Below are 60,948 nucleotides of genomic sequence, written 5' to 3'. Positions count from 1 at the left end.
ATATATATATATATATGTTTTGTTTTTGTTGTTAAATAGTTTACATGTTTGAAGGAGTTTGTACAGTGCCATTTCTGTTTTTCCAATTAAAAATTATTTAAAAAATAAAAAGTCATGGTTACGGCCCTGAGTACTGAATATTGACTTGTGTTTCCATAGAGACTCTTTGGCCCTTATTGCCTTCCACAGAAAGCCTTAAGGAAGTTTGTAAGGCTTTGTTGTTAACAGTTCATTAGCACTATAGGCGGAGATCTGGGGCTACGTTAGCGTGCCATACTACAATGTCACCGATAAAACAACTCTCTATCGTTTACGATCCGGTTAATAACAGTAACACATTCACAAACGGCGATGTTATTAATGGTCGAGTCAGTTTCGAAGTGACTAAAGAAGTTACGATTGGAAGCCTTTACATAAAGTGTAAAGGTGAAGCAAAAGTGAGCTGGAGCGAGCGGCGGAATGACCGACACCGTACTTACAGCGCTAATGAAAGATACTTTAAACTCAAACAGTATTTTATTAAGGACCCTTCAAAGAAAGGTAAGTCACTGCTGTTACACATACTGAAGATAATAACAGGTTAAACCGCTGTATGAACTCTGGGGTGGTTTGGCGGATGTTACTGTGGCTAATTTCTGATAAACAAGTGAAGACGAAGAACCGGTTTTGATTAAAGAAAAAACTGTAAAATTTGGTTTTCAATTTACATGTAAAATGTGCCGGCACAGCTATTTTAGGAAACCGTGAATATATTTAACCCAAAAACAATATATTTCTGTGTGTGTGTGTGTGTGTGTGTTTATTTGCTCTTTAATCTTCCTGAACAGTGTGAGTAGGCGGTCTGTGAGCCTCCTGTTCCCGCTAGTTAGGTTTTATTTCAGGTGAATTTTGTGATAAATGATAATTCTGCTGAAGTCCATTTCTACCAGGTTGTAAAAGAAAAGAAATGCAACACATTTTTCTTTCATTTCTACAGCAGCTGTATGTCAGAATGTTTGTATTTCAAAGTTACTGATTCATAATCTCAAAATTCTGACTTACAATCATAAACTTTATATCTGTTACATGTTTTATTCAAATTCTGACTCTGAAAATAATTTGACTTGTTTTCTTTTAGACATTACAAGATTAAATCAAATTATGTTTTCATACCAAAATAAAAATGTATTAAGTTCATTTTTATGTTTTTGTAATTGGTTAATAGGAATTATTCAGTAAAATTATCCCCTTGCTTACCTACAGTATATAAACTTTACATCTAGATAGTTTTCTGACTATAAAGATAACTCATTATTTTATTTTTACATTCTGTTGCTGAAAAAGAAATAAATAAAAAATCAGTTATCACTGTGGTGATACGAACACATGATGCTGAAACTGATTAGACCATTGCAACATAAATGTTTTATTTTTTTGAGAATGAACCGCTAATGTTGAATTGTCATAAATAAATTATGTCAGAAATGTATTGAAGAGCTGGGCATGGCAGCTTTATATATAAAACTAATACTAATAAACTGTTTAAAGCTGTTACTGGTTAAGTATTTTAGAGATTAATCTATAAATGCTGTTAACATTTATGTGTATCTACATACACCCTACTGTACATTCTGCCTAATATTTCACACATATATAATGTATAATGTGTGTGTGTGTGTGTGTATATATATATATATATATATATATCATCTTCATACTATTGGAAAAAAAATTTGGACAAAACTGACCTAGGTGGCGCTAGACCGGGTTTTCCCTTACCTTTAGACGCGTCCCTTTCTTCACTGGGGTAATATATTCCAAAACAAATAATCCACAGATAATCCAAGGAACTGGAATCTGTAAGCCTTTTAATCCAAAACGCTTTGGTCGCGCCGCAAATATTCCGTTTGTGTTCCGAAAACTGGAAACAGTAGTGCGCCATCATCTTGTTTTGCCGCTCTAACTTTTCAATGGGGTATTCAAAAATTCTAAATTTACGTCATATTATAGCCCAGGGCCTAACGAACCAAACAAGCCCTCACTTGAGCCAATCGGTACTTGTATTGCAGAGATAGACGGCTGGGAAGCCAATGATGTCATGACATCATTTTTGGGAACCCGCCTTTGACTGACAATTACTCCTTCCAATAGCAATGAAATGGGCCGGGACCTATACAGCTCTTTAGCCAATAAGCAGACGATTCCAACGATATGCAACATGCCGTGTGTTCTCTGGCAGTGTCTGCGTGAAAAAGCTGCGCAGAAGAATTCTTGCGTAATACTTGACCTTTTGTCACTCTCACAGCTCAGGGTGTCAAGTTACAGGCCTGTTTTCACAGCAGACTTGTAGACAGAGAGTCTCTGCTTGTTTTAAGCCTTTTAAACTGAGCATGCAGTCTATTAATTCAAAGTTATACAGTAAACAAGTACACAAAAACGCTGGACCAGACGACCATGTCTGTAGAAAAATATTTTTATTGAAGCCATTTTTGGGTCTTTTGACCTGGAAATTTTTTTGGTGAAAGCCAAGACATGTGGCTATGACCCTCAGTTGTTATTTGGTCCCTAACATATTCCAGAAAAATAAGATTAATCAGTTTATCAGGTAAACAACCCAGGCAGAAATGAAAACCTTCCATTCTAGCCTTTGTAACTTTGTGCTAGTAAGGCCTAGTATGTGGGAACTGTACCACTTTTTCTTGGGTAGGTCATGTAGGCGAAAAACCTGCAAAAAGGGGGCGAGGTCCTGAAGTTAGACCATTGCAAGATAAATGTTTTATTTTTTTGAGAATGAACCACTAATGTTGTATTGTCATAAATAAATTATGTCAGAAATGTATTGAAGAGCTGGGCATGGCAGCTTTATATATAAAACTAATGCTAATAAACTGTTTAAAGCTGTTACTGGTTAAGTATTTTAGAGATTAATCTATAAATGCTGTTAACATTTATGTGTATCTATATACACCCTACTGTACATTCTGCCTAATATTTCACACACACACACACACACACACACACACACACACATATATATATATATATATATATATATATATATATATAGATATATAGATATAGATAGATAGATAGATAGATAGATAGATAGATAGATAGATAGATAGATAGATAGATAGATAGATATAGATATAGTGGACTTGCTTATTTGTCTTGCACATTTTTTTAATTCCATAACCTTATAACCTTCTACTTGTTGTTCCTTTTCAACAACTATCTAACATTCAAGCAATATTAGTAGACAAAAGGAAGCAAGGTACAGTGAGGGGAATGATAAGTATTTTGCAGTAATAGGGAGCTGGTCCATTTTTGCCATTGTATGCTTTATATGCATCAGTGTTTTGAATCTGATGCATGCAGCTACTGGTGGTGTGGGAGAACTTAGGCAGGTAAACAAGTTGTGCACCTGACCTGCTCAACTGCTCTATTTCATTTTGTTTTAACTGAAAGTCACTGTGGATAAAAGCATTAACCAAATGAGGTCAAATGTAAAGTAAATGTAGTGAGGTGTGTTCTGATTCCACATAGTTAATGTTTTTCCATCTCGAAAAGCTTTTAATATGTTTTAGTCTTCACATTACTGCATTTCGTTGCCTTATACTTCTAAATGTGTAACAACACAATGTGTAACAACAAATGTGTAGAATTAAACATTAAAATGTACATGTTTTTGTATGTTTTTTTTTTCAGGAACTGAAGATCCCGGTGTGATATTAACAAGTGGAGAGATCTGTAAGTGTTTTCTGTATTGTTCCTTACATTACCAAATTAAAGTAAAACCTCTGGAATTATTGGCAACTTTCAGCATATCTGTCTGTTATGCTTTTGCTCTCTGCTTTTCCTATTCAGTTGTCACATTAGCTGCTTTATTTTGTCTTCCATCATATGTAAATGTTTTTCTTTCTCTTTTTTCTTTCTGTTTTTGACTTTCAGACAGCAATGTGGTTAAGCCCGGAAACCATGTTTATCCATTTAGCTTTCAACTGCCCCATGGGTAAGTACTGTATAGTGATTTTGAATTAGCTTTTAACAGCTTTTGATGGGGTTTAAAAATGCTTTATGTTTTGGGACTGAAACCCTTTAGACAAATACGTCATTGTGAGAAATACTACACTGAAGTAGTATGTAAAACCTCTAGTTCAACAATTCTGAAATTTAAAAATTTTTGTTTCAGTGAAATCATGATTGCAATTTCCAGGTTGGTCAACAGATATTTAGAAAGTACTCTTAACAGACACAGTGCTAAAAGCTTTGCAATAATTTGTGTAGTATGCATGTTTACCATTTTATATAATTAATTGCAATAATAGAAAAAAAATGCTCCTAATTCCTAACATTAGGATTAAGGTTGAGGATGTATTTTTGATTACATTTCTGCTTTTGATGACTCCAAAGCACTCCTGTAAGTTGCTCTTTAGAAGTGTGGTTGCTAAATGCTATGAATGTAAAAAATAAGCAGTTTAAACTTGACAGTATATTCCATATTTAATACTCATCTCTTTAAATTATATAAAATGGAGTCGGTCAAGTGGAGAGTTATATTAGTTAAGACCAATACTCAGTTCAACGTATGCCTACCACCAACACCAACACCTTTGCAAAAAAAAAAATCCCTACACATTTTGTAATGACACAAAATATTTGTCAGACCAATCAGTAAGTAGAGGAAATCCTAAAGCACACATTCCTTCAGCATGCAACAGTCCAACATGGCATACAGCAACACAAAAAGTCTAATCACTCAAAGGAGGTTATAGTGAAAAAGAGTGGCTTGGATTTACATAGTGCACACATCGTGATAAAAGGATCAGCTACATGTAAATATTGCAGCATGAACATTTTGTTTGCAGAACTTGAACCTCTGGATAAAATGTGCAACTGTAGACAAAACCCCAAATATGAATCGAGTTCAGCTGTAAATATTTTTAGAATTTTAAGTTAATTAAGATTACATTAAAATAACATATGCCGTTTTCTCCACCGTAGAAATTTTCCAGCATCTTTTGACGGCTGTCATGGCTCAGTAAAGTACATTCTCGAAGTCACAGTGGACCGTTCATGGAAAATGGGCCGCACTGAAAAAAAAGAAATTCTCTTTGTGCCAAGGTCTAGTGGTGTCAATTTAATGGTACGTGCAGCTGAAACCAAGCCTATATGCACATTTCCTCTATAAATTCTTGTGAGGGGATCCTGTGGGTCACTTAATTTTTAGGAGTTTTAAACACCACAATAGTGAAATCAAATCAAATTTTATTTGTCACATACATACTGAGTACGAGGGGGGCACGGTGGCTTAGTGGGTAGCACGTTCGCCTCACACCTCCAGGGTCGGGGTTCGATTCCCGCCTCCGCCTTGTGTGTGCGGAGTTTGCATGTTCTCCCCGTGCCTCCGGGGTTTCCTCCGGGTACTCCGGTTTCCTCCCCCAGGCCAAAGACATGCATGGTAGGTTAATTGGCATCTCTGGAAAATTGTCCGTAGTGTGTGAATGCGTGAGTGAATGACAGTGTGTGTGCCCTGCGATGGGTTGGCACTCCGTCCAGGGTGTATCCTGCCTTGATGCCCGATGACGCCTGATATAGGCACAGGCTCCCCGTGACCCGAGGTAGTTCGGATAAAGCGGTAGAAAATGAATGAATGAATGAATACTGAGTACGACATGCAGTGAAATGCATTTTACGTCTGTCTGGTTTTCAAGCATTAAAAAAGGAATGGAATTAAGGATAAAAATAAAACCAAAAGGAGGTAGATGAATAAAAAGTATAAACTATATAAATAAAAAGTATAAACTATACTGCTCAAAAAAAATAAAGGGACCACAACAGGGAAATGCTTTCTGGCTGAAGTTTTGGTCACTCTTGAATGCTGGTGGTGCTTTTGCTCTAGTGGTAGCATGAGACAGTTTACAACCCACACAAGTGGCTCAGGTAGTGCAGCTCATCCAGGATGGCACATCAATGTGAGCTGTGGCAAGAAGGTTTGCTGTGTCTGTCAGCGTAGTGTCCAGAGCATGGAGGCGCTACCAGAGACGGGCCAGTACATCAGGAGACGTGGAGAAGGCCGTAGGAAGGCAACAACCAAGCAGGAGGACCGCTACCTCCGCATTTGTGCAAGGAGGAACAGGAGGAGCACAGCCAGAGTCCTGCAAAATTACCTCCAGCAGGCCACAAATGTGCATGTTTCTTGTTAAACGGTCATGTTTCTTCTCAAACGGTGGTATGAGGGCCCAACATCCACAGGTGTGGGTTGTGCTTACAGCAGGACGTTTGGCATTTGCCAGAGAACACCAAGATTGGCAAATTCGACACTGCCGCCCTGTGCTCTTCACAGATGAAATCAGGTTCACCCTGAGCACATGTAACAGAGTCTGGAGATGCCTTGGAGAACGTTCTGCTGCCTGCAACATCCTCCAGCATGACCGGTTTGGCAGTGGGTCAGTAATGTTGTGGGGTGGCATTTCCTTGGAGCGCCGCACAGCCCTCCATGTGCTTGCCAGAGGTAGCCTGACTGCCATTAGGTACTGAGTTGAGATTCTCAGACCCCTTGTGAGACCATATGCCTGTGCGGTTGTCCCTGGGTTCCTTCTAATGCAAGGCAATACTAGACCTCATGTGGCTGGAGTGTGTCAGCAGTTCCTGCAAGACGAAGGCATTGATGCTATGGACTGGCCTGCCTGTTCCCCAGACCTGAATCCAATTGAGCACATCTGGGACATCATGTCTCGCTCCATCCACCAATGCCACGTTGCACCACAGACTGTCCAGGAGTTGGCGGATGCTTTAGTCCAGGTCTGGGGGAGATCCCTCAGGAGACCATCCACCACCTCATCAGGAGCATGCCCAGGCATTGTAGCGAGGTCATACAGGCATGTGTAGGCCACACACAACTGAGTCTCATTCTGACTTGTTTTAAGGACATTACATCAAAGTTGGATCAGCCTTTAATGTGTTTTTCCACTTCAATTTTGAGTGTGACTCCAAATCCAGACCTCCATGGGCTAATAAATTTGATTTTTATTGATATTTTTTGTGTGATTTTGTTGTCAGCACATTCAACTATGTAAAGAACAAAGTATTTAATAAGACTATTTCATTCATTCAGATCTAGGATGTGTTGCTTAAGTGTTCCCTTTATTTTTTTGAGCAGTGTATATAACTATCTATCTATTCTTTAAATTTAGTACAGGCTTATATACTATTAATTATGTGAAATGCTGTAAAAATATTCTAGTTTTACAAGTAAACTATAGGAAGTTATTTACATTTCAGTACTGTTGTTTTTGACTCTCAGAGCCCACAGAGTGGATCTGTCAACAAAAAGATGAAACTTTTCTCCTCTGGAAGCACTTCAGTGAATGCAACAATTGACAAAATGGGCTATATGCAAGGTAAGCTAATGTCTTGATTGGAAAATGAAATTCACAAGAAAACTCACAGGTATATTGCTATGTGCAGTTGTTAACTCCCTTTTTCTGTATTCTTACATTTTTAAAGGTGAGGTCATGAAAGTAACCAGTGACATCAATAACTCCTCTTCCCGCGATCTCAAACTGAAGTACAGTCTTGAGCAAATACAGTCCTTCTTTTCACAGAGTCACTCCAACCATTCCTACCGTACCATTTTTAAAATCGTTGGTGATCCCATCCCATCTGGATCAAAACAAACAGTCAACAAAGACCTGACGCTTCCAGCCAATCTGAATTTGAGCATTATGCACTGTAGGATTATGAAAGTGGAGTACATATTTAAGGTATTAATGTCATCTTCTTTTTCCCCCATACAGCATCTTTTAGCTGTGATATTAACGAGTGGAGGGATCTGTAAGTGTATGTGCATATATATATTTTGTTTGTACGTTTTTTCCCCCACAGGTCTATTTGGATGTGCCTTATGCAAGTGATCCTGAGATCAAATTCCCAGTGACCATTCTTCCTGCAGGTTATATTTTTTCTCCAGGGCAAAACCAGCCAGCTTATCAGCCCTATGGAAACCCAGGTGCACCAGGATGGAACCAACCCCCACCCCAGCCTGGATTTGGGCCCAGACCCCCAGGCACTAATTTTGCCCAAGCCCCAGGGTTTTACCCAGGTCCCTACCCTTTACCTGTGTGTCCAAATCCACCAGCTCCTCCTCCTTCCTATACAGACCTCTATCCAAATCCAAATTCAGCAGCCTCAGACTTCAATTCTGTTCCATCAGCTCCACACTTTAATCCTAAGCATGCTCCTATGGGTTATCCAAATCCAGTACCGAGTGCCTCGCAGTTCGGTCCAGGGCCTGCTGTCCCGGGCTATGTTCCAGCAGGAGCTCCCTCAGGATTCTGGCCAAATCCAACCACACAACCAGAATCTTATCCAACTAAATCCCCTGAGAAACATGAATAATCTGAAAGGTAGAGGATGCATGAAATTATGATATGGATGACACTGTGGTTTAAGGATGCAGGAGGGTGTTGGGGTTGCTGGAATTTTACACATCATATATGCAATGTGTGCATATTGTATTGTTTTATTATTATTATTATTATTATTATTATTATTATTATTATTATTATTATTATTATTGCAGTTGCTCCAGTCCACTCCTACTACCTTCATCCTTTTATATATATAGTACTGTGCAAAAGTTTTAGGCAGGTGTGAAAAAATGCCCAATTCTCACCTTCTGTAACCCCCGTCTCAGCCATACCTACAATTCAGTTCAGTGAAGATGATGTGTGTCAGGTTTCAGGAGGATCAAAAGAAAGGCAACAGGCCCAGACAGCGTTTCACAAGCCTGTCTGAAAACCTGTGCTGATCAGCTGGCCCCCATCTTCACACGGATCTTCAACACATCACTGGAGCTATGTGACGTCCCTTCATGCTTCAAAAGCTCCACTATCATTCCCGTTCCAAAGAAACCCAAAATTACCGGACTTAATGACTACAGACCTGTGGCTCTAACATCTGTGTTCAAGAAATCATTTGAAAGACTGGTTTTGGCTTATCTGAAGGACATCACGGGACCCTTACTGGACCCTCTGCAGTTTGCCTACAGAGCAAACAGGTCTGTGAATGATGCAGTCAATATGGGACTGCATTATGTTCTGCAGCATCTGGACAGACCAGGGACTTATGTGAGGATCCTGTTTGTAGACTTCAGCTCTGTTTTCAACACCATCATCCCATCACTCCTCCAGCCCAAATTAACCCAGCTCTCTGTGCCTTCCTCTGTCTGTCAGTGGATCACCAGCTTTCTGACAGACAGGCAGTAGCTATTGCAAGTGGGAAAAGTCAAATCCAGCAACCCCACCATCTGCACTGGAGCCCCCCAGGGCTGTGTCCTCTCCCCACTGCTCTTCCTGTACACGATTGACTGCACCTCTAATGACCCCTCTGTCAAGCTCCTGAAGTTTGCAGACGACACCACACTGATCGGCCTCATGCAGGACAGTGACGAGTCTGCCTACAGACTGGAGGTTGAATGGCTGGCTATCTGGTGCAGCCTTAACAACCTGGAGCTGAACATGCTCAAGACAGTGGAGATTATAGTGGACTTCAGGAGAAACCCCCCTGCTCTCCCCCCACTTACCATCCTGGACAGCATTGTCACAGCAGTGGAGTCTTTCAGATTCCTGGGAACCACAATCTCCCAGGACCTGAAGCGGGACATTCACATAGACTCCATTGTGAAAAAGGCAGAGCAGAGGTTGTACTTCGTTTGCCAGCTGAGGAAGTTCAACCTGCCACAGGATCTTCTGAAACAGTTCTACTCTGCCATCATTGAATCCATCCTCTGCACCTCAATTACTGTTTGGTTCAGCTCAGCTACCAAATTTGACCTCAGAAGACTACAGAGGGTAGTGTGGACTGCTGAACCATTGGCACAACTCTCCCCACTCTTCATGACCTGTACTTCTCCAGAGTGAGCAAAAAGGCAAAGTAAATCACTCTGGACCCCTCACATCCAGCACACTCAGTCTTTGAACTGTTGCCATCTGGTCGATGCTACAAAGCCCTGATCATCAGAACGACCAGACATAGGAAGTTTCCTCCCTCAGACAATCCATCTGATGAACAATTAACACACATGGAACACACAACACTATTCTCACACTTTATTTACTTAAAACACATACTATGTATACTTCAATTGCACATTTCACACCTTTACATGTGTACATATAATTTTGTCTATATTATACATGTCATTCTGTTACACTGTGGAGCTTCTGTCACTAAAACAAATTCCTCGCATGTGAAAACATGCCTGGCAGTAAAGCTCATTCTGATTCTGATTCTGATTCTGATTCTAAAGTTAAGAGGAAATGATGTCACTCTTAATTCCTACTCCACAGCCTGGAAAGTCCTGTTCAACTACGTGTTGTCACCAGTCCAGTGTTGGTCATGCTCATGTGTTTTCGGCTCTGACCGACTGCAGCCACAGATCAGAACAATGTTTCGAAGTATCAAAACCTTCTCAATAACGTACGACCCGATTAATGAAGGCAATACGTTCAGGAGTGGTGACACGATTCATGGGAGACTTCTTTTGGAAGTAAACAAAGAGGTACGGATTGACAAACTTTATATAAAATGTAAAGGGGACGCGGATGTGCAGTGGACCGAGTCAAACGGCGTCCATATCCCGAACGACACCTACAGCGCTCATGAAAGATACTTCAAACTCAAACATATCATTATGTGGGACAAGAGTAAGATAGGTAAGGACTATTAACAGTGTCTGTGTATAATCGTAAATGCTAGGTTTTATTTGTATAACACACAGGCTCTTATTTGTTGAAAACAGCCTCGTAGTTATTATAAACATTTCGTTTCATTATATATCTTTAGTCAAAACAGCTTGGCAATGATATAATACAGGTTTAAAAGGAAAGTAAAAGAAACACTTTATTTTCCTCTAATTACTCTTGTCTAAAATAGATTCGGATAGAAGGGACCTGACACTGTCAGGAGATGTTATTTTTATTTTTTCTGTTTTTTAGCCATAAATATGTCCCTTTTACTTAGAAAGTAGTATTTATTCATGTTAATGTCATGGGGTCATCTGACGTAAAATGTATTTAATTAATAAATCATGATTCAGTTTATAATTTTATTTTGATTAAAGGTTTTTCTAGTATGTTTAATGTCTTTCAGACCGCCTGTTGAAATTGCACCAACAGTTTTTTAGCCATAAAATTTTCTCTGTGCCAAGCAATTTTGTGTAATAATTAGTAATACATGTCCCTAACATGAGAGAGTTCTGCTTTTATAAAGTTTTCTTTTCTACATGGTTCAATGAGAGGAAACAGTGATATAAAAACATGATAAACTTATGTACTGTATGGACAAAATGGTTTTATACCTGTTATCAGAGCATTGCCTAAAGGTGTTTCACACTTATTCGATCGAATGGTCGATAGATAGATAGATAGATAGATAGATAGATAGATAGATAGATAGATAGATAGATAGATAGATAGATAGATAGATAGATAGATAGATAGATAGATAGATAGATAGATAGATAGATAGATAGATAGATAGATAGATAGATAGATAGATAGATAGATAGATAGATAGATAGATAGATAGATAGATAGATAGATAGATAGAACTTTAGTGTCATTGCATTGTACAGGTACACAGCAACGACATGCAGTTTGGCATCTACCAGAAGTGCAAAATGTAGCAGTCATGCAAAAGTGCAGATCTAGCATATGTACATCAAGTGGTATACTATATGAAAGCGTATATAGTAAATAAATATTACAGAAATTGTTCTAAGGCTAAGGCATTGAAGAGGAAGGTTAGAGTGAAAGGTTACAAGATTATGGCGTTTAAGGAGTTACAGTATGTGCTGTTGGATCCTGTTTGCTTGTATCAGTGTGATTGAGAAAAAGATAAAATGTCTGATTATTGTTATGTCTTCATAAGCACAAGATGTGAAAGTGTTAAAAGAAAGAATCCCTTCCTGTAAACAGCTCAGAAAATGCAGCCTTTGAACTTCAGTTATCTTTGGAATTGTGTGGTGTGTGTTGTTTTATTAGAATAAATCAGGTGATATAAAAATTGCTCAATTTTGTCTTTGTCTTTACAGAAGAAAATGGAGCCATACTTGTAACATCAAATGGGGAGAAATGTGAGCATATTCTTTTATTTGTTTGTTTTTTGCACAGATTCCTTGGTATTGTATATAGTAATAGTAAATATTAAGGATGCAAATGCAGTAGCTTTATTGTATGATATGTATTTAAGTGTTAAATCCTTAATAAATCGATTTTATTTTATTTTAGTTTATGTGATGCCTTCGGTAACTTCATTTTATTTTGGTTTGAATTTACAGACAACAATTTGGTTATGCCAGGATACCATACCTTTCCATTTTCATTTCAGCTTCCTCACAGGTATATTCTTCTGGAGATAGTATGTCAATAATATAAAATATGGTTTGTTGTTTGACTCTACATACTCATGTTAATAGAAAATGTCAGTGGATATACACTGATCTGACACTTTAATAGGAACATCTGTACACTCATTTATGCAGTCATTCAGCCAATCAGAACAGCAAGCCATGTTTCTCAAAGTATGGTCCCATATGCCACTTCCTGTAGAAAATGTAAAAGATGCAGATGGTAATTACTTTTTTAATCTTTTTTATTATTATTTTTTTTAGGAACAGCCCATCATCTTTTAAAGGATTCCACGGAGCAATTGCATATGTCCTTCAGGCCAAACTGAGTAGATCATGGAAGATCCCTCAAACTGTAACGAAAGAATTCATCTTTGTGTCAGACATTTCTGAAAATAGTTCTCATTTAATGGTATGTGCTTATAATGTTAAATTACATTATGTTGAACCAAAGCAGGGAAGTGCAGTACAGTGTTTAGCTTTTTGGCTCACGGCTTCAGGATCCTTGGTTCAGTCCTTCTGGTTTTATTCCTGGAGACTAAATTGCCCAGATGTATTCTCACCTCACATCCAGTATTACCTGTAAATACTCATCATGTTCATCTTAACCCTGACTAGAATAAAGCAGTTACTGAACATGAATGAATTAAGTGAAATCCAAATAACAGGCTATCATAAACAGACTAAGGTGTTCTATGTACTGCCTTTAAATACAATTTTTCTTTTATAGAGGCCACTTTCTGTGTCAGTAGATAAAAAGATGAAAGTTTTCACATCTGGAAGTGTCTCAATAAGAGCAACTACTGACAAAAATGGCTACATGCCAGGTAATTTTACATTACACAATGTATGTCATCAGTAACAGGCCAGAGATAATTTAAGCTTTTAACGCCCACTATATTCTATTTTGTTATCTAGTATTTCTTAATTTTTTTTCCAGGTGAAAGAATCAAGGTTGAAACCCAAATTGAAAACTCTTCATCTCGTGCTCTCAAGCTCAAATTCAAACTTGAACAATGGCAGACGTTCATTGCTCAATCTCAAAAAAACTGTTCGATAAAAGCTATTTTCAAAGCTGTGGAAGATCCCATTCCATCCGGATCCAAGAAAACATTCACCAGTAGACTGAAGATCCCTTTAAACTTGGATCTAACCATCACAAACTGTAAGATTATTAAAGTGGAATACATGCTCAAGGTAATGATGTTGTACTATTTTCTTAATGGTACTAATATTTTCAAATATGTGCTTTCTTATATTATCCATTTTTGCTGCATTTCTTTCATATTTTAAGGTGTATTTGGATGTCCCCTACGCTAGAGACCCAGAGATCATATTTCCACTGGTCATTGTACAAACAGGCCAGTATTGCATTCCACAGCAAAGTCATGAAGCATCCAATACCAGTCAGAACAGACGCCAATCATTACAGATGGGTTCTACATTACAACCGGCACTTGTTCCCTTTCCCCTTGTTCCTGCTGGTGCCTTTGGTCCAGCTCCAAATGTATACCCAATTGAATACCCTCAGCCAGCCAATCCAGATGAACCACCACCTTCCTATACGGACATCTTTCCAGACTTAAATGCGTCAGCATCAGGATTCGACCCATCTCTATTACCTCCTCCACCATACACCACTATGGATTCTTCACATGCGATTCAACACCATACACCAGGGTATCCAACACAGGAGTGTCCAAGCACAGCAGAATACTGGCACAGTCCAGCAAATCCAGAGTCTTATCCTACTAAATAGACTGCATTTCCAAACCTGCATTTTTAGTGCAATACAAAAGTTGATATGTCAGTATTTACAGTTAGTTAGGGTTAAAAGGATTTTTTATTTGTTTTCTAACCTAATACTGTTTGTTTTTTAAGCACTCAATACTGTATGTATTTTAGCATTCAGAGAACTGCATTTTTATGATAAACAATTGATTTTATAATCAGTAAGTGTGTGTGGGTGTGTGTGGGTGTGTGTGTGTGTGTGTGTGTGTGTGTGTGTGTGTGTGTGTGTGTGTGTGTGTGTGTGTGTGGGTGTGGGTGTGGGGGTGTGGGGGTGTGTGTGTGGGGGGGGTGTGGGGGTGGGGGGTGGGGGGGTGTGTGTGAAAATAAAAGAAGATGAAGATAACAGAGCAAATGATATGCTACATTATTTTATCTATTAAGAGACACATAATATCTATCATAATATAAAAATATTCAATTTATTTCAATTGAATTTTTAACTATGCCAAATAAATTTGAGTTCCTGAAAGAATGAGGGGTTGAGGGACATCTGAAAAAAAAGCGATACTAAAAAAGTATATCATCTGCATATAGTGATATTTTATTTTGTGTATTATATATTATTACATTTGATATTATATGTCTTGCCTAATTGGCTGCAAGGGAAAAATAATGCTAACAAATTGTTGATAGAGGGCATCCTTCAGATAAAGGTGACCCTTGATTTATTAGAAATCATTTTGAGTGTATGTTGGTTATTATATAAGCAAACTGTATATTGCTTGGGCATTTGGAGGAATGCACAATAAGTCTGCTGATTGACCTGCTGCTGTGGCAGTTGGTTTTGCACTTGGGTTTCCATCATTGAACATTTTGTTGGCTTTGGCATGAAGGAATTGGAGTTAAACCTATAAATAAAGGTGGGGTGCACAATGTTTGAAAGCCAATGTTGACATTTGAAATCACCTAAACAAACACGCCCCTAACCCAAATGGGTGTCACCCCTGTTTTGATAGCTCTGCCCCACCCATACATACGCAATCCAGGCAACTATTACAGTATGGCGGAACCTGCTGGGGCAGCTGGCCGAGGAGATATTTTTATCAATAAATGAACTCCATGAGTAATACTATAGTAATACAAGTGTGTTTTTGTAGTACTGGGTTTTGTACCATGAAAGGTTTAGCTCCGTTTTACGCGGAAGACGACGTTCAACACCTATAACCCGAGGCAGAGATAATGGCAGGTATCCGCCATGTCAATGTTTCAATTGCTTTCTGCTAATGTCAGACATGCACACTGAACACTCTCTGCTGCATATTGAGAAGACATGCCCCTTTCTGCTACTTGGCTACACGTTTGTTTTGTTTCTCGGCCAGACTCAGTTTTCTGAAGCATTTTTCAAATTGTGCGCCCCACCTTTAATTCAAAAATTACACCTACATTTTAAGTTGCTTAAAAGCTCCTTATTTTTTATTGCCACATTTGCATCAGATTGTTCATTGAGGACAAATATAAAATTTTTATTCTCACTTTTGATATGTTTGTAAAGCTATTTTAAGAAAATGTCCATTGTTAAAAGCACTATACAAAGAAAATTAAACTAAATCGAAATGGTTTCATTCAAGCATATCTTAGGCCTTCTCAGAATCTGAATGAAAAGTTGCAGCTACAGTGTTAGAATACTCTGAAATATCAGATGCCTGGCAGGTTTGTTTTTTTTTCTACAACCACATTTATTTTTTGTTCAGTCTCTGCACTCCACCAAAATGAATGTCTAGTACTGACATTCAGAAATTGTGTAACATTTAGAGACAAGCTAAAATCAAATGAATATTATGTCCTTAATTTTCTGATTATTTTTTTATTCTTGTCATGGTCGCATTGTATACAGCACAGAACAACACTAGCCGTCAGTCCCAGCACATCACATGATCTTTTTTCTGTTTCATCTAATTAGTGTCAGTATTTAAAATGTATCTTGTGTGTACATTTACACTTCATTTTTTCTTTAGAAGGATAAACCAACATGAGGAGAGCTGTCCCTGGGAGATTTGGCTAAAGTCTTAAACTGTTCAGAAAAAGAAAGAAATATAGATGCCATTACACAAAATGCAAGCCACTCATCATCAATATCAATCAGAAAACCAGACTGGAAATCACAAAGAAGTAGAGAGATGAGCAACAAAAGCTCTGGAACTAAGATCAACCTTTAACAAAGTGGTTAAAAAGCCAAAGTGTGAAGAAAGAAATAAGCTACTTAATATACAAAACATATTGTCCATTGGTTTGGCAGGGTGGAGGTAGTGTTATGAGAGAGAAAGTTTTGACAGATGAGTGGTGTTCATGATCATTTACGGTGTTTATCAGGTGTTGGGTGAAGTCATGTGCCATGTGTCATTAATCAAATGAATGTAGATTTACAAATCTATGGTTCCGTTGTCATAATCAATCAAATAAATATTGACAAGTTATATGAGATCCCATTTTTTTTTTTTTTTTTTTTTTTTGCGAAGTCTTTTTATTGTAAACAAAGTCAAATAACAATACAATCCCATTTTAGTTTTTCATCGAAAAAAAAAAAAAAAAAAAAGGAGTAAAGTAAATGTATTACAACAACAATAATAACAATAATGGAAAGAAAGTAAAAAAAAAAAAAAAAAAAGAAAAAGAAAAGAACAAACCACCCCCCACCCGCTTACCCCAGGTCCTGGCCCTTTTTAACTATCGAATACAAGTCATTTAAAATTTACAAAAGAAGAAAAACCTAATCCGGCAAAACCTGAAGGCCCATGAAATATGAAATAAACGATTGCCATTTATGAAAAAACTTGGAGGTATTACCTCTTATCGTATATTTTATTTTCTCAAGCTTAATAAAAAATGCTGTATCCTTTAGCCATTGTGAGTGAGATGGTGGGACAGAGGACTTCCACTGAAGAAGAAGGCGACGTCTGGCCAACAATGATGTAAAACTAATAACTTCTTTTTGGATGTAGTTTAACTGAGATGCTTCATCTGGAAGTCCAAATATAGCAATCAATGGGCAGGGCTGCAAATGTACTCCCAGAATAGTGGACATCGTGCTGAAATAACCCGACCAATAATTATATAGTTGTGGACAGAAGAAAAACATGTGACTCAGGTGGCATTGTGCGTTAGAGCATCTGTCACATTTGTCCTCGACATCTGGGTAAATTTGAGACAATCTATATTTAGAAAAATGCACCCTATAAATGACCTTAAACTGGATAAGTGCGAGACGGGCACACGAAACATTACCAACGCCATTCACAACACTATCCCACCACCCGTCCCCAAGCTGAAGTCCCAGCTCTCCCTCCCAAGCAGCCTTTGTTTTGGAGGTAGTTTGGTCACAGAAATCCAGAATATGTTTATAAATCTCAGAAACAGCACCTTTTCCTTGTGATTTATATGTAAGCAAACCTTCCCAGTGTTGGAGAGGTGGTGCTGAGGGAAAGCCAGGAAAACATTTTTGAACAAAATGCCTAACTTGAAAATATCTAAAGAGGTGGCTGGCAGGTAGCCCATACAATGACGACAAATTAGCAAAACTGTGAAAAGTCCCTCTGAATATAAGTCAAGAAGACAGTGTATACCTTTACTATACCACACTAAGAAAAAAGAATCCAGACACGAAGGGGGGAAAAGATGATTGCTACATAATGGACCTAAAGGAGAAGCAGTTACAAACTTGAAACGTTTCCTAAATTGATACCAGATTTTTAGAGTATTAAACACAACAGAACTTTTAACATACAAAGAAATTTTAATTGGAAGAGAAGAGTATATAAGAGCAGGTATAGAGGATGAGGAAGAACATGACTGGGCTTCTAACTTACACCATGCTAAATGAGGTGACTCAACCCAGCACCGTATCTTATGGATGTGTGCTGCCCAGTAATAAAACTGAAAATTTGGTAGTGCCAGACCACCGCTAGACTTACATCTCTGGAGTAATGACTTACGCACCCTGGGACATCCCCCGGACCAAATGAAAGCATTAATCGTTTTATCTAATGAGTCAAAGAAATGTTTAGGTAAGAACAATGGGATTGTTAGAAATAAAAAAAGAAATTTAGGCAGAACATTCATTTTTATAGCATTAATCTTCCCAATCAGAGACAAAGGCAGACTATTCCATCTCTGAAGGTCAGACTTCATCTTAGTTACGAGTGGAGTAAAGTTTGCAGAAAAAAGACCTGAAAATGTACGTGTCACATTAATACCAAGATATCTAAATCCAGCGGGACTGATTTTGAAGGGCATGTCCAGATGCTTAAGTTGCAAAGCAGTTGTGTTAATTGGATAGCATTCACTCTTCTGAAAATTTAATTTATATCCAGAAAAGGAGCTGAATGTATCAAGAGTGGACAAGATACCAGGTAGACCAGACACAGGGTCTGATACATAGAGCAACAAATCATCTGCATACAATGATAGTCTGTGTTCGATGCCGTTCCTAGTGACGCCTTTAAATAAAGTAGAGGATCGTAATGAAATGGCCAATGGTTCAATGGCCAAGGCAAATAAAGATGGAGAGAGAGGGCAACCCTGACGTGTCCCACGTTTTAATGGGAAATACTCTGAACGCACATTGTTTGTTTGAATGCTGGCTTGAGGTGATGTATAAAGTAATTTCACCCAACCAATAAACTTATTACCAAAACCAAATTTTTTTAATACAGCGAATAAATACTCCCACTCGACCCTATCAAATGCTTTTTCGGCATCCATTGAAATCACAATCTCAGGTACCGTTTCGGAATGTACAGTATGAATAATATTTAAAAGAGTGCGAGTATTAAAAAATAAATGACGTCCCTTAATAAAACCGTTTTGCTCCTCAGAAATAATGCTGGGCAACACTCTCTCTAAGCGCAGAGCTATAGTTTTTGCCAGAATTTTAACATCAGCATTTAACAAAGATAGAGGCCTATAGGAACCACACAAAGTTGGATCTTTGTCACTCTTCAAAAGAAGAGCTATCGAAGCTTGGGTCATAGTAGTTGGGAGCAAACCATTTTCCAAGGATTCATTAAACACTGACAAAAGTAGAGGTGCTAATTTATTAACAAATTTTTTAAAGAACTCAATAGGATACCCATCAGGTCCCGGGGCTTTATTGGACTGCATCGCTTTAATTGAGAATTTTATTTCTTCAAGGGAGAGTGGGGCATCTAGTTCTTGTACATGGTCAGAATCAATGGTAGGGTTTTCAAGATTGTCCAAAAACTGATTCATAATATCAATATCATCCGGAAATTCGGATTTATACAAAGAGGTATAAAATGATTTGAACGTGGCATTAATTTCTACCGGGTCTGTAACAATTACATTAACATTATTATTAATTTTAGGTATCAAACGTGAGGCAGATTGACGTTTCAGTTGGTGAGCCAATAGTCGATTCGCTTTATCCCCATGTTCATAGTAAGTGCCGCGTGTCTGTAATAACAATCGCTCTACTTCCTTAGTGGAGATCAAATCAAATTCTGTCTTAAGGTTAAGACGTTTCTTAAACAGTTCTGGAGAGGGATTGGATGCGCATTCTTGGTCAAGGATACCAATGGCAGAAGTGAGTTCTGTAAGCTTGGTCTTATGTTTTTTATTATAATGTGAAGAGTATGAAATAATCTGCCCCCTAAGGAAAGCCTTCAGTGACTCCCAAAGTAAAGACGATGATGTAAGTTCGTTCTGATTGAAAAGGAGAAACTCATCAATAGAAGTGGACAGAAATTCACAAAATTTGTTATCTGCCAACAATAGAGAATTAAATCTCCAAAGGGGGGGGGGTAGATCTCTGTGTGGACAGCTGAATATCCAGAAATAGTGGTGCGTGATCTGATATTAAAATACTTGAATAATCAATGGCAGTAACAGATGAATTCAAGCTGTTATCTATGAAGAAATAATCTATTCTTGAGTATGACTGGTGAACCTGAGAGAAAAAGGAGAATTTTTTAGTTAAAGGGTTACGAACTCTCCAAGGGTCAACCAACCCATTCTGATTCATAAAGTCAGAAAAGGATTTTGACATAGCTGACTGAGATATTGGTCGTGAACTAGATCTATCTAGCACTGGGTCAAGTACACAATTCAAATCACCTCCAAAAATCAATAAATGAGAATTTAAATGAGGTATGCTACTAAGTAATCTGTTGGCGAATTCAACATCATCAAAGTTAGGTGCATAGATATTTACCAGCAGCACCTTTGTTTGCATTAACATGCCTACAACCATAAGATATCTGCCATTTTTATCAGCAATAACATCAGTAGGTAGAAACTGAATATTTTTATTGATCAAAATAGCAACTCCTCTTGATTTAGAGTTAAAGTTAGAATGAAAGACATGCCCTATCCAAGAAACCTGCAGCCTATAATGATCTTTAGATTTGAGATGAGTTTCTTGCAAAAACACTATGTCGGAATTAAGCCGTTTCAAATGACTAAAAATTTTACCACGTTTAGATGGGCTACTCATGCCACGTATATTCCAGCTAGTGAAACGAACAGATGGGCCTACACCAGGATTACCGGAATTCGACTTAACAGTACTCATTTAAGTGCACATGAATAGTACCAAATGGCCAGGACCCCCCCCCCCCCACACACACACACACACACACCCATGAACATATACACACCCCGAAAAAAAAAGAAAGAAAGAAAGAAAGAAAGTAAAAAAAGGGAAAAGAGAGAAAGAAAAGAAGAAGAAAAAAGACAACTATACAAGAGAAAAAAACATTGATGCCACGTGATTGTGACATCAACTCGGAGAATAGCCTGAGACTAAGCTGCAGTAGAGAGATAGATAACTCCCGCAGAGTCTTAATACTGAACATTAGGCAATATTATTAATGTAAACCCCATAATATAAACAGGAAGTAAACACACACCGATATTGCCGTATTACTGCAAACTGAAACGCTACCCAATGTTCATCGTTTTTATATACTTCTTGGCCTCTTCTGCAGAGACAAAGTCTTTTTCCACGCCTTTATATGTAATCCGCAAACGAGCCGGAAAGAAAAGACCATAACGAACCCCTTCCAGGCCGCGCAATTGCCTCCTGACCTCATTAAATGCAGCTCGATCCCGGGCCACCTTGGCCGTGTGGTCGGGGAAAACGGACATCTTTATTTCACCCACAGCCTCTTGTCGTCTCTCTCTGGCACGCCGTAGAACATTCTCACAGTCGCTAGAATAGTGAAACCTGGCAATAACAGTGCGCGGTCGCTCACCTTGTTTGGGCTTCGGCTGAGAGGTTCTATGTGCTCGATCTATCAGCGGTGTTTCATCAAGTTTAAAAGTTTCCTTAAGCAGTGTAGAGACAACTGTATTGTTAATGACGGTATCCTCAGGAATCCCGACTATCCTAATATTATTTCGTCGCGACCGAGATTCGAGGTCCTCACACTTATTTTGCAGTGAAACAAACCCCGCGGTTAAATGTGCGAGTTGCTTTTAAGCTCTGCTACATCATCAGTACAGACGGAGAGAGAATCCCCCATTTCTCCCACTGTACCTCTGAGTGCGGCCAACTCTGCGTCTGAAGCGGCCTTATCGTTCACCAGCTGGGTTTTTACTGACTGTAGGTCAGCTCTAATTGTGGACAAATCATCACCCAGTGCCGCACAAAGTTCGGTCTTAAAAATCTCAGCAATGTCTTGCTTTAAAGAGATTAGCAGTTCTCGCTTCAGGGACTCCGCATCAATTACCTGGGCGACTTCCCTGGGAGAGGTGGAGCTGCGGGGTGAAGACAGAGCCCCAGGGTCCGGGGTCGCTACCTGTGTAGCAGGCCTCAGTTGTTGGGTCGTGGTGGCACGGGTTTTTGCTGTTTTACCAGCCATGATATTATGTCCAAGTGGTGAAAAAAGGCTTTAACACAATATCCCAGGGGTGAATATATCAAAAAGGTAATCCAAATTGCGATATAAAATAACAATTACCATAAACTCTGCAGGAGTCTCAAATCACACGTCTTACTCCATTGGCTGCTCAACAGCGCCCCCCCATGAGATCCCATTTAATGCATTATAATTCATGGGTGTTAATGTTCTCCTGATGACTCACCCCTTAATTTGTTAATGTAAATAATAATAGAAAATTTGGTTCCTGAAATGCAATGAGATATGTTTTGGTGATTCTACTGAATAGGTTTAAATCCACTTTCCTGTATCTGTCAGCATTTTCATTTTCAGTTCATAAAAGAAAATTCTGGAGAAGATTCTTTCTTTCTTTCTTTCTTTCTTTCTTTCTTTCTTTCTTTCTTTCTTTCTTTCTTTCTTTCTTTCTTTCCACACATATCCACATATATATATGTTTTGTTGTTAAATTGTTTACATGTTTGAAGGAGTTTGTACAGTGCCATTTCTGTTTTTCCAATTAAAAAATATTTAAAAAATAAAAAGTCATGGTTACAGCCCTGAGTACTGTATACTGACTTGTGTTTCCATAGAGACTCTTTGGACTCTTTGGCCCTTTAGGCCTTCCACAAAAAACCTTAAGGAAGTTTGTAAGGCTTTGTTGTTAACAGTTCATTAGCACTATAGGCGGAGATCTGGGGCTACGTTAGTGTGCCATACTACAATGTCACCGATAAATCAACTCTCTATCGTTTACGATCCGGTTAATAACAGAAACACATTCACAAACGGCGATGTTATTAATGGTCGAGTCAGTTTCGAAGTGACTAAAGAAGTTACGATTGGAAGCCTTTACATAAAGTGTAAAGGTGAAGCAAAAGTGAGCTGGAGCGATCGGAATGACCGACACCGTACTTACAGCGCTATTGAAAGATACTTTAAACTCAAACAGTATTTCATTCAGGACCCTTCAAAGAAAGGTAAGTCACTGCTGTTACACATACTGAAGATAATAACAGGTTAAACCGCTGTATGAACTCTGGAGTGATTTGGCGGATGTTACTGTGGCTGATTTCTGATAAGCAAGTGAAGACGAAGAACCGGTTTTGATGAAAGAAAACCTGTAAAATGTGGTTTTCAATTTACATGTAAAATGTGCCGGCACAGCTATTTTAGGAAACTGTGCATATATTTAACCCAAAAACAGTATATTTGTGTGTGTGTGTGTGTGTGTGTGTGTGTGTGTGTGTGTGTGTGTGTGTGTGTGTGTGTGTGTGTTTGCTCTTTAATCTTCCTGAACAGTGTGAGTAGGCGGTCTGTGAGCCTCCTGTTCCCGCTAGTTGGTTTTTATTTCAGGTGATAAATGATAATTCTGCTGAAGTCCATTTCTACCAGGTTGTAAAAGAAAAGAAATGCAACACATTTTTTTTCATTTCTACAGCAGCTGTATGTCAGAATGTTTGTATTTCAAAGTTTCTGACTTACAATCATAAACTTTATACCTGTTACATGTTTTATTCAAATTCTGACCCTGAAAGTAATTTGACTTGTTTTCTTTTAGACATTACAAGATTAAATCAAATTATGTTTTCATACCAAAATAAAAATGTATTAAGTTCATTTTTATGTTTTTGTAATTGGTTAATAGGAATTATTCAGTAAAATTATCCCCTTGCTTACCTACAGTATATAAACTTTACATCTAGATAGTTTTCTAACTATAAAGATAACTCATTATTTTATTTTTACATTCTGTTGCTGAAAAAGAAATAAATAAAAAATCAGTTATCACTGTGGTGATACGAACACATGATGCTGAAACTGATTAGACCATTGCAACATAAATGTTTTATTTTTTTGAGAATGAACCGCTAATGTTGAATTGTCATAAATAAATTATGTCAGAAATGTATTGAAGAGCTGGGCATGGCAGCTTTATATATAAAACTAATACTAATAAACTGTTTAAAGCTGTTACTGGTTAAGTATTTTAGAGATTAATCTATAAATGCTGTTAACATTTATGTGTATCTATATACACCCTACTGTACATTCTGCCTAATATTTCACACATATATAATGTATAATGTGTGTGTGTGTGTGTGTGTGTGTGTGTGTGTGTGTGTGTGTATATATATATGTGTGTGAAATATTAGGCAGAATGTACAGTAGGGTGTATATAGATACACATAAATGTTAACAGCATTTATAGATTAATCTCTAAAATACTTAACCAGTACATTAACTACTGTACATTCTGCCTAATATTTCACACATATATATAATGTATAATGTGTGTGTGTGTGTGTGTGTATATATATATATATATATATATATATATATATATATATATATATATATAATGTGTGAAATATTAGGCAGAATGTACAGTAGGGTGTATATAGATACACATAAATGTATATATATGTATAATGTGTGTGTGTGTGTGTGTGTGTGTGTGTGTGTGTGTGTGTGTGTGTGTGTGTGTGTGTATATATATATATATATATATATATATATATATATATAGTAGACAAAAGGAAGCAAGATACAGTGAGAGGAATGATAAGTATTTTGCAGTAATAGGGAGCTGGTCCATTTTTGCCATTGTATGCTTTATATGCATCAGTGTTTTGAATCTGATGCATGCAGCTACTGGTGGTGTGGGAGAACTTAGGCAGGTAAACAAGTTGTGCACCTGACCTGCTCAACTGCTCTATTTCATTTTGTTTTAATTGAAAGTCACTGTGGATAAAAGCATTAACCAAATGAGGTCAAATGTAAAGTAAATGTAGTGAGGTGTGTTCTGATTCCACATAGTTAATGTTTTTCCATCTCGAAAAGCTTTTAATACGTTTTAGTCTTCACATTACTGCATTTCGTTGCCTTATACTTCTAAATGTGTAACAACAATAAAGTTAAATCTAATCTAATTATATAAATGTTTTGTTACAGTATATGATTAAGTTTTCTCATTTTGGTCCACCCTGCTTCTTTACCATCCGGTAAAGACATACAATTCATGTAGAATTAAACATTAAAATGTACATGTTTTTGTATGTTTTTTTTTATTTCTTTTTTTTTCAGGAACTGAAGATCCCGGTGTGATATTAACAAGTGGAGAGATCTGTAAGTGTTTTCTGTATTGTTCCTTACATTACCAAATTAAAGTAAAAGCTCTGGAATTATTGGCAACTTTCAGCATATCTGTCTGTTATGCTTTTGCTCTCTGCTTTTCCTATTCAGTTGTCACATTAGCTGCTTTATTTTGTCTTTTATCATATGTAAATGTTTTTATTTCTCTTTTTTTCTTTCTGTTTTTGACTTTCAGACAGCAATGTGGTTAAGCCCGGAAACCATGTTTATCCATTTAGCTTTCAACTGCCCCATGGGTAAGTACTGTATAGTGATTTTGAATTAGCTTTTAACAGCTTTTGATGGGGTTTAAAAATGCTTTATGTTTTGGGACTGAAACCCTTTAGACAAATACGTCATTGTGAGAAATACTACACTGAAGTAGTATGTAAAACCTCTAGTTCAACAATTCTGAAATTTAAAAATTTTTGTTTTAGTGAAATCATGATTGCAATTTCCAGGTTGGTCAACAGATATTTAGAAAGTACTCTTAACAGACACAGTGCTAAAAGCTTTGCAATAATTTGTGTAGTATGCGTGTTTACCATTTTATATAATTAATTGCAATAATATAAAAAAATGCTCCTAATTCCTAACATTAGGATTAAGGTTGAGGATGTATTTTTGATTACATTTCTGCTTTTGATGACTCCAAAGCACTCCTGTAAGTTGCTCTTTAGAAGTATGGTTTCTAAATGCTATAAATGTAAAAATAAGCAGTTTAAACTTGACAGTATATTCCATATTTAATACTCATCTCTTTAAATGATATAAATTGAGTCGGTCAAGTGGAGAGTTACATTAGTTAGCCTTCTCATACATTTGCACACACTCTGAGAAGGAGTAAGTTTCCAGATCCATCACAGCCCTGACCCATATCAAAGCCGTTACAGCAGATGAGTGAACCCATTAACTCATGACAAGATGTGGTATTTACATATTGCACAGACCACTTAATGGAACCAATGGAACTAAATGGGTAGTGTGTAAAAACCTCATACCATCAGTTGAACCTGAACCGTCTGCACTGCCGAAACACTAAACTACAGTCTAATCTAATATTGTATGTGACTCTGGTAAGACCAATACTCAGTTCAGTGTATGCCTACCACCAACACCTTTGCAAAAAAAAATCCCTACACGTTTTGTAATGACACAAAATATTTGTCAGACCAATCAGTAAGTAGAGGAAATCCTAAAGCACACATTCCTTCAGCATGCAACAGTCCAACATGGCATACAGCAACACAAAAAGTCTAATCACTCAAAGGAGGTTATAGTGAAAAATAGTGGCTTGGATTTACATAGTGCACACATCGTGATAAAAGGATCAGCTACATGTAAATATTGCAGCATGGACATTTTGTTTGCAGAACTTGAACCTCTGGATAAAATGTGCAACTGTAGACAAAACCCCAAATATGAATCGAGTTCAGCTGTAAATATTTTTAGAATTTTAAGTTAATTAAGATTACATTAAAATAACATATGCCGTTTTCTCCACCGTAGAAATTTTCCAGCATCTTTTGACGGCTGTCATGGCTCAGTAAAGTACATTCTCGAAGTCACAGTGGACCGTTCATGGAAAATGGGCCGCACTGCAAAAAAAGAAATTCTCTTTGTGCCAAGGTCTAGTGGTGTCAATTTAATGGTACGTGCAGCTGAAACCAAGCCTATATGCACATTTCCTCTATAAATTCTTGTGAGGGGATCCTGTGGGTCACTTAATTTTTAGGAGTTTTAAACACCACAATAGTGAAATCAAATCAAATTTTATTTGTCACATACATACAGAGTACGACATGCAGTGAAATGCATTTTACGTCTGTCTGGTTTTCAAGCATTAAAAAAAAAATGGAATTAAGGATAAAAATAAAACCAAAAGGAGGTAGATGAATAAAAAGTATAAACTATATAAATAAAAAGTATAAACTATACTGCTCAAAAAAATAAAGGGAACACAACAGGGAAATGCTTTCTGGCTGAAGTTTTGGTCACTCTTGAATGCTGGTGGTGCTTTTGCTCCAGTGGTAGCATGAGACAGTTTACAACCCACACAAGTGGCTCAGATAGTGCAGCTCATCCAGGATGGCACATCAATGTGAGCTGTGGCAAGAAGGTTTGCTGTGTCTGTCAGCGTAGTGTCCAGAGCATGGAGGCGCTACCAGAGACGGGCCAGTACATCAGGAGACGTGGAGAAGGCCGTAGGAAGGCAACAACCAAGCAGCAGGACCGCTACCTCCGCATTTGTGCAAGGAGGAACAGGAGGAGCACTGCCAGAGTCCTGCAAAATTACCTCCAGCAGGCCACAAATGTGCATGTTTCTTGTCAAACGGTCATGTTTCTTCTCAAACGGTGGTATGAGGGCCCAACATCCACAGGTGTGGGTTGTGCTTACAGCAGGACGTTTGGCATTTGCCAGAGAACACCAAGATTGGCAAATTCGACACTGGCGCCCTGTGCTCTTCACAGATGAAATCAGGTTCACCCTGAGCACATGTGACAGAGTCTGGAGATGCCTTGGAGAACGTTCTGCTGCCTGCAACATCCTCCAGCATGACCGGTTTGGCAGTGGGTCAGTAATGGCGTGGGGTGGCATTTCCTTGGAGCGCCGCACAGCCCTCCATGTGCTTGCCAGAGGTAGCCTGACTGCCATTAGGTACTGAGTTGAGATTCTCAGACCCCTTGTGAGACCATATGCCTGTGCGGTTGTCCCTGGGTTCCTTCTAATGCAAGGCAATACTAGACCTCATGTGGCTGGAGTGTGTCAGCAGTTCCTGCAAGACGAAGGCATTGATGCTATGGACTGGCCTGCCTGTTCCCCAGACCTGAATCCAATTGAGCACATCTGGGACATCATGTCTCGCTCCATCCACCAATGCCACGTTGCACCACAGACTGTCCAGGAGTTGGCGGATGCTTTAGTCCAGGTCTGGGGGAGATCCCTCAGGAGACCATCCACCACCTCATCAGGAGCATGCCCAGGCATTGTAGCGAGGTCATACAGGCATGTGTGGGCCACACACAACTGAGTCTCATTCTGACTTGTTTTAAGGACATTACATCAAAGTTGGATCAGCCTTTAATGTGTTTTTCCACTTCAATTTTGAGTGTGACTCCAAATCCAGACCTCCATGGGCTAATAAATTTGATTTTTATTGATATTTTTTGTGTGATTTTGTTGTCAGCACATTCAACTATGTAAAGAAAAATATTTAATAAGACTATTTCATTCATTCAGATCTAGGATGTGTTGCTTAAGTGTTCCCTTTATTTTTTGAGCAGTGTATATAACTATCTATTCTTTTTATTTACTACCTATAACTATATCTATTTAAATTTAGTACAGGCTTATATACTATTAATTATGTGAAATGCTGTAAAAATATTCTAGTTTTACAAGTAAACTATAGGAAGTTATTTACATTTCAGTACTGTTGTTGTTCTTTGACTCTCAGAGCCCACAGAGTGGATCTGTCAACAAAAAGATGAAACTTTTCTCCTCTGGAAGCACTTCAGTGAATGCAACAATTGACAAAATGGGCTATATGCAAGGTAAGCTAATGTCTTGATTGGAAAATGAAATTCACAAGAAAACTCACAGGTATATTGCTATGTGCAGTTGTTAACTCCCTTTTTCTGTATTCTTACATTTTTAAAGGTGAGGTCATGAAGGTTACCAGTGACATCAATAACTCCTCTTCCCGCGATCTCAAACTGAAGTACAGTCTTGAGCAAATACAGTCATTCTTTGCAGAGGGTCACTCCAACCATTCCTACCGTACCATTTTTAAAATTGTTGGTGATCCCATCCCATCTGGATCAAAGCAAACAGTCAACAAAGACCTGACGCTTCCAGACAATCTGAATTTGAGCATTATGCACTGTAGGATTATGAAAGTGGAGTACATGTTTAAGGTATTAATGTCGTCTTCTTTTTCCCCCCATACAGCATCTTTTAGCTGTGATATTAACGAGTGGAGGGATCTGTAAGTGTATGTGCGCATATATATTTTGTTTGTACGTTTTTTTCCCCCACAGGTCTATTTGGATGTGCCTTATGCAAGTGATCCTGAGATCAAATTCCCAGTGACCATTCTTCCTGCAGGTTATATTTTTTCTCCAGGGCAAAACCAGCCAGCTTATCAGCCCTATGGAAACCCAGGTGCACCAGGATGGAACCAACCCCCACACCAGCCTGGATTTGGGCCCAGTCCCCCAGGCACTAATTTTGGCCCAGCTCCAGGGTTTTACCCAGGTCCCTACCCTTTACCTGTGTGTCCAAATCCACCAGCTCCTCCTCCTTCCTATACAGACCTCTATCCAAATCCAAATTCAGCAGCCTCAGACTTCAATTCTGATCCATCAGCTCCACCCTTTAATCCTCAGTATGCACCTATGGGTTATCCAAATCCAGTACCGAGTGCCCCGCAGTTCGGTCCAGGGCCTGCTGTCCCGGGCTATGTTCCAGCAGGAGCTCCCTCAGGATTCTGGCCAAATCCAACCACACAACCAGAATCTTATCCAACTAAATCCCCTGAGAAACATGAATAATCTGAAAGGTAGAGGACACATGAAATTATGATATGGATGACACTGTGGTTTAAGGATGCAGGAGAATTTTACACATCATATATGCAATGTGTGCATATTATTTTGTTTTATTATTATTATTATTATTATTATTATTATTATTGCAGTTGCTCCAGCACCCCTAATACCTTCATCCTTTATATATATATATATATATATATATATATATATATATATATATATATATATATATATATATATATAATTTCTTTTTTATACCAGCATACGGCATAGCATTTTGGGTTCACTCCAGTAAGTTCCTGATAGTAACAAACAATTAAAGTTAATTTTGTATAATTTACATTTATGGCAATAATGACTTGTGTATAAATATATCTGAATTATATTGGTATACATGAAAAAATACTTTTTATTAGCTTTAAATTATATTATTAGTACTAGTAGTAATATTAGAAAACACTGCAAAATTGCATGCAAAATTGGATGGGACTTAAATGGATGCCAGAAAATGGTGTGGTAAATGTTAATTTTATGGCAGATGATAAGTCAGTAAATATTAAGATGCTATGAAACATTTAGGGATTAACAGCAACTATGAGCTTGCAAGGCTGATCCCATGTTCCGAGTTGCTTTTTACAGTTTTAACAACTGCTCAATTTTTCATAAAATTTGGGAAATTTTCCAACAAAAATTCAAATCATATGCACTATTAAATTGGCACTAGCTAATTCTCAAATATTCAAATAAATTGATAAAGAAATCAATGGGGGAAAATGAAACTTGAAACTGGAGGAAAGCTTTTACAAAATATTTAAATGTTTTCTGTCCCCATCAACATCAGTGCTGTGACACACTAAACAAACAAATTATTATGAAGCTTCAGAGAGACTACAGCCAGATTTCACTGTCAACAAAGATGACTTAGGATAATTCTAATGTACACCACTCCCTCTGTAAACAAACTTGAAGTCACAAAAAAGTGAGTAGTTACGTTTTTTTTTTTTTGGTACACTGCATTTCATTATGTATCTGAGTCCAGAAAATGACCTCAATAAAGGACCCAATTTTGTAAGCTAATTCTCATATTTTAGGAGAAATCTGTCCGTGTTTGAACCTTTCTACTCTTGAAATTCTTATCAGTATGTGAAAATTCAATCTTGGCCTGCATTTTTAGTACTCTCCACTCAAACGTACACACAGTATATAAATGAAGACTGGTTGTGAAATTAAATGAGAGGGTTGAAAGCCTAATATCTAGCAAAAGATCAACAGCAAAACAATGTTTGACCAGTATTTCACAAGGTCTATAGCATAATCTGTAGCATAGTAAGAACAATGCAGGAAAAAAATATTACATATACACATATTCTTAGTATTGGGTTTATGAATATTTCCTTTCAGCGAATGAAAATCTTTATTAGATTTGAGTATGTATTTCACATGCACCTTAACAATCAGTGATTTATTTTATATTTCCATCAGAAAATTTATATATTTCTTGGAGAATAAATATCTCAGCGGAATTTTACTCCTTGCTTTATTATAATATTTTCTCTGTTTTTCTTATGACCTGTTTGACTTTTATTCTTGTTGGACTGTTTTCACAATCATACAAACTAATCCATTTTAAGACTGTGTTAACAGTGAATAATTAAACTTAATTTTTTGGGTTTTTCAAAAGGCTTTGGTAGCAGCAGCCATCATTAGCAAATGCCAGTTAATAGTTTGAATTGAATATTTCTTATAAGAAGGAAATATAAAAGAAACCCTAACCATGAAAGCATCACAAAGCAGATGCAACATTTGTGAAAATTGAGGTAGATGGTTAGGTAAAAACATCTATTCATAAAATGCTATGTATTAAAACATAGTCCAATTCAGTTTTTAAGATAAATTGTGTTGTGTTAATGTATTAACTTAAAGTTAACTCATATAAAAAAATTCTGGAAAACTATGAAGTCATTATCCGCAACGACTAAACCAACAGGGTTTCCGGTGTCTCTAGTTAAAAATGGTGTGTCTGTATCTGACAAAGTAGAAATGTTAAATTGTTTTAATGAGCATATCATCTGGATCTTTGTTTAATTCTGTTGCTCCTATAGTGTCGGAGCCTGTAAATGACATCTTTATTACTGCTGACAAAACTTTCAGTTTTAGCTCCTTCTCTGTTGCTGATGTTCATAAAGCTATGAAAAACAAATGAATCCTCGGAAACCTGCGGGCCCGGATCACTTAGACCCTTTCTTTTTGAAATTAGCTGCAGATATCCTAGCTGAACCTTTGACTCATCTTTTTAATCTTTCTCTGATCACAAACAAAATTTCCAAGGTACAGAAGTCTGCTTATGTTTTGCCACTTTTGAAAGGGGGTGACCCTACCTTGCTAAATAATTATAGACCTATTTCCAAACTTTCAGCTTTGGCCAAAGTGTTGGAATCTTTGGTTAGTGAACAAGTGAAAGAGTATTTAAATGCTCAGTCAATTTGATCTAAGTATCAATCAACTTGGAATGAACTACAGAAATCACTAAAGCTACAGTGACTAATTTCCTTAAATGATTTTAAACATTATGTTAAATCTATAGAACATGAGTCCATTCACACTTGCAAATGTTTTAATTAATGGTACTTTTATTTATATTGAAATGTGCTTGAGTTGTCTTGCCTTTTTGTTTGTTTTGTGATTGTGTGATTTAATTTGTTCTGCTATTTTGGCCAGGTCTCTCTTGAAAAAGACATTATATATCTCAATGAGACAAATCTGGTTAAATAAAGGTTAATAATAATAATAATTTTCCCAAGGTGTGAATCCCGCTTATAATAAAACTTCTTTCACTTTTGCAAAGAGTAAACCTGTCCACTAGGGGGCGACATCTATCCAGACTTTTATCAGCTCAAGTATTTGAAGTAGTTCAACATATTCGGCTTGTTAAAATGTTCTAACCTGTTTATTAGGCGAAATACTCGTCCAAAATGTTCACATCTTGTTTGACTACGTAATGGCAGCTACATTTGTAAGATGGTCCTATGTTGGGTTGTGAATACTTTTCAACATTTTAACACTACACAATGTCCTTAATGTTATCTACCTCACATGAGAGGGTAGTAAAGACTGTACACTATAAAAGTTATGATTCAGTTACATGCAACAGGTGTTTATAAAAATTCTCTACAATAAGAGAGTAATGTACTAATATAACCACAAGGGGGCGTATTGAGGTCTAATATACACACTGATACATGTATGTATGCAACAGAGGTAATTGTATGCTGGAGTTACCCAATATTTTTCACATAGTGTATATATAATATATGCACCTAAACTAATGCATCATCTTCTATTTCTATAAAACTCCATCTAAAGCTGATAAACTACAAGTTGTTGAGCAGGTCTCTGTCCATCTTTTTCCATCTTCAGCTATTTTTCCAGCTTTCTTATTGATATTAATGACTAAATGAATCAATAAATGTTTGAAACATTCTAAATCTCTACTCTTCTAACATATATCTTGTAGAATTAGTAACTGTAATTCAGAAATCACCCATCAATCGGCTGGATAAGATGTTCTTACCAGTTTGATAGACTGTCTGTTTTGGTAGCTGGATATATATATATATATTGGAAACTTAGATTCTTACACACACACACACACACATATATATATGTGTGTGTGTGTGTTCTTATGTAACATATGTACATATGTAACTTCTCTAGTAAAGCAAAAAAAGTGAAATTTAATGTGTGAATGTCTCTCATTTGCACTGCTCAGCTGTTCCCTGTAATGTGTTAGTGTAGAGTTGGACAGGGAATGCCCCCCCTCCCTCCCTCGAGCTGGGGGCGGACAGAAAAGTTTCGCGCATGCGCAGTGAGTTGTTTTTCACCAAACCGTCGCTTAAAGTGAGCAGGGCGACGAAACTCTATCGTCTTTCATAGCGGACCACCGAACCTGTGTTGAGCTACGATAACAGCATCTTCTGCTGTTATTCAGCTCTCGCACATCAATGACACGAAACAGTGTTGAGACGTGCTTTTTTCATACGAGACTATTTTCATAGACTACTTCTTTTTTTTCTACTGAATTTTATACATCCGTTTTTTTCCCTTTTCTTGTCGCCATGGTGCTAGGAAAAGTCAAGAGCTTCGTCGTGAGCTACGACTGTCACAATGACAGCAATGTTCCCGTTTTCTCCAGCGGGGACTGTGTCTCAGGAAGAGTCATAATCGAAGTGACCGGAGAAATTCGCGTCAAGTCTCTTAAAATCCATGCAAAAGGGTTCGCAAAAGTGCGTTGGACTGAATCTCGAAATGCTGGATCCAACACTGCCTACACTCAGAATTACACAGAAGAAGTGGAGTACCTAAATCACAAAGACATCCTTATTGGCCATGGAAGAGGTAAGAAAATAATTTGAACGAGTTAAATGTCTCTAAAAACCTATTTGAATATGATTTATCGTGGTGTTCTGTGTGGCTGCAGTCAGTGGAGCTCAGACTTGTTTACAAGTGGTCTGGGTGCAGACTATAAACTGTTTCATTGTGCAACAGCGGCTCATTCTGTTCACTATAATTAAAAGCAGAATCTTTAACAAAAGAAAAAAAACCCTTCCAGATTGAGAGTGATCCTGTTTTCAGACTGTTGTATTGTGCTTCTGCTTTAAACCAACTGTCAGAAAGAAGTAAGGAAGAATGAATGGGCGACCAACCGACACTAGGCTTCTTGTGGGTTAAGTCAGGATTTTTACTTTTATTAAATAACCATATCTTAAAGCGAACGTTAGTTCTGTTACACCAGAAGGCTAATTTGCTATTTTGATCCGAAAAAATGCAAAAAGAAACTGTTTATTTGGTGTTTTATCACAATTTCGCCGTTAGTTTCCACCCATTGTTAAAAGCGGTTCAATCCTGTTCTGATGCAGTACCTGCTCGCGCTCGCTCCTGATTGGATCACGCCGAAACGTGTTTTCGATGACATCACGCTTCTGCAGAAAGTCTTATATAGCTGCAACTTTTTGAAAAGAAAAAAAAAAAAGTATAACCTTTTTCATATTTTTTATACCTCGTTGACCAGATGCATGAAACGTATGTATATATTTACTCAGCAAACGCTGGCATTACGTGTTTGTATTATTTTTTTCATCGAAATGCTTGAGTTCAAGTGCAGTGTGTACCTCTGCAGCCCTGCAAGTGTTTTGCAAACATACAAGCTGTCGGGCAATCGCACGCAAAGGATATTTAATAAACCTTCAGCCATGGCACAGCAGTCTGTAGAACCGATATATGTATTCATGTCATTCTTTGTGTGGATGTAGATCAGCGGATGTAGAGGGTTTTTCAGTTATAATGGCCTAACTGGGGCGAATGAATGTTCACTTGCATGCAAAATTTCTGTACAAGGTAGCTTTAATTTTTTTTTATCTGTTCTACATTTTATATATATATATATATATAATTAGTGTGTGTATATACACACACTTAATTAACCTTTTTCCTGTAATAAATTCCTTCTGTAATGTTTACTTTGTACAATGCAATTAATTCACCACATGTATCGTTTGTACCAATACCAATAAAACAATAAAAGAGAAGCTTAGAAATATAGTCGGTATTCTGTCTCCTCATTGGCGTTGACTGTCTTCTTTTTATTCTTCTGTGTGAATTAAAATGGGAAACGTTTTGTGAGTGCAGGGCACAGTGAATAAAGCTAGTGGAAAACAGTAAACAAGTCTCAGCTGCAGCTCTTGGTGAACGCTGCACGGCTGTGAATGCGTAATGCGCGAGGCGGCGCACTGAAGCAGCCAGCTCCGGTTTAGGCCGGTCTTCTCTTGTTCGAATCTGCTTGTGATTGACAGATGTGCGCGTGCACGCGGCTTTGAGAGATACAGAACGAGAGAACGCTGAGCTGGCTGAGAGGAAGTCTGTGTTTAACCCAAAACATAAAACTATATTATTTCCTTTTAACGCAGGATTTTTAGACTGTCGAATAAATAACATTTATTGGCTTTTTTTTTTTACGTGGAAGTGCGCTGCCCTTTATGAATGTCTCCCATTTTACACCCAATAACACACACCCAAACACACAAAAATTTTGTTTATAATTACAGTTTTATATATATATATATATATATATATATATATATATATATATATATATATAATGTGTGTTGTTGTCTTTTGAGTGTTTGTAATTTATGTAACAACCCAAATACATGAAATAATGCTTTCTTCTAATTATATAGTACTGTTTCAGGTAAGGTATACATGTATTTGGAATATTGTTCTCTTCTGTTTCAGATGATGATAACTCTGAGGAAGGTCTCACCACAATTCATTCAGGAAGACACGAGTATGCATTTAGCTTTGAGCTTCCACAAACGTGAGTGCCTTCTTGACATTTCCCAGCTTAACATGAGAGTGAAACAATTATTTAGAAGTATCAGGTAAAAGCTTTCAGTTTGTTCATGTCTTTCTTTTCTCTACGTGCAGACCTTTGGCTACCTCTTTCGAAGGGAAGCATGGCAGCGTGCGGTACTGGGTGAAAGCAGAGCTGCACAGACCATGGCTTCTGCCCATGAAGACCAAGAAAGAGTTCACTGTTTTCGAACACATTGACATTAACACTCCCCTCCTGCTGGTAAGTGATGTCTGCCACACATCACAGTCCCATTTAATTCACAAGTCTCTGTTCTTATTTTATCAGTCATCTTCTTTTGATGACTAGGAGTTTCTTCCTACAGTACTAGGGTTCTCACATTGGTCCTCAGGGCCTCTCAGATCATCAGGTTTTTCCTGCACAAAACCATAAACAAACACCTATACAAATATTTTGTCTTTTTTGAAACCTTGTACTGGGTGTTTTGTGGGCCTTTAGGTTGCAATTGAGAGAAATTGTGGAATGACTGGGAGTCCTTGAGGACTATTGTACCATCCAATGCTCAACAGGGTTTAAAATATTCCACAGCTAACAAGTCTCAAGACACTAACATTGTCTTGTTCTTGTCTTTGCTCTGCTTTCTGCAGTCTCCACAGGCAGGCACGAAAGACAAGACACTATGCTGCTGGTTCTGCACCTCAGGTCCAATCTCCCTAAGTGCCAAAATTGAAAGGAAGGGTTATACCCCAGGTAATGCATCATCCCCAAGCATGAATTTTATCTCATTTATCCTTAAAGCTTTTTGTGTCTTATTGTTAGTCTTTATATTGGTAATTTGCTGTTTGAATAGACACATTAGCTCAGTCCTGTGTTGATTCTTGCAGGAGAATCGATTCAGATCTTTGCAGAGATTGAAAACTGCTCCTCACGCATGGTCGTGCCAAAGGCTGCCATCTACCAAACTCAGACCTTTTATGCCAAAGGGAAGATGAAGGAGATCAAGCAGCTTGTGGCCAACATCCGTGGGGAGTCACTGCCTTCTGGCAAGACAGAAACATGGAATGGGAAGTTGCTGAAGATCCCTCCTGTGTCACCGTCCATCCTGGACTGCAGCATCATTCGAGTGGAGTATTCACTCATGGTGAGTTTGATTCCTTCCTCACTTTCTCACAGACTTCAAAACATCAAAAACATTTCCAAGACTTCTTCATAACATTATCTAACACTGAAATTGACTTCTTGCTTACCCAGTTGATCTTTGTGTAATAATCAATTTTTAAACTGTATATCTCTGCATTAAAAAATGTTTTTCATAAAACACTATGTTCCCTGAAATCATGGCTTGAACACAGCAATTCATTTGTTCAGAGATTTTAAGATTTCACTGAAAGCCAGTCAAGATTAGTTTCCAATTGACCACTGAGGCCAAAATTTCAGACTTTGTAAATGCTGATGACCTCATAATCCTGTAAAACAGTTTCACCCTTTACATGCAAAATATAATCACAAGGTGTCAAAAAACATACTTTTTTTGGGATAATTACATCAGATGTCTTATGTGTGTACTGTAACTGACCTGTAGCCACTGCTTATTTTCTCTAGGTCTATGTGGACATTCCAGGAGCTATGAACCTGTCTCTCAACCTGCCTCTGGTGATCGGCACTATTCCTCTCCACCCATTTGGCAGCCGCACATCCTCAGTTAGCAGCCAGTGTAGCATGACCATGAACTGGCTAGGGATGAGTCTCCCAGAGAGACCTGAAGGTGAGTTTTATGGTTGCACATCATACTATTTTATACTCCTTTTATATTTGTACTTATTTTGGTCATATTGTGACTATAAGATATGGTTTGTTCTATACACATGGCACAATCAAGACAAAGATTTGCTATGCTTAGTTTGCTAATGAACTAGGAAGTGGGAAGTTAATGGTTAACAGAAAAAGCCTGCAAATACAACATGGTTTTTGGTGCATCTGTTTGTAGCTCCTCCAGCTTATGCAGAGGTGGTCACAGAGGAGCAGAGACAAAGCTGCCTGGAAGTGTCCTCCGGCCGTGAAGATTTTGAAGGCCCACTGTTTGCCTACATCCAAGAGTTCCGTTTCCAGCCTCCTCCTCCATATTCTGAGGTAAATATTATAAATAAATTGCATGAGACTAGACTTTCAGATAACTTGAGAATTGGACAGACTGATGTGACGCATGGAAATGTGTTCGCATTATTATTTTTGAGGTTCCTTATTTGTAAGAAGGGTTTTGAGACTTTCTGAAGGAGAGAACCCAAAGGCTCTGACTTGATAGTGTGTACAGTCATGTTAAAAAAACAAACAAACATAGCAGTGCCTTTCACAGTTTTATACAGCTAGAAATGTCACAGTTTATTTCCTTAAAGTAGTGGTTCCACTCGAACAATCTGTTGCTGAGTCCAAAGAGATGGAACAGCTTTGAGTAATAATCCTGAGCCATTACATCATAATTTTTGTAATTACAACAAGACGTGAATCCACTAAAATAGTGTGTCAGTAAATTTTAGCGTGACTCCAGGTTGTCTGATCTTTATTTACCTGTCTGTCTTTTATATTCTAACTTCAGCTGTGTTGCTCTATTCTTTCTTTCTAGATTGATCCAAATCCAGATCAAACCAGACAGCCAGAGGAGCAGAGGCCCGACACATGTCCATCACGCTGAAAAGCTCATAGCATCAGCTCAGAGCAGTCGTACCCTTCAAACTTTCGACTTTCAGTTTTTCCCGGAGACAACAAGCACATTTGTGCTGCTGTCGATGCCGAGAGAAAATGAACATGCAGGAGGAAGGACAGTAAGGAAGTGCAGGAAGTTGCTGCCATGTCACTTCATTCCTGCCACAGGGAAGTGTGATCACATTAATCATCTGTGTCGATCCCTGTGGACAGATGCACCTGGTTGGACTGCAACACCAGGGTTTATTCAGCCTAGTTTCTGTTGTCCTCATGCTTCTTTCTGTTACCATGGCACAAAGTAAGGTTCTGTAGCACCGAGCTACCTGGAGACAGACAAATATGCAGAGGATACACTATAGCCACCACCTGCAGTACAAAGGAGAGAAAACTAGAATCTCTTGCTTCTGTTGTGGATTTTTGCACATTGTTCTTTTAGCTTGAGTTATAAGGCTCAGTTTGAAAATCACTAATTGTTTTTGTTTTTCACTGTCTTAGTCTAATATGACTAAATGTTTGCAGGCTTGTTTTGCTTTATCCGCACAGCTTGACAAGAATAGATTCAGAGACAAAAATCTGACAGAGATTCAGAGACTCTAATCTGGCTCTGATTTAATTTCAGCTGTTCTCTTAGGTGGTTTTATTTTTCTTAATTGTGTTCTCTGTTAAGGACATGCAGATGACAAACTGCACCTGGCGGCATGCAGCACCTGAAAAGTCCTTCGGGCTTGGCATTGTTGCCTGTGTGACTTGTAATAGCAGTGTGACTTTTCTGTTTTTTTTTTCCTCCTGTTCCACATGGACACCATCTATAAGTTTTAAACATAGAATGCCTTTAAGCCAATCTCCGTTTGTTTGGGGATTATGCTCTAGCGCATGTTTTGTGGTAGAGAACAGAAGACATTTGCCACTTGCATGTGTAGACAGGGCGGAGAGATAAAACAGGGTGGAACCCAGCAGTTTGCCTGCAGAAGGCCTGAACAGTTTGTTGCCTTTTTTTATTTGTAGTGTAATACAGTGCAGGCTCCTACATAGTACTGCCTAAAAAGCACTCAGTCTCAGGAGAACTTCTCACTTGCCAAAAGGTTGGAAACAAAAATATATATGGAAAAAGACTATGTTTCAATTGCACTGTTTGAAAGCAAAAAAGGATGTAAGTGAGACAAAAAAAGTAGATTAGATTAAAAGAACAGACAAGACAATGCACAAGGCAGCTTTCTAAGATGAACGACATTCCCTTTTTGTCCTGTTGTATTTCATTTTACTTTTGTCCTAACATTCCTCCAGGCCAGTGATGGCAGATATGATTCAAAGCAAAACGTGAGAGAACAATGACTGAGACTCTGAAAGGACCCACAAAGAAATTTGATGCAGCCTAATCTGTGGCTTGTACCATGTTGAAATGAGGCATACATTAGTTTTTAGAACTCATTCAACAAATGCATTAATGCTCCGCTTCTGCCAAACCTTTATTATTTTTTTTCTTTCTTCATGATTCAAGATTAATCATGTCCCACTGAGGTCTGGAGGAAGTTTGGCCTTCAGCCATCTCCCAGTAAAAATGTTTTAAGCAATGTTTGATACATTGCTTAAATTTATAACCTTGAAAGGATGCTACGGATGATCATAGTTAAGTAGCTGATGTGTGCTTGTATGTGTCCTTTGTGGATTCTCAAAGGGGTGTGTAGATTTAAATAAGTTTTGGACTTCTGCTTCAAACATACACAGACTCATTAAAGTGGTCTTATCATAGTGGCCTTGAAGAACTGACCTGGTTCATCACTCGCATTCATTACAACTCAGAACCTTCTGGCTGTCTCTGTGTTGTCTGAAGCATGTTTATGTTTAAAAGGACAAAAAGGGAACCCCAAATAGTCCTTCAAAGCGAGCACTGATCCCCAGACATGCCACTCCGATTTGCTATGGCTTAAATTTTGTTTTGTGATGACTAGCTTTGATTACCATTATGGGCATTTAAGTCTTGCTTCCTGGTCAGATGATCTGGAGTAGTCCTGTTTCCCTCACCTGGCTTTATTTTGGGAACAATAGCTGTGGTCTAGCACACCTTCAGAGAGCTGGGTTGCACGTAGACAGAATAGTTATCGCTGTTCTGAGACACTACAACTCCTTTCTTGTTTATGTCTGTTTTGTTCACTTTATTTGTTTTTGGTAATCCACAACTGGCTAGTTATTTGGGCCTTAGGCAAAAACAATAAGCTTACAACAAAAAGTTCATGTTTTGTTCTTTCATGGCCAGTTCCTGTGCTTGGCCTTCCATTTAGTCCAGTGTTAAAGCTAAATTCTTCACTCTCTATTTGAGGAATGAATGAAGTTGGTCGATTTGTTTTTTAGAACCAAAGTGCAATATTTCTTTTTTTTTTTTCCTGACATTGGTATAACCCTGTTTGTGTTTTATTCAGTGATCATCAACACTACGTAACCAACAAATTTTAGTTCGGAATGGTTTTGAACTTGTCTTTGTTCTTCCTTGGAGCTAAATAAAACTTTTCCAAGCATTAAAATGTCAGTGATGTTTCATTTGTACTTTATGCAAAACATTTATATTGTTTTTAACTTCCTTTCATGACCAATAAGGGATATGTTGCTATATCTCAAATATCCTTTTGGTAATTCACATTAAGAAGTGTTAACTGTGGTTAAACAAACACTGGTCTAAATATTTAGCTTTTCCAATCTCCCACTCTCAATATTTAGCTTGACTGATTTTCATAGTGTCAGAAAACTGTATAAAACCATCATTAAATTAATGAGTAACTTACAAGGCAACTCTTTCTTGTTATATTGATGCCTAATATCTTTGAGTGAAGTCCTTAATGTATGTAATGTGTAGAAATATCATAGCTACTGAAATGGAGCTCTCCACGACAGTTCTAGTTGAAAACTAGTGCAGTGGCGCCCCTAGAGGTAAGTCAGAGAATTGCAGTATTTTCCAGTCTGCTCGGAAATATTCCAGAGAAACAAATCAAATGACTTGTTTATTTATACACTGTCCAAGTTACTTTTTTCAGTGGGAAAGAAAATATAGATATGAATTTGCTAAATTGTATTTGTGTGTGGCCTTACAATTACTTTGAATGCAACTTTATGCAGACCTTGTCACTGAACATTATTTATTCTGTTTTGGGTTTGCCTGCTTGTCTGTTTCACAGAAAATGAAATGAAACTGATGTAGCATATCTGCATTGTTCACAGAAACAGAATTTTAGTTTTCAAATAGACTAAACACAAATATAAGACTGCACAGAGGAGTCGGACACAAAGACGCCAGCACCGTTTATAGGTGTTCACCTCATGACCTCGTCTCATCAGGGACACTCTGGTCACAGGTCAGGAGTAGCCTTAGGAATGGTTGTAAATGCCTGACAAACTGTATATACCACCTAAAGACACTATTGTCCTGTTGAATATCCATTGCAGGCAAACTGTAGAACAACAGCTGTAATTTATGTTCTATTTAGGGAGAAATAAGCTGGTATAAAAACAGAAACAACAACTTATTCGCTACCCTTGCACCATAATGCATTGCCTTTTAACTTTAGTTTGAATTAATTCAGTTATTAATTCTACTAAATTGCATTTTTTAGTTGAATCATGCATTTAGTAGAAAAGCAGGAATCATATTTTTAATTAACATTTCATAGTTTTATTATTGTAGCCAGTGATACATTGACTGGCACATTGATTAATACCATAGTTAGAAAATCCATTAGATTACATCATGGACGGAAATCAATGATTGGACTAAGGGAAACAGAGTGGCACACAAGGGGCTGAATGAGGTCCTGAGGGGTTCATTTAAAGCTAGAGAAACAGCAACACAACAGATCAGGACTGAGCATGACAAGGCCCCTGGCTGCATCCTGAAAACAAGTACACAAACAGTCTGAATGTTAATTAAAATAACGAAATGTTGTGTTCACCATGGCTTTGCCTCACTTGTTTTATTTAAAAGGCCAGCTGAAAGGAGATTTAAGAGAAGGTAATGCTTTACTAGCTTGGTTAATGTGTGTCCTGGTACTTTTTTTTTAAAACCTCAGATTCATACACCTAAAAGACATGATAGCTAATTTCTGAGAGAGGACCTTACATTATACTACTCAACAAATTCAGTGATTCACTGATCTTACACTAAACATGTTGTCCTTAAAGTTGTGAAACATGCCTGTTGTTCAGATTTCCTCTTTCAAACTGTATTCAGAACATGGACTGGTCAGCAACAAAACAAAGTACTGTAACCATCCAAGTACACAATGGTATTGTTATATCTGCATTCTGCCATGGGGGATTGGGCCAGATTGGCTCTGATGAGTCAGCTTTGTCCTAGCACTTTTCACTCTTCTTGCAACCCCCTCTGCCATTGACTCAAACAGGTCAGGGCCTTTGTGATAATCTGACCTTGTGTTAGTGGCATAAAGAAGGGTGGGATTAGCAGGTAGTGCCTTTGCTGATTAGCCTCTGCTTATTCCACACAGGTCTCAAACATTTTCTGGCTGATCCTAGAAACCATCCTACGTGCAGATGTGTCTTACAGCATGCAAGCATTCTAAACGGTCCCATACTCCTCATGTCTGGGAAATCCCCTCATGTCTTGTGGAATGCACAGCTAGGGTTATAAAATAGACAGATTTTTTTTTTGCTAAAAAACATAGATTAAAAATAAAATGTATGAACATTGTTTTAACAGGCACATGGGAACATATCCACTATTTCACATATATCTCTTCTTGGCAATGCAGGAGAATGTGTTCGTATGGAAGTTCATCCATTATTTCACCCAAGAATAAAGGGTTGGAATTATAAAGTGCTCTACATTTTGACTAATACAATGGTACACACACACACACACACACACACACACACACACACACACACACACACACACACACACACACACACACACACACACACACACACACACACACACACACAGTTATGTGTTTGTTGGTACATTATGTTATTTGGAAACTTGTACATGTTACAATGTAAGCAAGCTCTGGCATGACAACTGTGATTAATATATTACTGGGAGAAATATGATAAATAAGATAAGATAAGTATTAAAAAAGAAATCTGTTTAAGAGAAAAACTATTTTTGCTGTCATTTTGTTTAGTTGCTATCTTAGCACTTCAAAGGTGTTAATTTTAAGCTAATGAGTTTGCTTCCTTTATTCTTGTCATCCTGAAATGAATTTATAGAGCTCTCTTTGTGGTTTTATTTACGGACATGGTTTAAGGATTAAGCCATGAGACAGAGTATGCAAATCGGTTGAAATCTTTTCAAATAGCCCTCTCCTTTTTGCTGGAGGAAGTCCAGGCAACATTTTAAGTGCTGTCCAATTACTCCATTAGATTAAATGAAGTTTAGATGATCTCTTTGAGGGGAAAAAAGCATGCCATCAGCACTAAGTTCAGGAGCAGTTCTGGAAAAATTGATGGTCATGCTGTTTATGCTGTTTATGTATACGATAATGTATTATTATACAATATTATAATATAATACTTTATAGGACATTTGAAAACATTTGTTACTTATAGTAATTGGGACTACTCCTGTTTAACATGACTGATGATATAACTTTGTTTACTTTGCAACTTGTCTCACATACTGTATGTGTTTTTCACTCGTGGGAAGTCATGTTGTGAGAGGGAATGGAGGTGGGCATGTTAAAAAGTCAAAATGTGTCACAAGGCAAACTGCATTGCCTGCTATTAAAATGTTTAGTTATCACTGTAAATATTTCTGCAAATGGTGGTTTGCTTAATAACACTGTCATAAAAAAACAACTAAGGCAAAAAGTAATTAGTGGATCACCTCAATTATTCTTCATTCTTTTTATTTTCAAAGATATAAGGTTAGAATTTTACCTTTTTCCATTGCTGTGCCTCAATAACACAGTCAATAATAGACACCATCTCCATATTCTTATTCTTTAACATACAATGTTTTTTTTTTTTGTGTGCTGACAGAGTCACAGTAGCATGAGAGAGTAACATGGATGAAATTTTGAAGTTTGGATTTAGAAAATACATAATTTGATTTGCAGGATTATTATTTTCAAAGTGACCAGACTGAGTCAGCCTTTATTAGAGAACTTTTAGAGAACTTTTTTCTTATTTTTGATGTTCAGGATATTCACCAAAAAAAAAAAACAAAAAAACAAAAAAAAACCCAAAGCAAAACAAAACATGTGACTTGTGAAATATTCCAAATAATTCACCCGAGTGAATATATTTGTGTAACAGGGTTGAGTAAGTGAGCTAAAATGTACATATCTCATACAGAGACTCACATATTGGGTTGTGTGAAATTTTAACAAAGATTTCAGCAGTGTCATTATACTGGTCAGGTACTGCCAAAACACTCACAATTGTTTTTGTGGTGCTATAGATTTTACAAAGATTTTATTTATCTGAAACATGCACAAACCCAGATCCAAAACCTCTTGCATAATTGTGGTGGTAGACAAGGCAAACAGTGCAGTGTCAAGACCAGCTGCAGGCTTTTACAGCTATTGACATGTAAAGCCAGTTGCCATACTGCCCCCACAGTCTGTCTACTTCTATAGACCCTGGAAGAAATCAAGAGGGAATCCAGTAACCCAGACATTGCTGTTCCCAGGCTTAGATTCCAGGACTGGTTGCATGTCCCAGAATAGTCTGCATAGCTGTCATGTGAAAAGGGGCATAGGGAGGCATGACCTCTACTCAGCTATGAGAAGCCAGAGTTCAAGTTCTAACCAAGTTAGAGAATGCAGAGTCATGATTAGCCTGGCCAGGACTGTTTTCAGCTCTCAAGAGTGGAGGTGTTGAGAGGACAGTGTGATAGATTGTCACCTGGAATAGTATTTCACGTATTTTAACTTTGACCAAAAGAAGTTTGAGAAATGTTTGGTTAAATAGATTGACCACAGATCCTGTCAAATGCATGTCCATAGCCTTTCTACAATGCAATGCATGCAAAAGATGGCTTTGTTTGATGTTCATGTTTACATATAATGCACGAGCTGGGACGGCAGCACAGCTATCCAATTCCGCCTGCAGCTGGTAAACAAAAGTCTTTGGTGGGACCACTTAATCCCTGCTGCATTCTGTTCAGGCGGAGGTGATTACAAGTCACTAGAAGTTCACATTTGACATATATGGGTTGTGCACTGTCACATTTATTTTCGGCTTTGCATTTATTCTCCTTGAACAGTATTAGCTTTTAAATTTGATCCGATGGGAGCGTATAGCATAATATGTCCCTGGAATTGATGCATGATATATGTTTTCCACACTAGCATCATGTATAATTTTTGAAAAACAGTATAATAATGACGTGCTGTGTGCCCATGCTAAAGTAAAAGTGGTAAGATCATGTATTTTTAAAAAAAAAAAACCCAACAGAAACTGCTTAGATCAGTATAAAGAATGCTGATTGCAGGCATGTAGACAGCAAGCCCAAAGCCTACCAACTAGGCAAGTATACAGTACCAATATGGCCACCATGGCTGATCAGATTAAGCAGAAACAGGGTCTCACACAGGGTCTCACACTATTGACAGGGCTTAATTTGTAAAATTAATGTACTGTGCTAGCATACAATGATCCCAATAAAGCTAGCCTAACTTGTAACTTTAGGAAGAAAAAGAGTAATGCAAACTCCATGACCCTGTTATATAATTTAGTACCTTGTCCTATCTATTAATAGGAAAAAAACAAATAAAAAGGACATTTGTCCAAATAGGGCATAGGTCCTTTATCTCTCTCTCTCTCTCTCTCTCTCTCTCTCTCTCTCTCTCTCTCTCTCTCTCTCTCTCTCTCTCTCTCTCTCTCTCTATATATATATATATATATATATATATATATATATATATATATATGACAGACAGCATCCTTTTTCACATGGCTTCACTCATGATGCCCTTTGCACCTCAGTTTCTCCTCAGTCATGGTGAGCTGTGACCTCCTCAACTCCAGACAGAGAGCAGAGGGTGTAGTATGGCCTGAGAGTTCACCCTTACACACCGAAATATACTCTGATTTTACTATATAGACCCTACGCACACACACACGCAGATGCAGGTGTTTGTTGTTTGTCGTTGACATGTCTGAGGCCAAAATCTAACAGATTTAATTGTTTTAGATTTTTACTCATAATGAACATCTACTGAAGCTCCTGTAGATGTTTGCACACAGATAGTACTAATCTGTATCTGTAATCTTTTGAGCCATGGCCAAGTAGAGTGCACGGTTCAGCAATACACCCTTAATGCCATGCACAGAGCAAAACAGGAACCATGTAGTGGCCAGCATTGACAAAGTCCTTGCTGATGTCTGTGAAAGCAGAGGCTCTGCTAAAAACAGGAAAAGGTCTTCACTGGTGTCTTGAATACAAACAAGGCAGTGGTTCTGCAAAAAGTCTGGAGAAGTTATATTGCGTGGAGTAAAATATAAACATAGTCATATTTGCATGAAAATTCACTCCAAAGCAAATATGAACCTACAGTGTTGATTGTTCTTTGCCCCTTCTCTGAGTCAAGAACCTCCCTTACCCATTTTAGACCCATTAATATAACAGGCCATAACCATAATGAGTTCATGAGCTGATGACCTGGACACATGATACTTTCAGAAATCACTTGCCTCATTAGAAAATTCATTTATGTCCCTCGTCACACAAAGTTGATAGTTGAGGTGACAGACTCGATGAACTCAGTAAACAGATTGTAAACTAAATTGTCTAGGCAATAAAAGGTGCAAAATCACCACAACATAGCATTATTCCAGTGGAGAGTGTTTTAAAAGATGACTCTGTGGCCTGGAACACAGTCATATTCTTTAACTTTGAGGGTCTCAGGCTTGCTGAGTGGTCTGGAACAGGAGTAACGTCAATAGTTACACTGAGGCTGTCTATTTTAACAAATGTGTGGTTATATGGTGGGAACAATGTTTGTGCTTTGAGGATTGCAATTGTTTTCACCCTTTTCACCCAGCTCAAGTTTCAGTGGTACTGTAGACACTTTATGATTCCACACAGCTCTCTTCCCAGAAAGGGTAACAGAGACCCTATTTCTATTTTAGTTAAACCATGAGAACAATATGTATACATGAGTGTGTGTGTTTGGATGTGTGTTTTAGAGAGAGAGAGAGAGAGAGAGAGAGAGAGAGAGAGAGAGAGAGAGAGAGAGAGAGAGAGAGAACACAATAATCAAGTACTTCATGCAGCGTGCTCAAAATTGCAAGTTTTATTTTAAATTTAATTTGCAAGTGCCTGTAGATTTTATTTAATTTTAAAACTCAAATTGTAGATGATTCAGAAGTCCATCTTAGTAATATTAGTAATCTTTTCCACCCCTTCATTCCTTAAATTCATCTAATTTTCATCTCTCTACTGATTATTCTTTCTTTTTTTTGTTTTCTGTTTCTGCTCATCTCTTTCTCTTTTTGAAGTGTTCATTCCAACACTGTCGTTCTCTTTCTATTCATAAGCACAACACAGCACTTTTTACCTTCTCGTCATTTGCATTTTCCAAGTATCTGTCCAGCTCAGCTGTACACTGTCCCATTCCAACAGGGTGAGTTAGGGACAAGAGCACTTCCTGACTCATTTCTCAAAACCAAAACCACTGTAAATCATAGAGTCACTCTGTCTAGCCTATGCTCTAGAAGAAAGCCAACGTCACTGTGCAGTTGCACCAGGTTGAGTCAGCATGGTGAGCGGCATAACAGGAATTTGTTACGAGAATGGCTGTAATGCTAGCACAGCTCGCGCAATGGAGTTCCCCAATCCACATGCCAGTAAGCACATCCTGCCAACAGACTAGAGCACTATATATTTGAACGCTGAGAAAACAGGGTAATGTTTCACAGTCAATCATTTGTACTATTTAATCCTCCATGTAATGTGTGCTACACTGAATGTATACCATTCAGTTTTCACAATTTTATGTGTTTTTTGCAACAATATTCAGGCTGCAGTCAAAGAGTGCTCCCACTGTCTTGAATGTCTGTTCTGTCAGTATTGTGCTGGTTGATGACAAAATGAAGCAGTTCCTTCTTTCAGCATGAGGAACCTTGCAGGTATAAAACTTTGCAGGTGTAAACCTTAGTCCTTGCCCAGGTGATGAGCTTCTTGTAATATCCATCCATTTGAGACTACTAGTAAAAAAAATGCCTCTATTTTGTTCTAATTTAATACAATTTTCAATAGGAATTATATTTATGACAATAACTTGATTAAAAAGTGGAATATTTGAAACATTGCATCAATCAATTTTTTTTATATTTGTTATTTCCCTTTTTACTTTAATGTGTTCTCCCAAAATGGCATGGATTGCAAAGATTTGTGCAAAACCAAATGATCTGTTTTAGATAAAATCAATCTGTGCATATGATGTGTACATTAAAATTCAATTTAAATCAAAAGAGAAAATAATGAATAAAGAAAGATGTTGCACATTTCTTTCAGTCTTTTAGAATTTTTTAAATAAATCAGACAATGTGGTCTCAGACTATATCTTACAAAAAAATGAAGATATTTTGCCAAAATCATATAAAACAATTTAATAGAAGGATTAAAATAATACAAAATATTGATTAAGCACTAAAATGAAGTGGAATAAAGTGTCACACATTGGGTTTTCATGGATTTCTTGATTAAATTAAATTACCTTGATATCATATACAGCAGTGTGAAAAAGTGTTGGCCCCCTTCCAGGACCTGAAGCAGCCCCAGACCATCACACATTTTACTGTTGGTATGATATTCCTGTTCTGAAATGCTTTGTTACTTTTATGTAGTTATGTTTTAACACTTTTTCACACAGGGCCATGTGGGTTTGGATTTTGTTTTCTCTTAATAATAAAAACCTTCATTTTAAAAACTGCATGTTGTTTTTATTTGTGTTATCTTTGACTTATATTTAAATTTGTTTGATTATCTGAATTATCTGATTTTATCTTAAAGTGTGACAAACATGCAAAAAAACATAAAAAATCAGGAAGGGCCAACACTTTTTCACACCTCATATACATAAAACTTTGTAAAGAGTATCTAGGATCAAAAACTAGAACTGTAGTCCAGTTCCTTCTGAGTGGTGCAGGCTACAGGCCCTGATATTTCAACATCTACATGTTCCTGCATTTTCTGAAGGCTGTGAAAGGAACGTCACATTCCATGTGCTAAGCCACAAAAAATGGATAACAATGGCTTATCTTACTATTAATGTGGAGAAACCACGGAGACTCTAATATTAATGAGAGCAACAGCTGTGTGCCACAAGAAAGTACAGAATCAGTTAGTGCTAGAGATATTATCTGTGTTCTTGTGTGGTCACTTTTTGTTCTACTCATTCACAATAGTGATTTGCTCTATAGGGATGTGTGCAACAGGTGCAGTCAGATTTGTGGCTTGACCCAGTTGGTATGCAGTGTAAAAGAGTAGGTGTTCTTGGGACAGGGTTTCATGAGACATTCTCTTTTAATAACTGTGTTTACTATTTTGTTGTAATGACCTGTAACATATTTAAAGCCAGACTGCTTAAAGCAGCAATATAAACTGATGACATAATAAGTACACGGTGTAAATCATTGTGTCTTATAGCCTGTCTTCCTTCTTTATATTTTTTAGTCAGAATCAGGCTTGTTTAAGCAACCAGACTAAATTTTGACTAGACTCATAACAATACTCACAAAGCCGCTTTATGGAAATATGGAAATAAAAACTGTATTTATATGTATCCCTTGATGAGTAACCAGTACTGACAGTGTCAAGGACAAACTCACTGAAGTACTAGTATTGTGTGTACTCGATCATAAGCAATAACATATCTACAGAAAAGATCTTGGGATTTCTATCAACAAAATATGTTCCATCTGTTGTTTGTTGTAGACAGTAGCTGTCTGGAGTAAACAGTAGCTCTCTGTTCCTCACTCGTTCCAGTTCCTTACTTTGTGCCTACCACCTCTCAGATGCATAGTTTTGGACAGAAAGCAAGAAAGCAAGGGTTTTTATAACTTCTTCAATAACAGTATGGTATTTGACCAGCCTGGTTCTAAATTCAGACTAAAGTTTTGTCATAGTTTTTCTAGACATGCTACCATCATACATATTTTTGACCTTTCACCTTCATATAGATTTGTTTTCTCAGACAGCCATTTCGTCTCACACCCCAAATTTCTACCTCAGCAGACTTGGGTCTCCTCTGAAACACTATGCACCCATTTAAACCCTTGGAGCTCACTTGAATAATACTTAATGGGCATTAGCTATATTCCCTTGTGAGCATGTGAACAACACATGAGTCATACAAGTGCAGCAGAACTGGAAAACACTAAGCAAAACTAGCTCAGACTGGTTGGCTATTTCAAATCGAGAGGAGAGGGGTGAAGATAGAGAGTGAAGCATATAGACAGTGAGTGTGCAATGGAGAGATAGAGGCTATTCTGTTTCCATTGCGCATGGTCTGCTGGCTTGGCGCCATGTTTGTGGGAATGTCTTATCGCAGCCAGAGTATGTTTTATGCCATGCCTACATTGCTACAGTACCATGAACAGTGTTACATATTGGCAAAATGAGCTGAGTTCTGTGTGTTATTTACAGGCAGAAAGTTCTTTTTGGGTTCTTTTCATCACCTACTTATACAATGCTGGCTCCCTGAAATTAAAGGCTTCTGATCTCAAAGACTGCTGTTTTAATTGTACCTTTAAATTGTTTTTTTTGTTGATATTTTCAACTTCATTGCCTTTTATTTTTATTTTAGGAATCTCATAATACTCTGCACATTTTGACAAGCTGTACTGGAGACAGATCTGTCTCTGTGAGTAATAAACTATGCTCCGCAGCAAAAGTAAGTCAAAAATCTATGATACCTGATTAAACAATGTGATGTGCCACAAAACTGTTTCATGGAATCTTTAGTTGTATTGTATACTTAGTTGTATTCCCAGCTGTAGCAGCAGCAGCAGCATTCTAAGCTCAGCATTCTTCATGGTGTTGCTTGCTTGCTGCCTGCTGATTTGTGCATTAGTACATTGAACTGTGCCAAGATTGGGAGTGTGTGCAGCTTGAGGGGTCATGATCTTCTGACACTTATGTAATCTGTTTGCTCAGGGCAGTGTCCCAGCATAGAAACAGAATGCATCTTCTAGAGAAAGAAAGTGGGAAACACAATAAGTGTGTAAAAGTGTCTATAGGTATTTTGTGAGCTTAGATTTTGGTGAAGCAGGATAGGATAGAGGCGAAACATTACAGACTGATTAGAATCAACACCATACAGTCATCCAACATACAGTCTAGAAGCTTGTTTGGAGTACATTTGTTCATCTGTGTTTGATGAAGCAGGTGTGTTTCCCAGTGCCATTGTGACAGTGTGCACAGGATATACACAATATCTAAATGTATAGTATTTTAACAGCTTTATCTCAAAGATCAAATGATTGAAACAAATGAAAAAAAAGACTTTTGTGCACATGCATTATCTACTCCATACAAACCTTTTCAACATATTTTACATTTACTTCATAACCACGCTGTCTGCATTTTTAAAAAAAAATAGATTTACTTCCAATTATTTTTTGTTATCTATCCACATTTGTCTGTAATTATTTGCCTCGACCTCTCCTCGTGATCCTCCTCCACTGAAAATGTTCATAATGTGTGTTCATAGAGTGACGCATGATTCCTGCCTCAGTGAAACTCTATTACAACTTGTTATAGTTCCTACTTTTGAAAACTAAATGCAATTATAACTGAAGCTCAAGAATTGCACAATATTTAGAATGGCATCCATTTTTTAAAACTGTTGTTCACTTTTTAAAAAGATATCAGTATTTTAACTGTTTTGAAAATGACAGGGTTGTGAATGTGAACTTGAAGAGTATCTGCTAAAGAGCCCCTATGGATGAGTCCATACTGCATTATAATGTATTATTAATAATGTAGTACATTATACTAACAGGTAGTGGCATAGTATTGGCCTTGGTAATTATACAGGATTTTACAGCACTGTACATTTGTAATGGCTACTTTATTAGATACACTATATGCTTGGTGGACATGTTGAGACTTTGGTTGTCTTTTTATATTTCTGTATATCCACAAAATATCCTGTACATGTCACTGACACATCTTTTCCTTACTAAAATGAGAAAATGCAGCATCAGCTTTCTTACCGGCTTCAAATAGTAAAGGGAAATGCCAATGTATGCCGCAAAATGTGTTGCGTTAGGGAGAGATCTAGAGGATGTTTTATGCCGTTGTCTTTGTTTCTGCCATGGGTAAGTAGCTAAGCAGAAGCAGCACAAGAGTAGAACTCCGAAAATGAATAGGTATCACAGCAACGTGATTGAAAAGCATTGTCTCTATATCAAATCCTGTGCATCTGCATTAAATCACAAGCTAGTTTACTTATTGTGTTACTGAAGGGCTTCTGGCTTTGTTCTTGTTTAGGGAGGGGGTGTCTGCTTAATAAGTGTTAATGTGTTTGGGAGGGTGGGAGGGACAAAGAGAGAGAGAGAGAGAGAGAGAGAGAGAGAGAGAGAGAGAGAGAGAGAGAGAGCGTGCAAGAGAATATTGTATTTCATCCATGTCTGTGCTGCCAAAAAGCAAACACAGACACCCGATACTGCATTGAATCATGTCCAAGAAGTGGCTTTAGCCTCTAAACATAAGGAGGGCTTGCATTTGGGAGTTGTTGACTCTCAAATCTAAAGTCAATTCAAGGTCAGAGGCTGTTGTCCAGGCAAAAACACACACAGCCAGCTGTTTATAATTGTAAATGTAATGTACAGCATAGATCAATATCAATAAATGAAACTGCACAGAATTATAGTTTTATAATTTTAAATGGGTCAGCAATTATTTAGTAAGCAGTTACAATACACAATATCTGTTTTTAGTGATCAATATATTAACATGTTCAACAATAGCAGTAGTTATTGTGCAAATATATCTCTTTACACTGCTTCTGAGCACTGTTGTGTATTTATTAGTGAACACAATGTTTATGTGTAACTAGGCGTATACATGTTATTGAGTCAGTAGAGCAGTGCAGTTACAGCCAATGGTCATGCTGGAGTTTATAAATCCTCATCATATGTGCATGCTGCAGCCAGAATGTTTGCTAATATTTCAGTTGTTTAATGGTAGACTAGTTACTCCTAATGACTAATGCATGCTTTTGCTTCAGTCACTGTACCAGTTTGCCAACCTAAAGATAGCAGCCCATATGACTAGCTATAATCTATTCATCAACTTTGACAGGAACATTTGAGGTCAACAGTGAAAGCCATACAGGTACTTGGTGCGACATGATGCAATGCACAGCATGAGGGCAAGCGTAAACAGCAGCAGTATGTAACACACACACCTCACACATGTTAAATCATAATGGAATTACATTGGCAGTTGCAAAGAGTAAAAAGGCAACTTTTATATTATTTTCATAGAAAATCAGAATGCACATGCAATCACATGCCCTCAACTAATCTGCTGTACTGAGTAGAAAAACAGAAATGGCTGGCTGCAGAACCACCCTAGGTCGCAATTGTTGCGTTAAAGTTTTGTGCTAGATGTATTAAGAAGGAAAATCCTTCCCAATCTAATTTAAGCCCCTGAAGTTACTGAACTATTTTAAATGATAGTAACAGCCAACAGATGACACACAGACAACCTGACTAAAGCTCTATTTTTTATTATCTGTTACACAAAACAAGCAGCTGAACTCCAGGGCCAGATTGGCCATGTCATTCTCAACCTACAATCCATGATATTTACATCTGTTATAAATTTCACAAAAGTACTATAGAGACAATTCACATATACATATATTTATAAAAAGATCAGAAGTATTGACAAAACTCCAGGTATAAAAAAACAGCTCAAAATCTATGAGAAATTAAAACTGTGGTAAATTTAGTGCAAAGGTGGTGTACCAGTACAAAAATACTGCTGGCTGGTTTAGTATAATTTGGATTCATTGGATTCAGTATAAAAGCAGCGAGGGTTACAGGTGCGTGTCTGCGATGGGAATGCGCCGGAGCTCAACGATCTGGGAGTTGGCCACGCTCGCACCATCATGACTGCCGTGGATCGACTCGCTGTCACTCAGGTTAAGAACAGATCCTGTGGAGTTTGTCATATGAATGGTGTTCAGAATTAATCATATAGAACACACCCACCCACACACACACACACACACACACGCACACACACACACACACACACACGCGTGCACACACACACACACACACACACACGCATGCACACACACACACACACACACACACACACACACACACACACACACACACACACACACAGACACAGACACACTTAATGGCCTCTTCATAGCAACTACACCTTTTCTCAGATCCGTCAAATACACAGGTGATATTTTAAGGTAGACTTTAGATAACCTGTCCTTTAATGACAAAACCCATACTGAACATATCATTTAGGAGAAGGTTTATATGTTTATGTGTGTGTGTTTGTATGTATAAGTTTTCTATATGTATACGTCAGTGCTTTGAGCATTGTGGTTTCTCTGTAAAAGCTATTTTACATCAGTAATTTCTGCTATTCCACAACATAAAACTGATAAAAAATATGACGTTTTGTTATAATAAAAAAAAATAAAAACAAGAGGAATCAAATATTTTAGGTCATGCTAGAAAATAATGATCACATCATTCTATGATGATGATGTTGGTGATAGTATTATTATGCAGTACCATTATACATCATCTTGTTTTATTCCTTAGATACAAAAGTAATTATTTATTCATTATAACTCGTTATAAGTCAAGCTCACTGGTCAAGATTGTTTTGTGGAACCCCACCATCAGCAGTCACTTTAGCAAGCTGCAGCTTTTAAAGTAAGATGCTAACTTGTGCTAATTTATCTGTCACGGATACGCCAGGTTCTCATGACACTTCCTTCAGATCTCAATCACCGGAGTTCTGATAATCATCACCTGGCGTCACTCAACACTAATTGCTCACAGACTATTTAAGCCACGCTCTCGCCTTCATTCACCGTCCAGTCTCGTATGCTATGCTTACTAACTCGACTCTCTCATTCTTCTTCTCAGTAGCGTTTCCAGATCCTGTTCTGCACGTTACCAGATTCAACTCCTTCTCGAGCGTGTGTTTATTGGAGCACGGATGAAGCGTCCTTCACCACGTCTCCAAGCTTTGCAGCTTTACCTCAGACCTGAACTATCAATAAACACTGGTTTTGATTTCATCTGTTCGTTCATTGTCTTCTGTACGTTACATTATCTGCATAAAATGTTTATTTATATTATAATTATATACAGTATGATTAATATTATTAACCATGTTAGTTAGTGATGTCTCAGAAGTTTACTCTGGGTTAATGTATGTTGAATATCTTTGTATTAAAAGGAACATAAATCTTAGTTACTTTATAACACATGACACTATTAATAACTGAATTGTCTAACTAAACATGTATTTGTATAAACAGGACAGGAACAAAATCACATGTTGTTCTCGGTGTGAATTATTGTTGCATTTCTCAGTGTCGGACAACCTCAAGGTCAGTTCTCTTATTAGTAGACGAATTCTTTGCAAGTACAAATAGATCATAGAAATTCTTAAAATACTTTTTTTTTTATTTGAGAGTTTCTTATCTTTATTGGTTAAGGAAATAAACATGATGAGGCTTGTTGTTATTGAAAAATTATGTGTGGTTTGATGCAGCCTCAAACTACATTTTATTCCTCTTATACCAAGAAAACTAATAATTTAAATTTTATTTATTGAAAATTGAAAATCATGCTTTTTAAACATTAATGCTTACATTCAATTTTGTGGAATGTCTGCAAAACAAGATTGTTCCTCATCATCTGCATTATTACAGCTATAGTTAGTTCCCTCACTAGCTTCTCTTTTTCATTCTGTTAATGTTATAGTTTTCTGTTACAGAGAGACTGCAATTCCAGCACAATTCCTGTGTTGGAAAACTTTTTAGACTGAAAACCTTTCACAAATGCCTAAATCTGTAAATCTTAGTAGCTAATCACCCTGGTGTTTAATTATTTCAATGCCTTTGCTGGTGACTCAGTTCTCCAAGAGAGAAACACAGATAAAGACATACAACTTTTTTGGAATTTTTACATGAATTATGTGAAATTGTAGTGGCTTTATGACATGACCTGAGTATCTAAAAACATTCGTTTCAATAAAATGAAAGTAAAATACGACAGTCTAGTATGTGATGCTTTGGGAGGAAAACATACCGGTCTTTAAGGCAAATATGAGGTCATCAAACTCCTGAGACTCCTCATCTTGTACAAGATTTGCGTTAACGAAGCCACCTTCCGGAGGGTAAGTGTCACTCTGAGGGGCCTCTTTAAACACACTGCTGGGTTCAATGCTGGGTTGTAAAGAAGCTCTATCCCAGTCTGCTGAGATCTGGAGAAGAAAAAACAAAAACATATCATTTGTTAATCTTCCTGTTCTGTTCAGTCTGCAGCTATAGAATTAAGTGTCACAGAATTAGAAATGAACTTTGCCAATTTGAATCTGCAGTGCTGAGTGGCCATGCTGAATAATCGTGGGTAAGAGTTATTGAAGAATGTGGGGGTGGATGCAGAAAATTCCTCACATGTGAAATAGAGAGAGATGAAAATTTCTAAGAGGTTTAGTAGGAAGAGATATATATATACACACTTCTCTTTATTCTAAAAGTGTGTGTGTGTGTGTGTGTGTGTGTGTGTGTGTGCGCGTGAGTGTGTGCGCGTGAGTGTGTGTGTGTGTGTGTGTGTGTGTGTGTGTGTGTGTGTGTGTGTGTGTGCGTGCGTGTGTGTGATTGATTGATAGATAGATAGATAGATAGATAGATAGATAAATAAATAGATAGTTTGCATGGATGTCCTGCTGGTCCCAGTTTACAGAATGCCTACACACACTGAATCAGGCAGATGAAGATTTATGATCTGTTCAGCTGAAACAAAGCAGCATTTAAATTAGTCATGCCTGATTAATACCCAACTTCATAAAAAGGTCAGTGGTTGAAAACATACACACAAGAACTAAGTAAAAACAGAGTGTACTAGGTGAAAACAATGTCTATGTAAATGAATCAGTCTGATGACTTGATGACAGATGACTTCACTTCTTCTTCTTGTCTGATTAAGGAAGTGGCAGTATTGCCAAAAAACACGACAAAAGTCACTTCACTTTTTCCATGTCCAAAACACCAGAATCTGATAGAAAGTCCCATTAGTGAACAGTATAATCACATTGTCCAGTGCTAAGCGAATTAGGTGCTGACACATCTATTTATTTTTATTAATCTTATTTTTTACTTCCAGTCCACCACCCACCACTTGTCCATCATTGTCTTCTCTAGGCTGGATATGATCATCTAGATTTTGTGCTCTTATAAATGGAACTGGATTAGTCAGGTATTCCAGTTCCTGCTTTAGCCTAATCTACAATTTCTAATTATTTTAACCAAGTCTGGATAATTGTATCATGAGGCTGCTATACAGCATTAGAGAAAACAGTGTACTTTTCTACGTCGCTCTGGATAAGGGCATCTGCCAAAATGCTGTAAATGTAAAACATTCACATAGTCATTTACTACCTGGAAGAATTGCAGACTTTGAAATATAATAATATAATGTGTTTTTTTTCAATGTTTGGGTTCACAATTCGATGAGCAGGGAAAGTTACTGTGTGTGTATGTGTGTGTATGAGTGTGTGTGTGTGTGTGTGTGTGTGTGTGTGTGTGTGTGTGTGTGTAAGCAAACCACATGCCAGTAAGCACAGGTAAGCACAGAGGCACTTGTTAACAGGTGTCTGATGACACACATATCGACAGACACTCTGGCACTAGGATCATTTAACCTTTAATATAAAAGCTGCACTGTAAATAATATGAAACTGAAAGGAGAATAAACTGAAAATAAAAGCTGAGTGAAATCCTCAAGGTGTTCTGTCACCTCTAGGTAAATTACAGAGTATAAATTGGATCATTTTATCTAGGCAAATCTTGCTTGTAGTTTTGTTGCTTAGTTATTGAAAACAAAAGCTTAAATATCTTGACACAGAAATGACAATGATGTAATCAGGATTCTTTTTCTCTGTAGTGACTGGATAGATGCCAAGTTCACCCACTGATTAGGACTTCATGACTGGATACCATGCCTTGTGTGTGCAATTTAGCAACAACATAATTAGAAAATTAAACTGGAATCAACAAATCACATAGCAATCAAGGCCATCTGTGTGGCTGAGATTTTTTACTGACTGTACTGCCTGGAGCAACACAATCACACACTTTATTTACAGCCAAATGCATGTGTGTGAGAGTGTAGAAAATAAGACTGAGATATTTGGTCAACAAACTTAACTTTCCGTTTTAGTGTCTATCAAATGAAATTAATGACAATGATTTTTTGCCTGTGGTGGTAAAATGTAAATAATTAGCTAATCACTGTCTGGTATGTTACACTGAATTTTTGCATTGATATTAATACTAACAAATATTAATTATTATTATATCCAGTACTCTGAATGATATGTGATAGCCTAATGGTTAAGGTGTTGGACTACTGATCAGAAGGTTGTGAGTTTAAAAACCCAGGCCCTTGAGCAAGGCCCTTAAAACTCAATTGCTCAGTTGTATAAAATGAGATAAAAATGTTAGTCGATTTGGCTAAGAGTGTGTGCCATATATAATGTAAAATCCTCACACCTCCTCCATGGCACTGATGAGGTTTTGTGTAGACTTGCTGATCTCTCCTCCCCCCACTGTGGCTGCACCTGTGGTCTGAAACAATCCATCAGGAGCCTCACGGCCGTTCATCTCCACTGTGTAAGTTGCCTTGGCAGGCCAGCACAGCTGGTTATGCATGAGGAAGTAGACAGCAAACACGTACAGACCCTACAGACACAAAGAAACGTGTGTAAATACAAAAGTGTGTTTTTCATATTTAAAGACTTCACAGGTTCCCCTAGGAGCACAATAAGATCTTATAAGCTTGTCCACAGTAATAATTTCAGTATAAATTTACATAATTATGAGCACCCTTACCTTTACAGTTTATATTTTATTTCACAGTTACTATAATTCGTCCTCAAAAGAACATCCGAGGAACGATACGTAGTTGCCTTGAAGCTAGAGAGCAAAGATTACAGATCACGTACTCAAGAAATTCCTCACACAACATTTTGCAACCGCATGACGTCATTCCTGCCAGCATGACATAACATTTAGCTGGTAAGGTCATGGTTTGCACAACATTTTAGGCAGTAGCACTGGATTGATAATCAGGCAGCTCATGCAGGTTCAAAATACCTCACTACCTCTAAACATCTCAGCTTAGACCCAGTCCATGAAAGTCAGGCAACGCAAACTATAGGCTGAAGTGTACAGAGTTCCAGATCTACATTACTTTATATTATTAATGAATATTTAAAAAATGTTACACGGCCCATGAAGCTGTTACAGTAGAATTGTTCCAATTTCTACTGGATTTGATCTTCACTTTCATGCCTTTATACAGCAACCTGTACTGTTTATTCCAGATGTTGTAGATTCTACTAATAACATCTCTCACAAAAACCCTATGTACAAGTTTTTTCTACACAAATTTAAAAGGAAGAACACTTCTTCTGAGGTTCTATGGGTGATACAATTTGCATTACACTTGTTAATATTCATCTTAAATGAATTTAAACCCCATTTTAAAATGATGGTAAATGACCTCCAGGATAACATTACTACACTTTAGCTGAAAAATAAACATTAAAACCTTTTTTGAATTTGTGGTTGTATTAATGCTCAGAATACATCCATATGTAATTCATTCTAAGTGAAAAAAAAGTTCCCATAATTGTGAATCAATCCTGTTACTTCATTGTTTTATCTTTCTTTGTTTTTTTCACAAAAGCTTACAAGTTAATTGAGCCACCCTTTTAAAGCCAAAACTGATAAATATCGATAGAGAAGGTTTCTCTAAAATGTGCTCTACTGAGTGTCCTGTTAAAGCAATGAAAACACATCTAACATAATTAATATTGCTAAATAGAATTTCTCATAATAGAAATAGTGGTTGGAAAGCAGATATATTTTGGCAACTAATTTAACTTACGTCTTTCTCCCTAAGATTCTGCAACTGACACATTTTTCTCACAGACA

The 60,948-nt window shown here is 37.5% G+C and overlaps 5 protein-coding genes and 1 long non-coding RNA gene across 6 annotated transcripts in view; 5 read left to right on the top strand and 1 right to left on the bottom strand.

The window, feature by feature from the left end:
- The first annotated feature begins 220 nt into the window (after positions 1 to 220).
- LOC113637606 (arrestin domain-containing protein 3-like) lies at positions 221 to 8,396 on the top strand. The gene is made up of 7 exons (XM_047818301.1): positions 221 to 540; positions 3,688 to 3,729; positions 3,931 to 3,991; positions 4,984 to 5,125; positions 7,286 to 7,382; positions 7,489 to 7,745; positions 7,867 to 8,396. The coding sequence occupies exons 1-7, from the start codon at positions 282 to 284 to the stop codon at positions 8,377 to 8,379; spliced, it is 1,371 nt and encodes a 456-aa protein (XP_047674257.1). The 5' UTR covers positions 221 to 281; the 3' UTR covers positions 8,380 to 8,396.
- A 1,935-nt stretch (positions 8,397 to 10,331) lies between these two features.
- On the top strand, positions 10,332 to 14,337 carry LOC113637601 (arrestin domain-containing protein 3-like). Its single transcript, XM_047818303.1, has 7 exons — positions 10,332 to 10,697; positions 12,077 to 12,118; positions 12,323 to 12,383; positions 12,656 to 12,803; positions 13,122 to 13,218; positions 13,332 to 13,588; positions 13,686 to 14,337. Exons 1-7 carry the CDS (start codon positions 10,430 to 10,432, stop codon positions 14,148 to 14,150), a joined length of 1,338 nt encoding a protein of 445 aa, XP_047674259.1. The 5' UTR covers positions 10,332 to 10,429; the 3' UTR covers positions 14,151 to 14,337.
- Positions 14,338 to 22,671: 8,334 nt separating this feature from the next.
- On the top strand, positions 22,672 to 31,231 carry LOC113637597 (arrestin domain-containing protein 3-like). Its single transcript, XM_047819056.1, has 7 exons — positions 22,672 to 22,994; positions 25,102 to 25,143; positions 25,346 to 25,406; positions 26,659 to 26,800; positions 28,608 to 28,704; positions 28,811 to 29,067; positions 29,191 to 31,231. The coding sequence occupies exons 1-7, from the start codon at positions 22,739 to 22,741 to the stop codon at positions 29,701 to 29,703; spliced, it is 1,368 nt and encodes a 455-aa protein (XP_047675012.1). The 5' UTR covers positions 22,672 to 22,738; the 3' UTR covers positions 29,704 to 31,231.
- A 2,366-nt stretch (positions 31,232 to 33,597) lies between these two features.
- Positions 33,598 to 41,292, top strand: arrdc3a (arrestin domain containing 3a). Its single transcript, XM_027138318.2, has 8 exons — positions 33,598 to 34,098; positions 35,995 to 36,076; positions 36,187 to 36,334; positions 36,721 to 36,823; positions 36,958 to 37,214; positions 37,676 to 37,838; positions 38,061 to 38,203; positions 38,694 to 41,292. The coding sequence occupies exons 1-8, from the start codon at positions 33,819 to 33,821 to the stop codon at positions 38,760 to 38,762; spliced, it is 1,245 nt and encodes a 414-aa protein (XP_026994119.1). The 5' UTR covers positions 33,598 to 33,818; the 3' UTR covers positions 38,763 to 41,292.
- A 9,930-nt stretch (positions 41,293 to 51,222) lies between these two features.
- Positions 51,223 to 56,019, top strand: LOC125145529. Its single transcript, XR_007143930.1, has 2 exons — positions 51,223 to 51,621; positions 55,865 to 56,019. It is a non-coding gene; the product is annotated as an uncharacterized LOC125145529 (long non-coding RNA).
- Positions 54,450 to 60,948, bottom strand: part of adgrv1 (adhesion G protein-coupled receptor V1) — a 118,445-nt gene continuing 111,946 nt past the window's right edge. The window contains exons 88-90 of the mRNA XM_027138513.2: positions 59,503 to 59,691; positions 57,038 to 57,212; positions 54,450 to 54,896 (exon numbers count right to left, since the gene is read on the bottom strand). Of these exons, the coding sequence (XP_026994314.2) occupies positions 54,778 to 54,896; positions 57,038 to 57,212; positions 59,503 to 59,691 (483 nt within the window). The 3' untranslated portion in view covers positions 54,450 to 54,777. The remainder of the gene's footprint in view (positions 54,897 to 57,037; positions 57,213 to 59,502; positions 59,692 to 60,948) is intronic.

Source organism: Tachysurus fulvidraco, chromosome 9 (genome assembly GCF_022655615.1).
Source record: "Tachysurus fulvidraco isolate hzauxx_2018 chromosome 9, HZAU_PFXX_2.0, whole genome shotgun sequence".
NCBI classification, from domain to species: Eukaryota; Metazoa; Chordata; class Actinopteri; order Siluriformes; family Bagridae; genus Tachysurus; species Tachysurus fulvidraco.
Note: the sequence above shows the minus strand (reverse complement) of the source record. Positions and strands in the feature narration are given on the sequence as shown.

Excerpts from the sequence above, each read along its gene's own strand:
- LOC113637606 (XM_047818301.1), top strand. The coding sequence starts at position 282 with ATGTCACCGATAAAACAACTCTCTATCGTTTACGATCCGGTTAATAAC. Across the intron at positions 541-3,687 it reads TAAGGACCCTTCAAAGAAAG|GAACTGAAGATCCCGGTGTG; the intron begins GTAAGTCACTGC and ends TTTTTTTTTCAG. Across the intron at positions 3,730-3,930 it reads ATTAACAAGTGGAGAGATCT|ACAGCAATGTGGTTAAGCCC; the intron begins GTAAGTGTTTTC and ends TTTGACTTTCAG.
- LOC113637601 (XM_047818303.1), top strand. The coding sequence starts at position 10,430 with ATGTTTCGAAGTATCAAAACCTTCTCAATAACGTACGACCCGATTAAT. Across the intron at positions 13,219-13,331 it reads CAAAAATGGCTACATGCCAG|GTGAAAGAATCAAGGTTGAA; the intron begins GTAATTTTACAT and ends TTTTTTTTCCAG. Across the intron at positions 13,589-13,685 it reads AAGTGGAATACATGCTCAAG|GTGTATTTGGATGTCCCCTA; the intron begins GTAATGATGTTG and ends TCATATTTTAAG.
- LOC113637597 (XM_047819056.1), top strand. The coding sequence starts at position 22,739 with ATGTCACCGATAAATCAACTCTCTATCGTTTACGATCCGGTTAATAAC. Across the intron at positions 25,407-26,658 it reads AGCTTTCAACTGCCCCATGG|AAATTTTCCAGCATCTTTTG; the intron begins GTAAGTACTGTA and ends TCTCCACCGTAG. Across the intron at positions 26,801-28,607 it reads CTAGTGGTGTCAATTTAATG|AGCCCACAGAGTGGATCTGT; the intron begins GTACGTGCAGCT and ends TTTGACTCTCAG.
- arrdc3a (XM_027138318.2), top strand. The coding sequence starts at position 33,819 with ATGGTGCTAGGAAAAGTCAAGAGCTTCGTCGTGAGCTACGACTGTCAC. Across the intron at positions 36,077-36,186 it reads AGCTTTGAGCTTCCACAAAC|ACCTTTGGCTACCTCTTTCG; the intron begins GTGAGTGCCTTC and ends CTCTACGTGCAG. Across the intron at positions 36,824-36,957 it reads AAGGAAGGGTTATACCCCAG|GAGAATCGATTCAGATCTTT; the intron begins GTAATGCATCAT and ends TGATTCTTGCAG.